The 72089-nt window shown below is 43.5% G+C and overlaps 2 protein-coding genes across 2 annotated transcripts; both read right to left on the bottom strand.

The window, feature by feature from the left end:
• Nucleotides 1–31260: 31260 nt before the first annotated feature.
• LOC124707924 (GDSL esterase/lipase At1g09390-like) lies at nt 31261–35903 on the bottom strand. Its single transcript, XM_047239608.1, has 5 exons — nt 35447–35903; nt 32618–32803; nt 32368–32522; nt 31997–32267; nt 31261–31795 (listed from the first exon to the last, which is right to left on the bottom strand). The coding sequence occupies exons 1-5, from the start codon at nt 35901–35903 to the stop codon at nt 31545–31547; spliced, it is 1320 nt and encodes a 439-aa protein (XP_047095564.1). The 3' UTR covers nt 31261–31544.
• Nucleotides 35904–45452: 9549 nt separating this feature from the next.
• LOC124708797 (YTH domain-containing protein ECT4-like) lies at nt 45453–50088 on the bottom strand. The gene is made up of 7 exons (XM_047240459.1): nt 50028–50088; nt 48673–48780; nt 48512–48585; nt 47953–48426; nt 46887–47561; nt 46582–46794; nt 45453–46236 (listed from the first exon to the last, which is right to left on the bottom strand). The coding sequence occupies exons 2-7, from the start codon at nt 48764–48766 to the stop codon at nt 45493–45495; spliced, it is 2274 nt and encodes a 757-aa protein (XP_047096415.1). The 5' UTR covers nt 48767–48780; nt 50028–50088; the 3' UTR covers nt 45453–45492.
• Between the last annotated feature and the right edge of the window lie 22001 nt (nt 50089–72089).

Genomic DNA, 72089 nt, shown 5'->3' on the forward strand with positions numbered 1-72089 from the left:
TTGGAAATGGATCCAAAGTCGATGTGATCGTTGTCGGCACACTTCCTCTACATCTACCTTCGGGATTAGTTTTAAGCCTAAATAATTGTTATTTTGTACCCGCGTTGAGCATGAACATTATATCTGGATCTTGTTTAATGCAAGACGGTTATTCATTCAAGTCCGAGAATAATGGTTGTTCTATTTTTATGAATAATATCTTTTATGGTCGAGCACCACAAAAGAATGGCTTATTTCGTTAGATCTCGATAGTAGTGATACGCATATACATAACATTGATGCTAAGCGAATTAAATTGAATGATAATTCTACTTATATGTGGCTATCGTCGTCTTGGTCATATTGGAGTGAAGCGCATGAAGAAACTCCATACTGATGGATTACTTGAATCACTTGACTTTGAGTCACTTGACGGATGCGAAGCATGTCTAATGGGAAAAATGACTAAGACTCCATTTTACGGTATGATGGAGCGAGCTCATCGACTTATTGGAAATCATACATACCGATGTGTGCGGACCAATGAGTGTAGCATCGCGCGGTGGTTATCGTTATGTTCTAACCTTCACGGATGATCCGAGTAGATATGGGTATATCTATTTCATGAAACATAAATCCGAAACTTTCGAAAAGTTTAAGGAATTTCAAAGTGAAGAAGAAAATCAACGTAACAAGAAGATAAAATTTCTACGATCCGATCGTGGAGGTGAATATCCGAGTTATGAGTTTGGCATGCATTTAAAGAAATGCGGAATACTTTCACAATTGACACCGCCGGGAACACCACAACGAAACGGTGTTTCCGAACGTCGTAATCGAACTCTCTTAGATATGGTTCGTTCTATGATGTCTCTTACTGATTTGCCATTATCATTTTGGAGTTATGCATTAGAGACAGACCGCATTCACTTTAAATAGAGCACCATCAAAATCCGTAGAAACGACACCGTATGAATTATGGTTTAATAAGAAACCTAAGTCGTCGTTCTGAAAGTTTGGGGTTGCGAAGCCTATGTAAAGAAGTTACAACCGGACAAGCTAGAACCCAAAGCGGAGAAATGCATCTTCATAGGATACCCTAAGGAAACTATAGGGTATACTTTCTATCACAAATCCGAAGGCAAAATATTTGTTGCAAAGAACGGAACCTTTCTTGAGAAAGAATTTCTCACTAAAGAAGTGATCTGGAAGAAAAGTAGAACTCGATGAGATTGATGAATCTATACTCGTTGATCGAGTAGCGCAGATACGGAAGTTGTACTGTACCGCCTACACCGGCAACGAGAGGAAGCTAATGATAATGATCATGAAACTTCGAACGAGGAAACTACCGAACCTCGCGGATCGACAAGGGAACGTGGCACTCCTGATTGGTATGATCCTTGTCTAAATGTCATGATTGTGGATAACAATGATGAGGACCCTGCGACGTATGAAGAAGCGATGATAAGCCCAGATTCCAACAAATGGCAAGAAGCCATGAAATCCGAAATGGGATCCATGTATGATAACAAAGTATGGACTTTGGTAGACTTACCTGATAGCCGAAAGGCTGTCGAGAATAAATGGATCTTCAAGAGAAAAACAGATGCTGATGGTAATATTACTGTCTATAAAGCTCGACTTGTCGCAAAGGGTTTCCGACAAATTCAAGGAGTTGACTACGATGAGACTTTCTCACCTGTAGCGAAGCTAAAATCTGTGAGGATTTTGTTAGCAATAGCTGCATTTTTCGATTATGAGATTTGGCGAGATGGATGTCAAAACGGCGTTCCTTAATGGAGACATTGAGGAAGAGTTGTATATGGTACAACCCAAAGGTTTTGTCGATCCTAAAAATGCCGACAAAGTATGCAAACTTCAGCGTTCAATCTATGGACTGAAGCAAGCATCAAGAAGTTGGAACCGACGCTTTGATAAGGTGATCAAAGACTTTGGGTTTATACAGTGTCATGGAGAGGCCTGTATTTACAAGAAAGTGAGTGGGAGCTCTGTAGCATTCCTGATATTATATGTAGATGACATATTATTAATTGGGAATGATATAGAACTATTAAGCAGTGTAAAAGGTTATTTGAATAATAGTTTTTCAATGAAAGACCTTGGTGAAGCATCGTATATATTAGGCATCAAGATTTATAGAGATAGATCAAGACGCTTAATAGGGCTATCGCAGAGTACATATCTGGACAAGATTCTAAAGAAATTTAGAATGGACGAAAGTAAGAAAGGATTCTTACCTATGTTACCAGGCAAGGTCTTGAGTAAGACTCAAGGACCGGCTACGGCAGATGAAAGAGAAAGGATGAGTATTATCCCCTATGCCTCGGCAGTAGGATCTATCATGTATGCCATGCTATGTACTAGACCGGATATAGCACATGCTTCGTTAGTTTGACTAGCGAGATATCAAAGTGATCCGGGAATGGAACATCTGGACAGCGGTCAAGAATATCCTAAAGTACTTGAAAAGAACTAAGGATATGTTTCTTTGTTATGGAGGTGACCAAGAGCTCGTTGTAAATGGTTACACCGATGCAAGTTGGAACACCGATCCCGATGACTCTAAGTCACAATCCGGGTACGTGTTTATATTGAATGGTGTCTGCAGTAAGCTGGGCAAGCTCGAAGCAAGTGCACGGTGGCGAAGTCTTCAACAGAATCGGAGTACATAGCGGCTTCGCAGGCTTCATCGAAGCGGTATGGATGAAGAGGTTCATTGTAGAGCTCGGTGTGGTTCCTAGTGCATTGGACCCATTAATCATTTACTCGTGATAACATGGGTGCCATCGCCAATGCACAAGAGCCAAGGTCACACAAGAGGCTGAAGCATATCAAGCTGCGTTACCACTCGATTCGCGAGTACATCGAAGATGGAGAAGTAAAGATTTGCAAAGTACACACCGATCCGAATGTAGCGGATCCGTTGACTAAAGCTCTCCCTAGGGCAAAGCATGACCAACACCCGAATGCCATGGGTGTTAGGTATATTACAATGTAATCTAGATTATTGACTCTAGTGCAAGTGGGAGACTCGAAGGAGATATGCCCTAGAGGCAATAATAAAAGTAGTTATTATTTATATCTCTATGTTTATGATAAATGTTTATATATCATGCTAGAATTGTATTAACCGAAACATTAGTACATGTGTGATATGTAGACAAACAAGAAGTCCCTAGTATGCCTCTTAAACTAGCTTGTTGATTAATGGATGATTAGTTTCATAATCATGAACATTGGATGTTATTAATAACAAGGTTATATCATTATATGAATGATGTAATGGACACACCCAATTAAGCGTAGCATAAGATCTCGTCATTAAGTTGTTTGCTATAAGCTTTCGATACATAGTTACCTAGTCCTTATGACCATGAGATCATGTAAATCACTTATACCGGAAAGGTACTTTGATTACACCAAACACCACTGCGTAAATGGGTGGCTATAAAGGTGGGATTAAGTATCCGGAAAGTATGAGTTGAGGCATATGGATCAATAGTGGGATTTGTCCATCCCGATGACGGATAGATATACTCCGGGCCCTCTCGGTGGAATGTCGTCTAATGTCTTGCAAGCATATGAATGAGTTCATAAGAGACCACATACCACGGTACGAGTAAAGAGTATTTGTCGGAGACGAGGTTGAACAAGGTATAGAGTGATACCGAAGATCAAACCTCGGACAAGTAAAATATCGCGAGACAAAGGGAATTGGTAATGTATGTGAATGGTTCATTCGATCACTAAAGTCATCGTTGAATATGTGGGAGCCATTATGGATCTCCGGATCCCGCTATTGGTTATTGGTCGGAGTGAGTACTCAACCATGTCCGCATAGTTCTCGAACCGTAGGGTGACACACTTAAAGTTGGATGTTGAAATGGTAGTTCTTGAATATGGAATGAAGTTGGAATATTTGTTCGGAGTCCCGGATGTGATCCCGGACATCACGAGGAGTCCCGGAATGGTCCGGAGAATAAGATTCATATATAGGATGTCATTTTATGTGAATAAAATGTCGCGGAAGGTTCTATGGAAGGTTCTAGAAGGTTCTAGAAAAGTCCGGAAGAAACCACCAAGGAAGGTGGAGTCCACAAGGGACTCCACCCCCCATGGCCGGCCAACCCTAGTGGGGGAGGAGTCCCAAGTGGACTCCCCCTTAGGGGCCGGCCACCTCCCCACATGGGAGGTGGGAATCCCACTTTTGGGTGGGAGTCCTAGTTGGGCTAGGATTGCCCCCTCCTATGGAAGGATTTGGTTCGGGTCTTATTCGAAGACTTGGACACCACCTCTTGGGGTTCCACCTATATAATGAGGGACAAGGGGGAGGGGGCCGGCCACCTCAAACACCACCAAGGTGGCCGCACCCCTATAGTGGCCGGCGCCCCTCTCCCCAAACCCTAGCCGCCCCGCTCCTCCACTTCCCGCACGCTTAGCGAAGCTCCGCCGGACTTCTTCACCACCACCGACACCACGCCGTCGTGCTGTCGGATTCAAGAGGAGCTACTACTTCCGCTGCCCGGCCGGAACGGGGAGGTGGACGTCGTCTTCATCAACAACCGGACGTGTGACCGAGTACGGAGGTGCTGCCCGTTCGTGGCGCCGGAACCGATCGTGATCAAGATCTTCTACGCGCTTTTGCAAGCGGCAAGTGAACGTCTACCGCAGCAACAAGAGCCTCATCTTGTAGGCTTTGGAATCTCTTCAAGGGTGAGACTCGATACCCCCTCGTTGCTACCGTCTTCTAGATTGCATCTTGGCTTGGATTGCGTGTTCGCGGTAGGAAAATTTTTGTTTTCTATGCAACGTTATCCTACAGCCCAGGCCAGGCCGCGCCTAGGTGTGGTCTGGCCGCCCTATTGCCTTTCTTCGACTCCCCTTCGGACTTCATCTTCGTTACGGAAAAATATTAACTTCGTCTTTTGTTTCGTCCAATTCCGAGAATATTTCTTGTACAACTTTTCTGAAATACAAAACAGCAGAAAGCAGGAAACTGGCACTGTGACATCTTGTTAATAGATTAGTTCCGAAAAATGTATAAAAGTGTAAGTAAAACATATACAAATTAGTGTAAAACAAGCATGGAGCATCAAAAATTATAGATACATTTGCGATGTATCAACATCCCCAAGTTTAACTCCTGCTCGTCCTCGAGTAGGTAAGTGATAACAAAATAAATTTTGAGGTGACATGAAGCCAACACAATATTGATCAAGCATTGTAAAGCATTGTGAGCTGGGATCAAAGTATTCTAAACATAGGCATGATAGAGATAATTCTAAATAGAACTTAGCAACAATGTTATAACATGAAAATTATCTCAAACAAAGGATCATGAATAATAGTGCATTGAAAGCAGCTGTTTGTTTATGAGCATAGAGAAAACATAGCAAAGTGGTACTCAACATGTCCTTTATGAAGTAGAAAAACATAAATGCTAGGACACCTTCAACGTTCAAAGGGTGACTAGATACAAGTAATTTGAGAACAAGCAATATCATAATCATGAATCAATCAGTAATAATTTTGGGACTATGCACATTGCACTAAGAATGACAACTATGCTCTCTTAATTGGTGCATAAAGAAAAAGATGAAGACTCAAATTAGGTCCCAAATAAGTTTTTATCAAAGAAGTGAGCCTAGCTCACTTGGTTAGGGACTAGCAATAATGCTAGTAGGTAGATATGGTGGACACAATTAGCAAACTTTGGTTATTGATGGTTGGATGCACGAGTAGAGTTCATACTCAGTACAGGCGAAGGCTATCAAAAGACTGGGAGCAACCAACTAAGAGAGCAGTAATGGCCATAATCATGCATAGCGACAAAAAATAGCAATCAAAGCATAAAGTGATATTACAAGTCAAAAATTAAATGATCCTAGAGGCTTTAGTTGACTGGTTGTAGTTATAACATGGTATAAGCATGTGCCAAGTCAACCCAATAAAGCATCAAAGAAGAATGCCACAATATTACGCTTTTATGATGGAAACAACACATGATTCTTTCAATAGCACATTATGCACTGTCAGCTATTTGAAACAAGTCACACTACAACAATAAATACTAAGCATATGGCAAGAATAACACCCAACATGACATGCCAAAGTCTATGCCACAGTCTAGACAAGCTTCCTTTTACATCCCTATAGACATGAAACATTTTACTCGTCTCCAACACCAATCAACTTATTTGAAATAGCTCTCAGAGAAGAAAAATAATATGGACCAGAGAGCTAATCATACACAAATAAATAATACTAACGAGCTCTGAACAAAATTAGAATCGAAAAAAGAGCTAAACGCAGTACTAGAAAACTAGAACACTCGTAGAACAATAAGAGTGAAAACTAGAGCGTTCTATGCAATGAAAATGGAGCGTGTCCCTCTCCAAAACAAATATGCTGGGATCCAACCATATGCTACAGAAAACAAAACAAAAAAAACTAAAAACAAAAATAAAGGCTCTCCAAGAACAACACATAGTGTATGAAGCAATAAAAATATAGCACATACAGAGATGACCTGTAGGTTTGTTGATGAAGAGAGGATGCCTTGGGCATCCCCTAGTTTTGATGCTTGTATCTCTTGGATATTTCTTGGGGTGACATGGAAATCCCCAAGCTTGAGCTTTTGTCCATGCTTCATCTCGTCGCATCATTCTTCTCTCCCTACACTTGAAACTTCTTTCATACAAAACTTCACACAGTTCTTATTAGCAGCATTAGTACAATCAAAATAATAAATCCATTTAGGTTCAGTTGCAAATAGTGGCAGAAATCTATCAAAACAGAACGACAGGTAAAGGTCGATTTTTTTTTTGAAAATCTTATGTTGCTCAGCTCGGAAAGTTTTCAACTAACGAAAGTTAGATAATAACCTGGGGCATATGCAAAAAAAAATTGGCAGTTCAAAATTCCGCTCTCGCTGTTTATAAGAATTTTTATGGTGACAACACATAATCAGTTTTCAGGACAGCAACTTCCCCAAATCTTACTTTCTCCCATTAGAGGCTATTCATGGCACAAAAACAAAATCTATAATATCTATAAAGTTCATGCCCACTACAATGCATTTAATGTTTGCAAGCTGAAATTTTGTGCAGCCACGTCACTTCAATTATCCTATTCGTTGGATTTCAAAGATGTGGTGTGTGTTCTCTCTCGCATGTTACTTCTTTGCCGCGAGACAAACGGCCCGTTCGCGTGACCAGCCCATCCCACAGGAAATCCTTGAGTTCCCTCTACCTACCCCACCTCTTGATCTTCTCAACCTCCAGCAAGAAGAAAGAAAGAAAAAGTCGCTGCTGCAACCGCCTCCCGATTCACACCGGAAATCGCCGGATGCCTCCCACCGGAAACTGTTGGGAGCCTCTAGATCTCCCATGTTGATGCTATATTTACTCCTCCTGCTATTCAACGCTCGCTGTCCCGACATCTCCCACGAGCAGCTCAATCAATTTTAATGGCTTCCGTCGGCTCACTCTTGATTTCCATCATGTATTTGAACCCCTACGTTGTCTCTTCTTCGAGCCCCCTCACTTTTCCCTCTCGAGAATTGTGTGTTACTTGCGTGTGCTCTGTTGCAGATGTATTCCCCTTGAGCTTTGCTCCAATTAACCAGCACGAGGGAGCGGACGAAGTCAAACATCAACAAGCCGCCCCTCTTCCTTCTCTCTTCCCACGTTCTTGACGATGAAGGTGGATTGTAGTTCATTGATTACTTTGAAGATTATTCTATTAACAAGTTCATCAAGGAACTCAGATATATCTTTTTTCGTCCTCAAGAATCGTCTCTGCGCCATCAGATTTACAGGTGATTGTCCCTTCGTTTGCCCCGACAATTCATTGCTAATGTTTGTCTTGACCAAGGATTTTTCTACTATTGGTATTGACTCAAGGAATAGTATTCTTCAGTTCTTGCCGGCCGATCGAACAACACCTTTTGTTTTACTACCGACTGACCAAACTGATATTGTTCTGCTTCAGTTAAATTACTTTGTTCCAGCAAAGCCTATTCCAAACGGTATGTGTCTCCAACAAGAATCTGCTAACAGTCTTACTGGTGTACATTACATGTTTACCATAATTTGATGTTTCACATGGTTCATGTCCTGGTGAAAAGAAAAATGCTAGCCTAGCCAGGTAATAATCGATCAATTCCCAAGCTATTCAAGGCTCCACATTTTTCGGCGCATAGCACCCAGGGCACCAGCCAAATTATACTTTCTATTGGCCATGTGCTTAAGTCATCTATCCCTTATCTGCTGTACTGAATGAACACTCTTAATTCACATGATAGATAAATGTCGATGTACACTTTGCACAATTTTCAGCAACTAAAAGTCCATTGTACATGTAAGCAGGTTTCTCTTCCTTTGTAGATGGCATAAGACAAGCAAATAGGAAATTTGATACTTCTAATTTTATAAACGATTCTGCTTTAGTTACATGTTAGACAATAAATATCTTTGTGTAGAGTAGGTATTCACATCAAATGAAATATGTTATGGTGCTACTAGATATCTTCGACCGTATGATAAACTTTCCATCTAATAGATCTTATTTTTGGAATTCAATTTCGAATCTAATGTTTTTTATTTATACTGTGGGTACCCGGGGGGTCTTCTGCTGAATAAAGTTCATCATGATGACAAGCAAGTGGTATTTGTTAAACTTGCTTTGTAAGAAATCTGAATTGCGACTTTGGACAAAGTCTGCAAGTCCAAAACCAATCTTTTAGGCCTAGAAAGGTTCTCTCATGAAATTCCTCCATGAATTTATATAACAAGCCCTTTCATGGTTGATGTCCAAAGACAGATATGCTTCAAGGTGCCACATTCAGGTCATCAAGGAGACGGCTTTGTGATTGAGAAGAACATGAGACGCATGTCACATGAACATCTGTATACTAGAATTGCCCCATGGGTACATTGTGCTGGGACTTCATTGGACATCTGCGCTTGATCTCACACGTCAGTTCACATACTGATCACTTTACTAGAGAGGCCACATACGAAGTTGTTTTCTCCTGCGAAGAGGGAAAAAAATCGTGCTCACGAACTATTTGTAGGTCATTGGATGATCAATTGGCTCACTTCATATGTTAAAATATGTATCACAAAATGTCACGTACAGCTATATTCTACTTCCGATATACAATATATTTGAATTCAAGGCTGTTTTTCTATTTTGTATGATTCCCACAACAACACTTCAAAACAGTATATGCAAATAAACATTATTTTTAGGCAGTTCCTGCCATTTTTCATATACAAGAAAATTATCTCCAATGGCCGCCGCAACGCGCGGGATTCCAACTAGTAAAAATGGTAAGGAGAGGTTATTACAGAGGTAATAACTTCCAAGACTCAACAAAAGAAAAAATACAGTAATAAAACATGAGTTATCTCCCAATAGTGTTTTTCTTTAACGCTTTTCAGCTAGGCGCATAAAAAGAGCTAACATCAAGTATTATCAAGTGACGAAGCATCAAGATCAATGCGGGAAGTCTTTTCAAAAAGGATTTGTATTTTAACAATATAAGTTTTAGAAGAACCTTCCTCAGCACTTTTAGGTTCACTACTTTCATCAAATGGGTTTTCAGGAACAATCCAATCAAAATTCTTTTCCAAAGCTTCATGCATTGCTACAAGTTTGAAAGGTATTGGTAGTTTGCTTTCTTCCCTATTTTCCGGTTTGGTTTTTTCTATTTTTTCAAGTGCACCAATAACATCTACACATGAGCCTATCATCTTAAACCGATCAAAAACTTTCCTAGCTTCTATAACAACATTTTAAATTCTTTAAGCAAAGTTTCTAGGATAAAATCTTTCTTTTCATCATCCTCAAATTCATGGAGTTTAAGAAACATTTGATGCATTATGGGGTTAAGGCTAACAAATATAGCCTCCAACATTTGAACTAAATAAGCTGCAACAGTTTTATAATTAGGAGCAAGTTCTACCAGAGATTTATCCTCGATATCTTTATGCTTACTAACATGGTTGAATTTTTTTTCAATGGTATCTCTCCCAATTATAGAACCACAACCTATTGATAGCTCTTTCGAAAGTACTTAGGGAACAACATAATAAACTAGAAACAAAATAACAACTATAAAAAACTATTTTTTGTGTTTTTGATATAAAGAAGCAAACAAGAGAAAATAAAGTAAACTAAGGAAAACAATAACAAAGTAAAGAGATTGGAAATGAGAGACTTCCCTTGCAGAAATCCTATTTCTCCCCAGCAACGGCGCCCGAAAAGATCTTGATGTTGTGCAGATCACGCATTTGGAAAACCCCAAGAGGAAGGTATGATGAGCACATCAACAAGTTTTTTCCTTAGTAAGAAACCAAGGTTTAATTAATCGACCAATAGGGAAAAATCACTGCTGAAGGTGTTGCTAGCTGACTTTGGCAGGGAGCACTACCAGTGTCAGCAGCAACGTGAAATCAGCAAACAACAGAACCAAAATACTTTGCCCTAACTTACAGTGAGGTTGTCAATCTCACTGGTTTTGCAGAAAACAAAGGATTAGACGTATAGTGTGGAAAAAGATGTTTATTTTCAGTCAAATAAGGAGAACAGTGCTTTGCAGTAGATGGATTTATCGGTGTAAAAGAAAAGAACCGGGGTCCACAGTTCACTAGAGGTGTCTCTACATAAATATACATAACATGTTGGGTAAACAAATTACAGTTGGGCCATTGACAGAATAAAGACCATACCTGACAAGATGATTACTATGAGATTAATTTGGGCATTACAACAAGATTCATAGGCCGTAATCCAACTGCATCTATGACTAATAATCCACCTTTAGATTAGCATCTGCACCCCTTTTAGTATTAAGTTGCAAGCAATAGATTATTGCATTAAGTAAAGTGTGTAAAGTAAACAATATAATTATCCTTGGATAAAGCATTGTTGTTTTCTCCCTAGTAGCAACAACACATCTACAACCTTAGAAGTTATTGTCACTCTCCTAGATTACTACAGGCATGAACCCACTATCGAGCATAAATACTCCCTCTTGGAGTCACATGCACATACTTGACCAGAGCATCTCCTAGCAACGGAGAGCATGCAAGATCACAAATAACATATAAACAATCTATAACCAACTCAACCATAGTATTCAATATTCATCGGATCCCAGCAAACACAACATATAGCATTACATAAAGATGATCTTGATCATGATAGGTAGCTCAAAAGATCTAAACATGAAGCATAATGAGGAGAAGACAACCATCTAGCTACTGCTATGGACCCATAGTGCAGAGATGAACTACTCGACATCACTTTGGAGGCGGGCATGGTGATGAAGAGGCCTCCGGTGATGATCTCCCTCTCCGGCAGGGTGCCAGGAAGAGCTTCAGAACCCTCCTAAGCTAGGGTCGATGATGTTGGCGACTACGGAACTTTTCGTGGATGGAGGCTCGGGTTTCTAGGTTTTTCCTGAGATCGTGAATAAATAGGAGGAAGCGCGATGTCGGTGGAGGCCAGGGGGCCCACACCTCCCCTAGGCGTGGGCCCGGGCCAGGCCGTGCCTAGGTGTGGTCTGGCCGCCCTATTTCCTTTCTTAGACTCCCCTTCGGACTTCGTCTTCATTACGGAAAAATATTGACTTCGGCTTTTGTTTCGTCCAATTTTGATAATATTTCCTGTACAACTTTCCTGAAATACAAAATAGCAGAAAACTAGGAACTGACACTATGGCATCTTGTTAATTGGTTAGTGCCGGAAAATGTAGAAAAGTGCAACGAAGTGTAAGTAAAACATATACAAATTGGTGTAAAAGAAGCATGGAGCATCAAAAATTATAGATACGTTTGTGACTTATCAATCAGCATAAGGGCCCTCACGATGCTTCTGCAGCTGAAGATTCTGGAGCACGAAGTCTCCTTCCTGAAGACGTCGACCTTGAAGCCATCGTCCTTAGGGGTGAAGACGAGCGTGTCGTCGACGTGAAGGTCAAGACTGGCGGCGAACTCACTCCATACCTTGATGAAGCCGACGCGCTCTGCCCTCCACTGGAGCTGCACCTTCCACTCGCAGCGCTAGCCCATGTACAAGCACACCTTCACCTGTCGGGACATTGTTCTTCAGCTTGTACTTGCTGATCAGGTGCTGCTCCATGTAGGGCAGCACGGCGAGGGCATGGAGGTCCGGGCTCTCCGGCTACTGAAGAACGCCGACACCCGCAGCCTGGGAGCGTGCCCCAGCTTAGCAGGACATCTGACGTGAAACCTTGGCGCGGTGATCTGCCGGTCGGCTTGAGCATTTTGTTTCCCTCAAGGACAAACCCTAAAACTCAACCAAGAAAATCACTAGATCTCCTCCCTCAACCACCCAAAGCTCTTGATCTTTGGAAAATCGATGGAGAAGACCAAGATCTACATCCTCAAAAAAGCAATTTGAATTACCCCCTCATTCACTTGAGGGAACTTTGGCTAGTTTTTCCTTTGAAAACCCTTGTTGTTTACTCCATTGATAACTTGTTATTATACTGTAACGGCCTTCGGAGCCTCTAATTTAGTTGTGGATGTGTGACCCAAAAACCTTGTAAAGGCCCGGTTTCGTCCTCGAGAAAATCACTCAGCGGACAAGTGAGTAAGGCCTTTATGGCGGTGCTCACGGGAGAATAGGGTGAGGCCTTTGTGGCAACCACACCCTTCCAACGTAGACGTACTTCCCCTCTAAAGAAAGGAACTACGGGAATCATCCCTTGTGTCTCCACGTGCTCCAATCTCGGTTACCTCTATTCTTTTTTGACTATATTGCATCTTGCGTAGTGGTAGTTTACTTAGTTGTGTAGGTTGTCATGTATGTAAATTTATTTAGTTGCATATCTAGCTAATTTATGTTTTGTGTCAAGCCTAATTGAAAAATAACTAAAATTTTGTAGCACCTAATTACCCCACCCCTAGCCCTCTCTAGATGTGGCATACGATCCTTTCATATGCGACACACGATTCTCCACTCGTCCCTATAAATACCACGCCGGGGGGAGGTCACTCTCATTAACCCCCATTCGCATTGACTTCGTCTTCTCCATCAACACCGTCAGCGAGGTTTGAGCTCGAGCTTTGTGCCGCCGTGATACGTCCATTTTGCATCACTATTTTATATCATAATTTGCTGTTATTCATTGATATATTTCATATTTGGAGATGATACTTATGTTATTTCATCTATTTTGCATGTTTCATGATTATTGGAGGATCGCGCACCGGAGCCGGGATTCCGCTGGAAAAAGCGTCGTCGAAGGCAATATTTCTGAAGATCAACAATTGACAGAAATTATATGAAAAATCCTATTTTTCCGTAAGACGAAGGGAGCCAAAGGGGAGCCGAGGAGGGCCGCCATGGGCCCACCTCATAGGCCGGCGCGGGCCAAGGCCTCGGCCGCGCCGCCATGTGAGGAGGGGGCCCACAGCCCCTCTCGGCCTCCTCTCCTTTGCGTACATCTTCGTCCCGAAAACCTAAGCTCCGCAGGATAGTCGCGAAGAGTCACAGCCCGCCTCGCGGGGCGGAAAACACCCGAGAGAAAAGAGCTCTCCGGCAGGCTGAAATCTGCCGGGAAATTCCCTCCCGGAGGGGGAAATCGACGCCATCGTCACCGACATCGTGCTGGACATCATCTCCATCACCATCATCATCATCTCCATCATCATCACCGCCGTCTCCACCGCTGCACATCGTCACCGCTGTAACAATTTGGGTTGGATCTTGATTGTTTGATAGGGGAAACTCTCCCGGTATTGATTTTTACTTGTTATTGATGCTATTAAGTGAAACCATTGAACCAAGGTTTATGTTCAGATTGTTATTCATCATCATATCACCTCTGATCATGTTCCATATGATGTCTCGTGAGTAGTTCGTTTAGTTCTTGAGGACATGGGTGAAGTCTAAATGTTAGTAGTGAATTATGGTTGAGTAATATTCAATGTTATGATATTTAAGTTGTGGTGTTATTCTTCTAGTGGTGTCATGTGAACGTCGACTACATGATACTTCACCTTTATGGGCCTAGGGGAATATATCTTGTATTCGTTTGCCAATTGCGGGGTTGCCGGAGTGACAGAAACCTGAGCCCCCGTTGGTATATCGATGCAGGAGGGATAGCAGGATCTCAGAGTTTAAGGTTGTGGTTAGATTTATCTTAATTACTTTCTTGTAGTTGCGGATGCTTGCAAGGGGTATAATCATAAGTATGTATTAGTCCTAGGAAGGGCGGTGCATTAGCATAGGTTCACCCACACAACACTTATCAAAACAATGAAGATTAATTAGTCTGTATGAAGCGAAAGCACTAGACTAAATTCCCGTGTGTCCTCAAGAACGTTTGGTCATTATAAGTAAACAAACCGGCTTGTCCTTTGTGCTAAAAAGGATTGGGCCACTCGCTGCAATTGTTACTCTCTTATTTTACTTAATCGTACTTTATTCATCTGCTACATCAAAACCCCCTGAATACTTGTCTGTGAGCATTTACAGTGAATCCTTCATTGAAACTGCTTGTCAACACCTTCTGCTCCTCGTTGGGATCGACATTCTTACTTATCGAAAATACTACGATACACCCCCTATACTTGTGGGTCATCAAGACTATTTTCTGGCGCCGTTGCCGGGGAGTGAAGCGCTATTGGTAAGTGGAATTGGTAAGGGAAACTTTTACTGTTCGTGCTGTTTTTATTTCTGCCTGCTGCCATAATTCATTATGGAGAGATCTTCTCTTGAATTTTTATTTGGAAAATCTACTACTACTGCAAAGGTAGTGGATGAGGCGCCAGGTGAGGAAGAGGTTCCATACAAAATACCTATGAAAATTATTGAACGTGTTGTGGATAACCGTTATACAGGGGATGGAACTGTCCATCCTTGAGATCATTTACCGTTCTTACATGAATTATGCGGTTTATTCAAGTGTGCAGGTATTGCTATGGATGAAGTGAGGAAGAAACTATTCTCTATATCACTGTCTGGTAAAGCGGCGCATTGGTATAAATTACTGGATGATGGGGATTCTCTTGAATGGAATGATATTGTGCCCCGATTTTATTCTAAGTTCTATCCTCCAAGTGAAATTCACAAAGATCGGAACCACATATATAATTTTTGGCCTCATGATGGAGAGAATATTGCCCAAGCGTGGGGGAGATTGAAGTCTTTAATGCTCAAATGCCCCATTCATGAGCTTCCTGGTAATGTTATCATTGATAATTTCTATGCAAGACTTTATTTTCAAGACAAGACCTTGCTGGATATTTCTTGTTCTGGATCATTTACACGCAACAAAGAAGAGTTTAAAAGGGACCTTCTTAATCGGATCCAGGAGAATACTGAAGGATGGGAGAACGACAAGGATAGAGAATCGTGTATAAATTATGATTATAAATGCATTGAAGCTTTTATGGATACTGATAAATTTCGTAATATGAGTGCTACTTATGGTCTTGATTCTCAAGTTGTTGCAAATATTTATAAAGCTTTTGCCTCTCATTATGAATTGCCTAAGAAGAATTTTGATAAGTATCATGAACCGTATAAAGATAAAATTGATTCATCTATAAATAAATGTGTTGTAGTTGAGACTGTTGATCATGTTATTCCTGAAGCTTATATTAAAAAAACTCCTTTCCCTGCTAAAATGAAGGAGTACTCTGTTATAAATAGTGCGGTTAATAAAAGTGAAAAGAAACCTATAGAACCTGAAGAGCAAATAAAAGTTGAACCTGCTATTGCAATTGTTAAAGATCTTGTGACCGAAAATGTGGAAGATGGTCATATTATTTTCTCGTGAAGATGCTTCTAATATTGTTTCACATCCTAATAAGTCTAGGAAAGCTAGTGTTCCTATGCTATCTGTTAGAATTGGTGATCATTGTTATTATGGTTTATGTGATATTGGTGCAAGTATTAGTGCTATACCTTATGAGCTTTACACGGAGATTATGCACGAAATTGGTTCTTGTGAACTTGAAGATATTGATGTGGTTATTCGGCTAGCTAATAGAGAAACTATCTCTCCAATTGGTATTGCTCGAGATGTGGAAGTTCTATGTGGTAAGATTAAATATCCTGCTGACTTTTTGGTACTTGGTTCTGCTGCTAGTAAGTATTGTCCTATCATTTTTTGTAGACCTTTTCTAAATACTTGTGGAGCTGTTATAGATTGCAAGAAAGAGAAAATTTTGACTAAATTTACTGGTGAATCTTATGAGTTTAATTTCTCTAAATTTGCCAAAACTCCTTATAAAGCTGATTCACCTAATAATGATTTTAGAGTTGAACAGTGTGCATCTATTGCTCTCGCTCCTAATAATCCTTTGCAGCAACATTTGGAGAATAGTGAGAGTGAAGTTTTTAGGGAAGAAAGAAATGAGCTTGATGAAATTTTCCTTCGTCAACCTATTCTTAAGCATGATTTACCGGTAGAAGATCTAGGTACAACATTACCACCAAAAGAAGATCCTATTTTTGATTTAAAACCATTGCCTGATAGTCTTAAATATGCTCATATTGATGATAAGAAAATATATCCTGTTATTATTAGTTCTAAGCTTTCAGAGATTGAGGAAGAAAGGTTATTGGAAATATTGAAGAAACACCGAGGAGCTATTGGCTACACTCTTGATGACTTGAAGGGGATTTCTCCCTCTATTTGCCAACATGCCATTAATATGGAAGATGATGCAAAGCCTGTTGTTGAACATCGGCGTCGTCTAATTCCTAAGATGAAGGATGTGGTAAGGAATGATGAATTAAAACTTCTTGAAGCTGGTATTATATATCCTATTGCTGATAGTAGATGGGTTAGTCCTGTGCATTGCGTTCCTAAGAAAGGAGGAATGACTGTTGTGCCTAATGATAACGATGAGCTCATACCTCAAAGAGTAGTTGTAGGGTATATAATGTGCATTGATTATCGAAAAGTTAATAAAGTAACTAAGAAAGATCATTACCCTTTACCTTTTATTGATCAAATGTTAGAAAGGTTGTCTAAAAATACTCATTTTTTGCTTTCTTGATGGTTATTCTGGGTTTTCACAAATTGCTGTTAAAATTAAGGATCAAGAGAAAACCACTTTCACTTGTACCTATGGAACTTATGCTTATAGACGTATGCCTTTTGGTTTATGTAATGCTCCTGCTACTTTTCAAAGATGCATGTCTGCTATTTTTCATGGCTTTTGCGAGAATATTGTAGAGGTATTCATGGATGATTTTTCTGTCTATGGGAATTCTTTTGATAATTGCTTGTGGAACCTTGATAAAGTTTTGCAGAGATGTGAAGAAACTAACCTTGTTCTTAATTGGGATAAATGCCACTTTATGGTTAATGATGGAATTGTATTGGGACATAAAATTTCTGAGAGAGGTATTGAAGTTGATAGAGCTAAAGTTGAAGCAATTGAGAAGATGCCCTATCCCAGGGATGTTAAAGGTATTCGTAGTGTTCTCGGTCATGCTGGGTTTTATAGGAGGTTTATTAAAGACTTTTCCAAGATTTCAAAACCTCTTACTAATCTTTTTCAAAAAGATGTACCTTTTGTTTTTGATGATGATTGTAAGGAAGCTTTCGAAACTCTAAAGAAAGCCTTAACAACTGCTCCTATAGTTGAACCTCCTGATTGGAACTTACCATTTGAAATTATGTGTGATGCTAGTGATTTTGCTGTAGGCGCTGTTCTTGGACAGCGAGTAGATAAAAAATTGAATGTTATTCATTATGCTAGTAAAACCCTTGATGCTGCTCAAAGAAATTATGCTACTACTGAGAAAGAATTGTTGGCTGTAGTCTTTGCTTGTGATAAGTTTAGATCTTATATTGTTGATTCAAAAGTTACAATTCATACTGATCATGTTGCAATTAGATACCTAATGCAAAAGAAAGACGCTAAGCCAAGGCTTATTAGATGGGTGCTTCTGTTGCAAGAATTTGATTTGCATATTATAGATAGGAAAGGTGCTGATAATCCTGTTGCCGATAATTTGTCTAGATTGGAAAATATTGCTTATGATCCTGTTCCTGTTAATGATAGTTTTCCAAATGAACAATTGGCTGTAATAAAGGTGAGCTCGCGAGATAGCCCTTGGTACGCTGATTATGATAACTTTATTGTTTCCAAGTACTTGCCTCCAACCTTTTCAGCTCAAGCAAAGGAGGAAATTCTTTTATGACTTGAGGCATTATTTTTGGGATGACCCACACTTATATAAAGAAGGAGTGGATGGTATTCTACGAAGATGTGTTCCCGAATATGAACAACAAGAGATATTGAGTAAATGTCATGGTAGTGCTTATGGAGGACATCACGCCGGAGATAGAACCGCGCAAAAGGTTCTACAATCAGGTTTTTATTGGCCAACTCTCTTCAAAGATGCATGGAAGTTTATTTTATCTTGTGATGAATGTCAAAGGGTTGGTAATATCTCCAGACGCAATGAAATGCCTATGAATTATACTCTTGTTATTGAACCATTCGATTGTTGGGGGTTTGACTTCATGGGACCTTTCCCCTCTTCAGAAGGTAACACTCATATACTTGTTGCTGTTGATTATGTTACTAAATGGGTGGAAGCCATACCCACAAAAAGTGCTGATGGTGAGACCTCTTTAAGAATGCTTTTAGATATTATTTTTCCCAGATTTGGAGTTCCTAGATATCTTATGACTGATGGAGGTTCTCATTTTATTCATGGTGGTTTTAGAAAAACTCTTGCTAAATATGGTATTAATCATAGAATTGCTTCCGCTTATCATCCTCAAACTAGTGGGCAAGTAGAACTATCAAATAGAGAGATTAAATCTATCTTGCAAAAGACCGTTAATAAATCTAGAAAGAATTGGGCTAGTAAATTGAAGGAAGCACTATGGGCTTATAGAACTGCTTATAAAAATCCCATGGGTATGTCACCTTATAAAATGGTTTATGGGAAAGCTTGTCATTTACCTTTAGAACTAGAGCACAAAGCTTATTGGGCTGTAAGAGAACTAAATAAAGATCCTAAATTAGCCGGTAAGAAGAGATTGCTACAATTGAGTTCTCTAGATGAATGGAGAAGTGAAGCTTATGAAAATGCTAAACTCTTTAAAGAGAAAGTTAAGAAATGGCATGATAGAAGAATTATCAAAAGAGAATTTAATATTGGGGATAAAGTCCTATTGTATCGGTCTCGTCTCAGATTCTTTGCAGGGAAATTACTCTCGAAATGGGAAGGACCATATGTCATTGAGGAGGTGTATCGTTCAGGAGCAATTAAAATTAGCTCTCTCCAAGGCAATGCCACACAAGTGGTGAATGGACAAAGACTCAAGTATTATATCTCATGTGATTCTTATAATGAAGATGTTGATGTTATTCGAGTGGAAACTCCGGAAGCTTTCATCAAAGGTCAAATTGACAGTCCGGTAGAGTTCAACTTTGGATAGGTAACAGTACTGGTAATAAAAAGTTCGCGTTTTACTTTCCGAACAATGTTTTTGCTGTTTTTGGAAAATATGAAAAATTACGAGATCGAAACGGAGTGGAGGAGACGCACGAGGGCGTGCCCCCATAGGCCGGCGCGGGCCCCAGTCTGGCCGCGCCGCCCTATGAGGTGAGCCCCTCGTCGCCCCTCTCCGACTCTGGTTCGATCTGGTACTTTCCTTTTGTCGTAAAAATTCCTGCTATATAATTCCCCGGACCCCTGGAGGTCCGTATATCGTTTTCTCGATGTGTTTTGTTTCGAGCTGTTTTCTGCCAGGATTTGCTTCGGATCTAGAGCCATCATGTCTTCGTCGGAAACTCCAAAGGACAGCTTCTGCGAGGATGTCGTCAACTTGTAGATGAACGAGCTGAAGATGCACCCCAAGGAGTTGCTGCTCGTTGATGGAGAGTTGCAGATCAAAGATGTCCAGGGTCCTAAAGGAGAAGGAAGCTTGGAAGATAGGATGGAGAAGCTGGAACAAGAGGTCTTCAACTACAAGAAGATGGCTGAGCGTGAAGTGGACATCTTCCACAAGATTGTGTCTGAACTTATTGATGCACACAAGAAGGAGACTGCAAGGCTGTGGGACGACATCCTCTCGCTTCACGACACCACCAACAAACTCCAAGCTCAACTCTATGACGTTCAGAATCAGAACTGTGAGTATGAAAACAGGTTTAAACACATAAGTTATGTTGCTAGTTTCAGGATTCCCGAGACCAAGATGTCGTTTGTTGATGGAGAGCCTCTTCCTTGGAACTCTGATGATGGGAATTCATCACCACCACCGCCGAAGGAGTAATTCATCATCGGTATTGGCATCCCCTTGGTTTGTTCCAAGCTTGGGGGAGTGCCGCGGTATCACATTATCACTATCTTTTACTTTTTGCTATCAAGTAGTGTCATATCATGAGTAGGGAAGTTATCATATAAGATAGGTTGCAGTGTGGAAGTATCTCTCCTTAGTTGGTTGTCTATGTATCCCTTGGTGTGAGTTATCGTTATGGAATATTAATGAGAAGTCTTATCATTTACATATTGCACATCTTATTTTAGTTTGCAATCTCTATTATATGATTGATCTTGTTATTAGTATTGGTATCACTTTGGGAGCATTGAGTAATCTATTTGGTTTTGGCAAACTTAGCATTGGTCAATAGCAACAACACTTTGAGGTTTAAGTAGAAAAGAGAAGTACATGTAGTTGTTTCATTGTCTTCCTTTCTTGTTAGCTCATAGCTTATTATTCTGAAGTTAAAATTGTTTGTGCTTACAAGGAAGATGCATGATTGTTTCTATCACATGTATATTTGTTTGTTTCCCTCAACTCTTATGCTTGCTAATTAACCTTGCTAGCCAAAGACCTATACTGAGAGGGAATGCTTCTCGTACATCCAAACCTTAACCCAAACCTATGCCATTTGTGTCCATCATAACTACCTACTACATGGTATTTCCTGCCATTCCAAGTAAATACTTCGTGTGCTACCTTTAAACAATTCAAAATTTACTATCTCTTATTTGTGTCAATGTTTTATAGCTCATGAGTAAGTATGTGGTGTTTTATCTTTCAATCTTGTTGGGCAACTTTCACCAATGGACTAGTGGCTTCATCCACTTATCGAATAATTTTGCAAAAAGAGCTGGCAATGGTGTTCCCAGCCCCGATTAATTAACCTTCATAATTTTACAAATAGACACTCCTCCATGGTATGTGATTGTTGGACGGCACCCGAGGATTCGGTTAGCCATGGCTTGAGAAATCAAAGGAGGGGAGGAGTGTCATCTAAATAAAACTACAATTAAAAGGCACTCCTTCATGGTATGAGATTGTTGGCAGGCACCCGAGGATTCGGTTAGCCATGGTTTGTGAAAGCAAAGGTTGGAAGGAGTGTCAACTAAAAATAACTTTATGGGAGCCGCTTTTCGAGAGTTTGTCTGGCAAGGGGGTTAGAGTACCCGCTACCAGTCGTTGACAACAACAAACACCTCTCAAAATGTTACTTTTATTCTCTTTATATGATTTCAAAACTGAAAAGCTCTAGCACATGATTTAATCCCTGCTTCCCTCTGCGAAAGGCCTGTCTTTTACTTTATGTTGAGTCAGTAAACCTATTTCCCTCCATCTCAAGCAAGCATTTGAGTTGTTGTAATCAAACCATCTATATTGTGATTTACTTTATCATGTTTTCTACTCTTCCTTGTTTAGTACAAGTTTTATCTGAATGAATATAGCTTTGAAGGTTATCAATGATTATGAGGAGATTATTATGATTGAGTATGCAAGTTGTGCCATATAAGCTTTAACATAATATGTTAATTGTTCTCTGACCAAGAACGAAGTTCGCCATCACCAATTATGATTTCTTATGCACCTTTATTTGTGATTACCTTATACTTGTTTCAAGTTGAATTATATGAGGAAGTTGCTCACTAGAATGTCTTGTGTGAGTTAATATGATGCTTCTTGTCCGTATTTTATTTATCGACTCTTCACTCCATAAACATGTGGTCCTGTTTACCGAGTTCAGTTTCGCTTGGGGACAAGCGAAGTCTAAGCTTGGGGGGAGTTGATACGTCCATTTTGCATCACTATTTTATATCATAATTTGATGTTATTCATTGATATATTTCATATTTGGAGATGATACTTATGTTATTTCATCTATTTTGCATGTTTCATGATTATTGGAGGATCGCGCACCGGAGTCGGGATTCCGCCGGAAAAAGCGTCGTCAGAAGGCAATATTTCGGAAGATCAACAATTGACAGAAATTATATGAAAAATCCTATTTTTCCAGAAGACGAAGGGAGCCAAAAGGGGGAGCCGAGGAGGGCCGCCATGGGCCCACCTCATAGGCCGGCGCGGGCCAAGGCCTGGCCGCGCCGCCATGTGAGGAGGGGGCCCACAGCCCCCTCTGGCCTCCTCTCCTTCGCGTACATCTTCGTCCCGAAAACCTAAGCTCCGGAGGATAGTCGCGAAGAGTCACAGCCCGCCTCGCGGGGCGGAAAACACCAGAGAGAAAAGAGCTCTCCGGCAGGCTGAAATCTGCCGGGGAAATTCCCTCCCGGAGGGGGAAATTGACGCCATCGTCACCGACATCGAGCTGGACATCCTCTCCATCACCATCATCATCATCTCCATCATCATCACCGCCGTCTCCACCGCTGCACATCGTCACCGCTGTAACAATTTGGGTTGGATCTTGATTGTTTGATAGGGGAAACTCTCCCGGTATTGATTTCTACTTGTTATTGATGCTATTGAGTGAAACCATTGAACCAAGGTTTATGTTCAGATTGTTATTCATCATCATAGCACCTCTGATCATGTTCCATATGATGTCTCATGAGTAGTTCGTTTAGTTCTTGAGGATATGGGTGAAGTCTAAATGTTAGTAGTGAATTATTGTTGAGTAATATTCAATGTTATGATATTTAAGTTGTGGTGTTATTCTTCTAGTGGTGTCATGTGAACGTCGACTACATGATACTTCACCTTTATGGGCCTAGGGGAATACATCTTGTATTCGTTTGCCAATTGCGGGGTTGCCGGAGTGACAGAAACCTGAGCCCCCGTTGGTATATCGATGCAGGAGGGATAGCAGGATCTCAGAGTTTAAGGCTGTGGTTAGATTTATCTTAATTACTTTCTTGTAGTTGCGGATGCTTGCAAGGGGTATAATCACAAGTATGTATTAGTCCTAGGAAGGACGGTGCATTAGCATAGGTTCACCCACACAACACTTATCAAAACAATGAAGATTAATTAGTTGTATGAAGCGAAAGCACTAGACTAAATTCCCGTGTGTCCTCAAGAACGTTTGGTCATTATAAGTAAACAAACCGGCTTGTCCTTTGTGCTAAAAAGGATTGGGCCACTCGCTGCAATTGTTACTCTCGCATTTTACTTACTCGTACTTTATTCATCTGCTACATCAAAACCCCCTGAATATTTGTCTGTGAGCATTTACAGTGAATCCTTCATCGAAACTGCTTGTCAACACCTTCTGCTCCTCGTTGGGATCGACATTCTTACTTATCAAAAATACTACGATACACCCCCTATACTTGTGGGTCATCACGCCGTGCCAGAACTTCGCTGTCCCCGTGCAACCGCGCTGGAATATCCACCGGAGTGTGTTCTCCGACGAACCACCGCATCAAAACCTCACCACCGGCAACCAACTTCGCAGTGGCAGCCATGGCTGGTAAGGTCTTTTGCCGGAGTTCTTTCGTTGTAGCTCATAACAACAAAGTAACTTTTTAGAACCTTAATTTCGTTTCTCACAAACTATTAATTTCCACCATAACTTGGGTTATTTCCATTTGTCGCAAATACTTCAACTCCGCCTCATTCACTGTCCAACCCCTTGGAAGTGCCTCCTGTCTCCTCCTCCGTGGCACCGCCAACCACTTCATTGATCATGGTTCCTTCTTTCGATCAAGTATCATTCAATAAAATATTACTTGAAGGCCAGATGTAGGCGGAAAAACCTAAGAAAACGGGGGAGGAAGCCATAATGCAAGAGAAGTTGGAAGAGGCCACCAAGAGGACCAAGGCTATGTATCTCACGATGGGGATATAAAAGGACAATGGTGGCCTTTTTCTTTGTCAGAAAAGGACATGGAGGATCTGGAGGTTGAGGGATTCGTCAAGCTCAAGACTTGGCGGATTACAACTTCTGCTACCTCACCAACCCTTGAGGATGACGAGAGAGTGATTACAGAGGCTTTGGTGGAACGAGGCTTCTCGTTCCGCCAAGCAATTTTTTCTTGGAGCTGGTGATTAGATGCCAGCTCCAACTCCATTACTGCCATCTCCAACTTCGTCGCCCATTCTGAAGGTCATCTAAAGATCCGGTCAGATCTAACGCAACGTCTCATTCAAGATCCAATCACAAAGAAAATACCCGACGCTGGATCGCTAGGAATCTGCCAGATACTAGTCGGGTGGGTTTTCCTACATGAAGGACGAGAAAGCTCCGGGTAAAGAGCATGGACTCACCACTTTCAAGGATGGCACGGCAACAAAGATTGATTTCTGGAATACAATTCCATTGCTTTCTAGCATCTAAACATAAACTGCATGGACAAGCTGATCACCAAGCTGAACAAGATCTTTCAGGCAACCACCTGACCTTGAGCTGGTTTAGCGTGTGGATCCAGCCACTCCAACATCATGATCGGTTGATGTGTCTTTATAGTGGAAAGACGACAAACTCTGGGTAAGCCAGGAAACCTCAACCAGGCGCGGGTGCAGGTGCCTGCCATCCACGCGTGGCCCCTGCACTGGCATGCGTACCTGCTGGCTGATATGAGACAAGACCCAACATACGTCGTCCACTCACCCCTTTGGGAGAGGTGGTTCGAGGCCGAACATGAGGAGTGGCGCCCGAGCATCGAGGCGCACCTTGAAGCCCTCGACGATGAGGATGTGGACTACGAGTCGCAGGAGGAGGCGCACGCGCAACAACTCGCGCCCATGGCACTAGCGACGCCACGGTGGCTGTGAAGGAGGAGGCGAAGCCGGAGGAGTAGCCCAACTTTGTCTTCCCCACGCCATGCCCTGGCCGTCCTGACTGGTCGCAGTACCTCGGGGCGGCCAATAACTACGTTGAGCCCCCCCCCCCGTGGGTGCCACCGTTCGGGCCGGAGACCTACTACCAGGCCAGGCTCATCAAAATCCCATCAGAGGATGAGGACGACCTCGACTATGAGCCGATGGAGGCCAAGCTCACGGAGGAGGAGTCCATCCAGTGCGCCATGGACGCCTCCGAGGCAGAGGAGCGGGCCAAGTGGATTAGCCTCGAGGAGGACATCCAGCGCTCATAGCAGGAGGCTTGGTCGATGCCACCACCTCCACCGACAGCAGCTGAGGAGCTGCCGCCTCCTCCTCCAATGGACAACGTGTGGCCGCCACCGCATGTCTTCATCGACCTCGACGGCGAGGTCTAGAAGCCGTTGGCGAGGAGGCCGAGGAGCTTCCGCCGGATTTATCTTTATATTTTTTCTTTTTAGTTGCAAAACTCGTCCTATGTGTGCCCCTAAATATAGCAGTTTACCTTTTTTATCCGTCCATTTTTTTTGCGGTTTTCTCCGTTGGAGCCACTGCCACCCTCATCCGGACATCGGCCTCTTTCTTGTCCGCTGGCCGCCCCTTCCGGAACGAAATACGGTCCGTTATTATGCGGCAGCCCATTGGATTTGGCCTATACCCCAATTGTCTTTAGGTCAAAAATTAAATTCCACTTTGTCTAACAATATTTTCGTTTAAGCTGATCGTTATTTGATAGAAATCCCATCTTTTTCATGCCTATTTAGGTATTTCTATAAAAAGATAGCATAAACATCAGAAGACTATTTAGAACACAATTAATAAGCACGAGCCCATCTTCATACGAGAGAAACTTACTTTGACAGGATCGCAACATCCATTTAAAGCAGTTCTCTATTGGGTTCTATTATTTATTATGTATTTCTTTAAAATGAATCAGGTCACCTAGGTATCAAAATGAAAGCTTCACAACCCATTTTTTTATTCCGCTCCTGCATTTCCTTAGCCACTCCAAAACAGAAAAGGTCACCTATGTGGAAGTTATTTTTACCTAATATAGCTTCTCAAAAGATGCAAATGATCAACTTCATGTTCACAGCCTTCTCTAAATCGTGTTCCATGAAAAAAATAGTATCATCAACATACTGAAGGATGGACCCCCCCCCCCCCCCAACGAGATGAGGGACTCCAACTGATCATCCTCTTTTGCCCTTATTTCGCAAAAGAGAGAGATGACCGCCTTGTCTCAGCCCCTCGTTTGAAAGCAATGTCCAATGTCATCATTGACCAGTATTCCCACCGACCCTCCATATACATATTGCGAAGTGACATCACACCATATGTGTGAAAAACTTTTCATATGCAAATATTGCTGCAGACAAGACGATTAAACCTTGTCATATGCCTTCTCAAAGTCTATCTTAAATAAAACAACATCCATTTTCTTTCTATGCAGTCCATGAATGATTTCATATAGAACCACTACTAAAGCATATGTCGTCCTGGCATGAAGGTTGTTTGATTGGGTTTAATAACCTTAGGCACAATGCTAGTTATTCTATTGGGTTCCCACTTTCGTGAAATTTTTAAAACTAATATTGAGAAGATAAATTTGTCTATATTGCTAGATCTGAACCAGGTGGATGTATATGCATATTTAATTTTAATTTTGAAAAAATCATGTTAAATACATGTCTCTATTTATTGATCAAAAGGAAGGTTGGCCAATTCCAAATTGTAGACAAAAAATACAAGGTCAAAGTTCGATGACACAACTGGGTATGTTGCACTGATTTGCTTGTCACTTCTTTGCAACAACCACTAAACACATCTCTCGGTAATTGCTATTCGTGCAGGGATTATTCTTCCATCATGTTAGAAAAATTCTTATGGTACAAGATGGAGATTTTACCACTCGCGATGGAACGGGAGGGGACTCAATTTATGGTTTGAAGTTTGAGGTCAAGAGCTCCATTTGAAAGCATGAGAGGAAATGACCTAGATTCTTTAAGGCTGAGGGTTGCACCTAGAGCTTTAGAAAACTTCAATGGATTGTAGAGACTGATTCAAAAGATGTTACATTCACAGATTTCCTAGTTCTTTGAACATTCGAAGGAATATCTCGAGGACAAGAGAACCAATACCACACAAGTGGCCGGTCACGGAGATCAAGGATGGACAAGAAGACATTCTTCAAAAGTTGTACCTAGCAAGGTTTAGAGAAGTTCTACACATACATGGATATATTTCGAGCTGAGGTTTATAATAAGTGGATTTTCTTAGGCACTCAATACGCACCCCGATCTGGGTTGTTCATAGGTGCAACAAGACCCACGCTAGTCTTTTTTTTTTCTCTGAAAATTCCCTCTTTTTAATCTCACACCATACAACATATGGATTTGAAATTTTGCAGCTCACTGAAAGATTTGAGATAAAGTGCGGGAAAATTAATTTGAGACTTTTCTGATATTGAACATGTAGATATTATGGGGTTCAACCTCCCTTGTAATTTATAGTGTACACATACATAGAGCTGGTGAAATCTCATAAAATTCACAACATTGGGGAAGGTCATCAATTAAACTGATAGGTGGTTCTCCTATTCAATTAAGACTGTTATAATCCTAGGTATAAGATGCATGGTGACTCAGTACATTGCACGGTAAGCTGCATGTAGTAGCGGATGGCAAATACTTGACCATTCATGAGTATCAGCCATCGGATGGCATAAACTCTCTGCTCGATCTTGTTGAATTCACAAGCCAAAAAAGTATTAGTTTTCCATAGCTTCTTGTCCGTTCTTCTTACTGAAAAACAACGATGCTTGGTCAAAAAAACGTGCTAACAAACTCTTGCCGCCGGACACCGGATGGTCCAATCCAAAGCTACAAAGGCCAATTCTGCCGGCGAGGTCGTCGGGCGCCGCCCCTGTAACGTCGACGCACGAGCCGGTGCGAGGATCGTAGACCCGAAGCACCACCGACGGTTCTTTGTCAAAATAGCAGTCCAGGGAGCACTGCAGAAGCACCTTCCCAGTATCAGGCATCACCCTCAGCGGCGTATAACGAGAAGCGGACGCCGCCATAGGGATCCTGTACGCCTTGATCCAGCTCTTGCCCGAATCATCCAGTAACCAGATGTTGGTGAATGGATCTTCCGGGAATTTATCCCAGCGCGTCTCATCGCACACCGGTTGAACCACGCACAAGGCGCCGTTAAGCTCTGTTATGCGCACCGCCAATATCTTCTCCCACTCCTCCATGTCGAACAACTCCCGTGGTCCTCCTAGGACATCAGGCTTCCACTGCTCGCTCTCCAGGTCAAGGCATAGCAAGGTGTCGTCGTTAGCAGTTGCCAAGTCTATTAGGAAGTACATAACGCCATTGACAGTCACAGGAGAGCCTCGATCGGTGCCAGGGCGGTAACAGGTCGGCGGCGGCTGTGTTTTCCTCCACCCATTGCCGCCGTCTCCTAACGTAAGGATCTCACAGGTGCTGTCGTTGACGACACGCACAATCTTGTATTCACCGGACGCGGCGGCGCGGCCGAAACCAAAGACGGGGTAGTAGCGTACGGCGACGTAGGGAAACGCATCGTGCTCTACCACATCCACCTGTGGGCAGGTCAAGAGGACCTCCCCTGTGGCCGGATCGACCACGCTGACGCCGCCGCAGGAAGCGCCATTGACGCAGATGAGGTCGTCGAGGCTCGTGCTGCAAATCATCCCGTAGCCCCCGACGCCCCTGAGGACCCTCACCACGTTTCCGTCCGTGTCCATGAGCCGCACGTCACGGCCTCCGTCTGGCTCTTCTTCTGGGAAAGAGCCGCCGTCGACAAGGAGAGGGCCGTGGCGGGACCTGTGCGCGGCGGCGAAGACGGGGCTGGAGATGAGGCGGCGCCACCCCTTGGACACGCATCGGAACCGGCAGGCCGACTTCACCGGGGTCCTGGAGAGGATCTCGAAGACGGCATGGTAGGGTAAAGAGACACTGCTACTATCCATGTCGATCGCCATGGTAAGCTGCGATCTATGCCTCATGAAACGTCTCGGCTTGTATTGATCGGTTGATAGACGTACGGATCGGATACAACCCGTGCTGTGCACGGACTCTTTTTCATCCATGCCTTATTATTTCCTTGCCTTGGGGCCTCACATGTAATAATATGTACATCTGAATCCTGTATCCAAACCCTACCCAACCCAACAATGCAGACGGACGAGGAGACTGAACAATCGACGATCATGGCCGAGGCGCAGAAAGAGGAGAGGACGATGAACACACAAGAAAGGAGAAGCGCGGAGCAGTACGGGTGCTACGACAAAGACAAGTCTGACCCAAAGGCCGTCCACACCAGCTTCTATTTCACCTGTAGACCTTGGAAAAACGATGACATCAGTAAGCACCCACCCAACGCCATCTACTGTACTTTTTTCTACTCAACCCAAATAACTAACTTTTTATTTTTGAGACATCCAAATAACTAACTACTAAATGTACATGTACGCCCGTCGATGCAGCGGCTACCCCTCATGGCGCCTTCATCTGTGGTAGCGATAACTTACAAATATGTTCGATCAAAGTTGCATCAATAAGAGGAGGTTTACGGTGGCCGCTACACGTCTTTGGTATGGTCACCGTGCGCGATGTTTTGCATCATCGCGATCGTAACATTGTCTTCGCTCGTGCAAGGAGTAATTGCCAAACCATCACGGAGGAGGTAATTAATTATCTGCATCAGCTTCAATCCTACTATCCCATTCCCTATTATTCATAGTCAGCGCCCGTTACCGATCAAAACATTCGGTTTTGCTATGTCTCAGTCAACTAAAATTTTCTTAAGTCTAAGTCACTTATAAAAATGTGCTTTGAGTTGCACTTTTCTGTTAAAAAAGTGCAATTGCACTTTTCTGACAGAAATGTGCAACTGAACCAGTTGCACTTTTCTTTGAACTATAGTTGCACTTTTCTGAGTTGACTGAGACTTAAGAAAATCTCAGTCAACTGAGACATAGGCACACCCCAAAACATTTATCATATGTTTACTTAATGAATCGTTCCATGCAGCATCCGTATCTAGAGCTCACGGGTCCTTCACGTGCTGTTTTGATATGTTTCGATCCTGGAAACATCGAGATCGTGCTTAAAGCTAAGGGTGCAACCGAGTCCGAGGATCGAGATCTGAGTTTTCTAGTCTTGCCGTTGAGCACTCGCGTATATTGTCCTTATGATAAAGATTATACTAGCAAACGCAGCACGCTAAAGTTAACATTTCGCCACGTTAGCAAAGCAGTGGAGGCAACAATCAGCGTGCGACTCATTGGTGGGTCATCATGGCCAGATGGTTTCCAAGGTGTTCTTACCGCTAGTACCATACGTGACGTGGAAGTTCATTTGCTTGCTTTTGGAGATGATAAGTTGCCTCTCATTGCTGATGATGGCACGATAAAGCTTTCAAGGCGTGTCGTCTCCATTCGGCGCTGTGATGGAGAGCTCAAAGTTTCTATCCTGGTGGCACACTATGACAAAGATGAACAGGTTGCTATAAGAGATGATATAGTTTTCACACCAAAAGGTTATGGTACAAGTTGTGGTGTGCTTAATGTTGGTGCTCGTAAGATGCTAGTCACCGTTTCTTGGTGTGCTTAATGTTGGTCTTATTGTAACCAAGTGCTGATTAAGTAAAAAAGAATACACTAACTGCTGATGGTTGGTTGAATGAAATATGTGTTGTTGGCTGGATGGAATATGTTTGCAGCTATTTCCTTGATCTGTGTCCCGTTTGTTTTTTTTTTATCAAAGTGAGGTACATATCAGAAGGAACCAAAGCGAGAATGTTCTTTCATCTTTGCCTGCAAAGTGGACAGGAAAAAGGTTAGCCATGGTCCAGACTCCAGACTGCCTGCTCCATGTGGCCTGAAACTTTGGAAGCATTTTCGTTTAATGCTAGTCTAAGGTAATGCATTGCTTATCCCCATGATTGCTCCAGGGAATGCTGCGGTGGAACTAATGCATACCCCTTACAAGACCAGTTTGGATAATCTAGCAATTGCATCATTAATTTTTTTTTCTCAGTGCTTAACCTTCAGTGTGTACAAGGATGAGAGTTCTAAGGTAAATGAAGTTATGGATGTTATAACGTTGAGCTTTTGTCCCACAAAGTGATAAGATCATGTCCATTTTTGTAAGGAATTTCTTTTCGAGGAAAAAAAACAGTCTAAATATCCATCTATATTTATTGATCAAAATTCAGAGGTAAAACACATCGCACAGATAACCTGCATGCATTAACTTAACTCCTAGGATATACACATACACCGCAATTGTACAAAAAAAAGTATAGAATAGCATCCCATTTTCCCAATCACCGTGATTATAAGGACCTCAAATGAACTCCATTGGGGTCAGTTTTTGTTAGTACCTCGAGCTTCATCATTTCTGTGGCAAGGTAACTGGATTCACTGGATTGACTTAATGGATGCATCGTCAATTCATCATGAATCAGTAGACTTTGCAGGCTTGACCAAGCTGGTAAGCTTCATCCTAGGAATGGAGTATTCACCACTGATGGCCATGGAGGCCACCAAGCTGTTTGCAGCGTCGGTGAAGTGGACCCCATCCCAGCTGATTAACTTGTCATCAGGCTTGCACGTGTCCTTATCAACGCCCATGCAGCTTCTCTTGGGGTCGTAGTTGTAAGGGGGGCCTCCATGGCCGCAACATGTCATCAATGGCTTCTCAATCCCTAAATTATAACAAGAACCAAAAAAGTTAAATCATACTAGTTTCGCTGACGAACATCGGTCAACGCAATCAATGCCCTGGACTTTCAGAATCACAAAATTGCACAATTTTTCGAGGTAGAGGTTCATACCGACGAACAACGGTTATTGAACCATGACCTATTTGCAGTTATCGGCAAAGGGGAATCAACACAGTAACTTACCATGCTTCGTGTGGTTGGCGACGAGATCATACTTGATTGCGAACATATCCACGAAGACGACGGCGGATTTCTTCAGTTGCCACCGCAGGTCGTCGCAGGCTTCACTCAGCAACTCATTGAACTTCTTGGCGGCATTGTTGAACTTTGTGAGGCATCCATGCTCATCCAGGTCACCATTGTTGTCCCTCGGCATCGCAAGCTTTGCTGGCAGGCATCCTAGCGCACCTGTCCCATGTACCCAGAACTTCCTGGCACCGTTCTTATGCAATGTCTGCATTTGTTGCAAGGATTGAACAACTTAATGGTCGTGTCACAGAGTAGTCAGCATTTCAGAATTGATGAATGCGAACCTATATCTGAACCACATGTACCTGGATGGCTTTCCTGATTTCAGCAACAAAGTGGGGAAGCTTTGCAAGCACTTGATCATAGGGTAGGTACATGATGCTAGTGATATCGTTCTGCCCAATGTCCAGAGTGAAGAGAGCTTTGTGGAAATCTTTGGGGTCGACCGGCGCAGACTCACCTGAATGACATTGGCAAGGAAACAATCGACAAGTTTGTCAGCTGACGGCGCCTCAAAGCAATCAGGAACTTTGGTAAGAGGGAGAGCCAGGAAACCTCTCGTGATGGAATCATTGCATCTCTCCCTGTAGAATATGTACTGATCGACCTGCACGTCGAGTGAAAACGGCGTGTCGCCGGGCGTCGCAGTTGCTCCAGCGATGGCGAAGTTGACACCGTTGCTGTAGTCTGAACCCAGCGGCTTCATGTAGGGGCTCAGGTGGTGTGTGTTCAGCGTCTCACCTGAGCACGAAAAAAAATGCACAGCCAACCATTAGTTACACCGTCAGCGGACAATCAGGCAGACGCAAATTTGCATTGTACTAATGTCTGAGAACTTTCAGCCAATTCGATCGTACGCTATAATAAACGAATAATAAAGTAGTAGAAAAAAAGGTAATCAGTGCATGGATTGCAGTAGCTGTATCAGGTTCCGAAGGTGCTTTACACCTCACTTGTGCTGTATGAAGAAAATGGGGCAGCAACATACAGAAATCCAGGTGTGCTGTTGATCTCAACGAGAGAGAGAGAGGTTATTGAGGCCACAAGACATTGTTGACTTTGCAGTAGAAAACGAGGAGCAGTAAGCTGCAAGGCATTTTATTGCCGTGAGTGATACGCTTATGTTTAAATGTTTAATAGCTCCTCTCAGTCTCTCAATTGTATCGGGTTTCTGACATTTTAGAGGTGGGCTATCATTTTCAGAGCAGCAGCTGAAAAAAAAAAATAGTGATACTTTAGGAAGACGCAACACAGATTTGTTCAGTCCATGTACCACTTGTTTTCCTTGAAGGAATCGAAGTTCAGAAGATGTGAAATGAAGAGTGGAGAAAGGAGAGAATGGGCATTGGTGACTGGTAGTGCTAATGAATAATAATGTACCCAATAAAGTATATGTGAGATCCTTGTCTGCGTGGATTTTGATAGTAGTTAGGCAGCGCGTGAAGAAGAGAATGTGAGAAGGAAAAGAGAAAGAGAAAAGAACAAAGAGGCTACGGAACAGCAATGGCGAATTGGCGATAGGACCAAAAGAGTCCATTCTGATCGAAATTATTCATGTGGCTTTATCCATTAGTACTAGTATATCATTTCGGTAGGTAAGCTTGAATGGCGCGACGTGCCTGGAACTGCAAAGGAAGTAAAGAGAGAGCTCTTGTTCAGGCAAATCCCCAGCTGCAATTGTGTGAACATTGCTCCCGTGAGTTGATTCCCGGTGTCAGCGATCTCTGGGTGTGGGGCTCCGCTCCGATGGATTCTACCGGGACAATTCCCCTCGAAGTCGAAGGTCGAACGGGGAGGTGCGACTCGATTTCACTTCTCCGTGGGTTGGGCCCAAGAATCCGAGGGGAAGATGTCGGGAAGCTCCCATGTGCAGCGCCGGACCAACCCAAAAGGGATAGCAGAAAGAGTGGAGGTAGCCGCCGAGCTAGCCCCCATGTGATCTTCTACCTTTGGTGCTGTGAATAAAGAAATTGAACAGGGGTGGGTGCGCGAAGGGTCGCAGCTTCCGTCCATTGCTACGCGTCGCCAACCTGAACCTGACGAGACACCACGAGTCTACACGCCCAAAAGTGAGTCGCCAACTTGCCATCGGCCACCCACTCCTCAGTCCTCTCCTCCTCGTTCAGGTCATAGCTCATCCATCACGCATCGTAGAACTGTCTGTATGTGAATTCTGAAACCTTACCCGCAAAAGAAAAAAGAACTCTCAAACCTTAGCGTCATCCGGACAACATAATAGTCCCAATGAAACGCGACTCTGCCGTCGCCTTCCGTTTGACGTCAAATTCGACCCTTCCTCCTCGTCCAGCGCGATTTCTGAGACCTCGGTGTCATCCTTGTTCTAGCCAGACACTGCGAACAATCCAGGCAGGGAGACAGAAACGGTGGTGGTCGCCCACCCAAAACCTTCCAGCTCAAGCGTGAAATGCTGAATTAGGATGTAAATTAGGCCCAGGGTGTGCGCTCAACTTGACGGGAGAAAAATGGGCAGACGAGCTGTCATCGTCGTGCGATCCAGCATCGCATTCGCCACCTACTGCATGGATCATGGATACGCTCCCTTTTGCTAATTAACTATATCAGTGATCCGTCTCTTTCCTCTGCTTTCCTTTGTTTGAACGAAAGCTAGTGCGGCGTTGGTGGCGTTTGCCGTTTGGTGATCCGCGGTCGCACGAGGCTGCTTCAAAACTCAACATGAGATCCCGTTTCCTACAAGCTTTTTGGCTGGCCGCTAAACTGAACCCACAAAAAAAAGACATTTTCTGCCAGAGTGGAAAAGAAAAGATGCAATGGGTTTTGGCGTTACTGTCGTCTTTGGTTGGTGCCCAATTTCAATTTGGGGCTAGATCTACCTTTGCCATGAGATTGGTTTTTCATCGAACGTGTACGAGAATGGAGAGACGCATCTTGCCAATGTTTTGGGGTCAAATCCGGAATGTGCCGGTCCATCAACTCGACAGAACCAGAGACCATTTGTGCTGCGCACGAGCATCGATTGATGCACACGCTCGGCTGACCCCTCAACAGAGTGTGATTAGATCCCACTGTTTGTTTACAGTGTAAGAATTCCAAATAAAACACAAAAGTAGTCCGAAAAATTCCCCTGCTCCAAATGGTTCAAGGATTATACTGCACGGCATACTTTAGCAGAGCTAGTTAGCCGTAGCATTTGCCTAAGCATGACGGAGCCAACAGATTTTCAATTCGACTTCTCTTCTCTCTCGCCGCCGGACAGGTTCCCAATGCAAACAAGCATAGATTACGCACTACGACAAGACATTCCACAGATTAATCTACCACTTGCTCCAGTAAATTAGGATTAATCTGCCTAATCTCTACTTTGCTCTAGTAAAAAAGGGGAACGGGGAAGCGGGCGGCACTCACAGATGAAGTCGAGCACGACGCGGCCGTCGGAGAGCCTGCCGGTGGGGTGGCCGAAGAAGGCGCGCCCCTCCGGCGGCGCGATGCGGATCCCCATGATGGCCACCGCGCCGCCCGTGTCCGAGTTGGAGTCCCCGAAGTTGAACACCAGCACCTCCGACGCCTTCGCCTCCGCCGCCGCCGCCGCCTTCCGCGGCTGCGCCACCGCCCCCTTGCTCTTCCTGTGCTCGCTCACCGCGGGCGCCGCGGCCGCGGTGGCGACGGCGGAGGTGGTGGAGAGGGCCCCGGCGCCGGCGCCGGCGGCCGCGGCGGGCATGTAGCGGAGCGTGGCGAAGATGACGGCCCCGGCCACCGCCCCCAGCACGCAGTAGTACTGGAAACGCAGCAGGCTCATGTTCTTCATCGCCCCGCCGACGCCGCCCCCGCCATTCCCTCCGCCGCCGTTCAGCGCGCTCGCCATGGCCGCTGCCCGTGCTCTCTCTTGTCTGTCTGTCAGCCCTGTTTCTGTGTGCGTGTTGCTTATATACAGTGTTGGTTACAGAGCGGCACGGATTCTCTAACCTGCAACTAGCAAGTTAGAGGCTGCCTTGGGCACGCCCGATGCCGTCCGTCCAATATCGCATGGCTGCAGCTTTCTTCTGCTCTCTCAACGCACACTAGTCAGGCCAGCCCACATAAACTCATTCAGGAGTAAAACTAGACCAGCTCAGAAGGGACACGAGAATAGATACAGTATCTGAAAATAAATCAGAACTGCACTTTTGAATCCATACATATGTTCCTGCCATCTAAAAAAACAATTTAAAATATTAAAAAAATTCCACGCATGCATATTGACATTCTGTGGACACTCAAGTTTTGCTGACAATCAACTTTTTTCTATCTTGTGCAAAAAAGACAAAGAACATGTCTCATGAAGAGTATTTTTTGGGGGGCGCCGGCACTACATTCTCTATTTAGGGACGATGTTCCCACACTGGCGCCCCCAAACAGGCGGTTCCGATATATTTAGAAAATCAAATTCAAATGTTGAAAACGATATTCATACGAAGTTCGAACGAAATTTATACAAATTTAACATGAATTCAAACTAAAAAAACTAAAAAAAAAAACATCTAGCGGCGCGGGGAGTCGAAGGCGCTGAAGTCCAGGTCGTCGCCGCTGGACGACGGGAAGGACCAGCTGTCGGTGTCGTCGCCCTCCTCCTCGTCGGCCTTCTCCTCCTTTGGCGCCGGTAGCTCCGATGGTCCGGCGAGGTCGACGTAGTTGGCACCGTGGTCACTGGCGGACCACACCGCCGCCTGCCGCGGGTCGATCGCGATATGCCGGTAGTCTTCATCGACGGAGCGGCCGACAATGTACTGCAGGGCGGGGAACTCCTCCTCGTCGCCGACGCCACAGAGGGTCGCCTGCGCCTCGGCCTCCTTCTCCCACCATATCTTCTTCGCCTGCGGGAAGTAGACCGGCTCCCGTTGCCCACGGTGGCGTGGACGGTAGCCGTACTCGCGGAGCGTGGCGTCGACATCGCGGCCGTACCACCAGGCATGGCGTCCGACGTTGTTGAAGCGGCCGTCGGAGGGATTGTCCATCCGCGCGACCTCTTCGGCGCGCTCGCGGCCGAAGCGCTCTTCCCAGTCCGGGCTGCCGAGGGTATTCTCTGGGAGTCTCCTCTGCTCCGGCGTCATCGAGGCCCGCCGTTCCTTAGCGAGGGCCAGCATCTGTGGTCCTCGCGGCGGCAGCGGCGGCACGACGAAGCCGCCGTTGGAGACGTGCCAGCCGTGCGGCAACTTGAACTGCACTGGCAGGGGCATCCGGTGCCAGTACATCACGTCAGCCTCGTCGAATGGCAGTTGCGTCGAGCGTGGCATGCCGCCGCCGCTGCCGCCGGCCTAGTCATTGTGCGCCATCGCGTTCGCGCGCGGGTGGGTGGTGGTTCGGGCGGAGGTTGAGGACGGCGACGGCTAGGGATGGACGGCGGGGAAAAAGAGGAGTGCACGCCGGTGTGGTTTTAAGGAAGGCGGCAGACGCGCATTGAAGGCGCGTGGGTAAGGTAGGTGGACGCCGCGTGGATAGTCGCCGCCCTCGTCGTTTTGGTTTCCGTGCGGGAGACCATTAACACCGATGACCAATCTCCCCGCGTCGTTTCCGATGCGAACCCCCGCATCCCCTCGCTTACAAGGCGCCCCCACCCGCGAAAACCGTCGTTCCGCGAGGCGCCGGCACGCCCGATTCGCGCCCTTGGCGAAGTGGCTGGCGCGGGGTTGCTGACGATCCTATTGGGCTCCAAAATTGGCCGGCGTCGTTTGGGGCGCGCCGGTGCGAGCCCATTTTCGACCCCGGCCCTTAAATTGCTATCGAAACCGCTATCGGGAGCGCCGGTGAAGATGATCTTACAATTTAGAAGGCACGGAGTACTTGTTTGGTTGTGCCATCCAATCTTCAACACGTCAAAATTACTTGTACAAATCTAGATGAAAACAAGCAAAACGAATAAAGTCTAACTTACTTGTGTAGTGCGTCGGTGCATGATTGGCAGGATGACGTGCGTCGCTTGGCTAGTGTGTATTGAGAGAGCAGTAGAAAGCAGCAGCCACGCGATATTAAACGGACGGCATCGGGTGTGCCCAAGGCAGCCTCTGACTTGCTGGTTGCAGGTTAGAGAATCCGCGCCGGTTACAGAGTTGCTCCTGCTGCCCGCAGAACAATGCTTTCAAACCAAGAAAAAGCTCGGGGATAAAGCGGCGCGGATTCTCTACCCTGCAAGAAGCAAGGCAGAGGTATAGTACCCTGACCTGACAATCTTGATCCTTGGATCGAAAATGAAAGGCAGAGATTGAGACCAACACTGTAGCGGCAAAACACTGTAGATATGACACTGTAGCGACGACACTGTTCATTGGTCCCTGTAGCAACTCACCTGAATCGTCAGATTGGAATCCAACGGCCGAAAAATGATGGCAGGGCAGAGGTACTGTAGCTCTCTGCCCTGCAAGAAGCAAGTCAGAGAATCCGGGGCGGGGATAAAGAAACTGCTGTTGCACAAAACATGTGCAGGGGTTGGTGCGTGACCCTGTTTTTATTATTTGCGTGTGCTTTATTTTAGTACCAACTGGCCAGAGTGTCAGCTAACAGAAGTGGGTAAATTATTGTGTTTCACTGACTTGTTCATCCTAAGATCCAAACGGTTGAAAATGAAGTGGCAGCGGAAGCTTAATTTCATGGCACATGATTCGCGCATTTCTCGAGACACAGGATAATAATAATAATAATAATAATAATAATAATAATAATAATAATAATAATAATAAAAGGTTTCGTGTGTTATGTCCTGCTCAATTCTAAAGATTTGGAAAACCATAAAAACGTATCAAAGATATTTCAATAGCACACTGTAAGAGCATGTCTAACTGGCCCCGTATTTTTTCGCCCCGTAAAACCCGAGTAGAGGGCCCTGTATCTGGATTTCACCGGCCAAAAACTCGGACGAGCTAGCAGAGCCCGTATCCCCACCCCGTAAAACAGAATATTCGTTTTACGGGGTGGGATACTGGCTCTGCTAGCTCGTCCGAGTTTTTGGCCCCTCAAAACAGGGTTTTAGACACCAATTTGCACAACAATTTCACATCAAACATAGCACATCCAAAATATATGATGCATAATTCATAGTTTTAACATCACAACGCGATCATAGGCAATGTTCAAGCCACGGAAGTTCCCAAATGTGATCAACCATCAAGGGATCCATCGCCACCGGAGCCACCGCTCGCCGGAGACTCACCTTGATCACGAGCTTGACGCGCAGCCATCTTGATCAAGGGAGCGGTAGGATCTGTCCGCCATGCTCTTCGTGCGAGGCTTCAGCTGGTGGTACTGATCCTCAATGCGCTGCCAATAGCGCTTGCCGCCTTGGTCCACTCCGGTGCACGCATCCATCCCCACCTTGCTCCAAGCACGGACCAAGATGACGTCCTCGATCTCGGCTGTAGTTCGCCGTGCGTGGCTCGGCGTCGACGAAGAACCGGCGGCAGCGGATCAACCTCAACCACCTCCTCCTCGTCACCCTCATCCTCCTCCTCCTCATCAATCTCTTCAACATTGCACTCCCCATCGAATGCACCGATACCGGCGTCCAAATTCACCGCGGAATCGTTGAGCATGTCCATGTACGATGTTGTGGACTCAACATCGAACATCTTGTCTACGTCGATGGTGGTTGGCGGCGGCGCGGGCGGCGCGGGCAGCGCAACGGCCGGAACGGACGGAGGAGGGTCGTGACCTTGGAGGCCGGCGGAGGCGCAAGGCCGATGCGGCGGTGCCTTGGTCCGCACCTTGGCCGGCGCCACACCCCTCGGCCCGGCGGCCTTGGTCTTCACCCGGCCCGTCTTCTTGGCAGCCGGCGGCGCTCGCCCGGCCGAATCGGCGGCCGCCGCCGCCGCTCGAAGAATCGCCGGGATCCTCTTCCTCTTCGACGGGATGGTGGAGGCGATCATGGCCGACACGACGCCGGCGGCCGGCGGACCTCCGACGGGGACATCAACCACCGCGCCCGAAGGAGGTGTACCGCCGGCGGTAGGCGGCTCTTGCGGACGGTCCATGGCGGCCGGATCCGGCCGGGAATGGCGCGGGGGAGGAGATCGGGCGGCGGCGGCAGTTGGCTTCAGCGAAATGCTTCCCGCGCAGTGGAGTGGGCGATAGTGGTTTCGCCCACTATCCCCGCTCCCACCCCGCACAAGTAGGGGGCGAGGACCCGCCCCGTACTCGAAAACAGCAAAAACGATTCGGGGGCCGTTTTTACGGGGCGTGCTAGACGGCCGGGTAGAGCCGAAACCCTCAAACCGGCGGTTATTATACGGGTTTGCCCCTTTTACGGGGTCTGTTAGACCTGCTCTAATGAAACAGATGAAACTGTAACAGGACGTTTTTGGACTTTTTTCCTCCAAAACAGAGAGCAAAGATTCTAATAAAATGGCACGCGGAGGAAAGATTCCAAGGATTCAAAACCTCCAATATAAAATTCCTCTGAGCCAAAAAGCTCTGGTAAATCCGAGAATTTCTTTTTGGCAAGAAGAGAAAGGTTAATCTCGAATCCTCAATAGGGTTCGAAGGTAGCTTTATCAAAATTAGTGCTAGTGTATTTGAATCAATTATCTAACAACTATAGTTTTCCATGAAAAAAATTAGAACCTGGATTTATTAGGAAAAAAGGTTTTGATAAAGCTACTTGTATTGTATTTTCATTTTCTATTTTTTCCAAACAGGTCGCAAACGGCCACTTTGGGGCTAGGGTATCACAAAACCACAAGCGAAGGAAATTTTATCAGAAAACCGTAACTCTTGGGGTAAATTGTTTCAAAAAAATCCCAAATCTCAGAACTTAGTAAGGCTGACATTTTTTTCTTGATCACCCGAGTCCACAAATCAGGTGAAGTGGTTCTTCATGGTTTTATGCATACCGAATTGGGGTTGGAACATACTTGAAACAAACAAAGTGTTTTCGTATTTTTTGTAGCTTTTGACAAAAAAAAAATTGTTCACACATTCAAACATGTGGCCCAGGTAATAAAAAACATCTCCGTTGCCATTTGCCACCTACCTTGTGGGCCTAGGGTTTCAAAAACGACGGCAAACTTACAAAACCAGAATATTAGGGTTATCTGAAGCAAGTTATCCTAAAAGTTGTGGTTTTCTAATAAAATTTCTTTCGGTTCTGGTTATGTTAAACCCTTTCCATAGTAGTTTTGATTTTTTTGAAATTTGCTCCTTATATAACATGGAGATTAACGCAGAGCAAAATGGAGCTATGTTTTAGTACAACGGTTGGATGTGCATATCGGTCCGTTGAGATCTCCCACTCTCATGTAGGGCAAGGATTGACAAAATTGAAGTGGTAGTGAGATGAGGCAGAAAGTTAAATGTGCATTGTGCAAATATATGATGAGGTCTTCTAATAATGTAGATAGATCTCTTGTTGCCTCCCTTACAACACGACGTGTTATGAAGGGTTTTTTTTTTTTTACTACAGCGAGCTTACGTCAGCATGAACCTTTTATATCAACAATGTGGGATCGTTACAAGGTAGCTCGGTACAAGTACTCCCGAGTTAAAGGCCTAGATAGATTTCTTGTTGCCTCCAGGTGGAAAGCTCTTTTTACCTCGTTATGGCAAGATTGATAACACTCCTGCCGATGCTAGTACGTACTACCATTTCTGTTGAAAAAAGGTGACGGGGGGATGCTTTATTTAGGCGTTGATTAATTAGTACGAGTGCAACGCAATGACCACGACTGCACGAGTGGAGTGACACCGGTTCATTCAGCGGAAAGTAGCTAGAACGCACGCAAAGGAACTTTAGTTGTTGTTGTTGGTGTCACTTGTCATTGACGTATGAGCACAGGTAGGTGTATTGGTGAGGTAGTGGCGGTCAAGGTCGTTCGTGTTCGGTGGAATGTTGGCTTCTCATTCGGCTCCCTCTGCGAAGCCGCTTCCGCAACCCAACCGCGACGGCGCACCGGTAGGCCGGCCGGTAACGTGCAATCGCGGCAGAGCGTCCCGTACCTCCGGTGTGACCGGTGTGAATAGTCGTCAACAGCAAAAGACAAACAAAATTCTACGTTCCACAGATGTAGCTGTCGCCTGTCGGTAACTTATCGGTGGGGGCTTCATCCTATGATGATAGGAACTGGCGACTTGAAGAAGAAGAAAAAAAATCAAAGCAGATGATCGATCCAGTGCAAATAAAGAAGCACTTCCTCTGTTTTGAATTATAAGATGTTTTAGAAATTTTAACGTAGACTGTGTACAAACCGAATTGAGTAACCAGGCACATTAAAATGTTGGATTATGTGGGCTGTAGTCCAAGTAGACACCCCATTTAGCCTATAAATTTTGAAGTCTCAAGACCCATCTTTGATGGCAGCTTGAAAGGTGTGGAGACAATATTAGTCTCACATTACTAATTGAGAGAGATGTAGAGCAGCTTATAAGGGCGGTTGTTTACCTCTTCTAAGTGGTGAAAGAGAAGAGTTCACGCGCACTCTCCTCCTTGCCTCGTCGTATGCGTGTCGCATTTCGTGAATCGAGTTCGAGTTAGAGTTAAACCTATTTTGTGAATGATTAAATTTTGCTTGGTGCACCAACTGAGTTGGGTACATGTTGGCATGCGTCTGCATGTTCGACGTGTGTCCCTGTATTTCAACCCGTAGTGTTTTCAGCCCATGGCTCCCCTCCCAGGCTATACCAGGATTCCAGAGACAGAACAGATTGAGTTTTCCACTTGCTTCTCTCTCTTGCATCCAGTTCCTTTTGTTGCACCATCCTCAAGTCTTCCTCATCTTAGTGACTACATGCGCAACCATCTAGGATAGCATACCCCTAAAACCCTGTCCTTCAAGATCCTGCGCCGGGAGATGGACGATAAAGTTTGTAGGAAGCACCTTAGTGTGATGTCCGTCTGCTTTCGCATAATCTTGCTTCATTGACAGATCCGGCAACTCTGACAATTTCATGGGTGACATCAACAATGGCTATGATGATGATGCTGCTAGAGCGATCTTTTAGTCTATGGTTAAGTATGCTAATGCATCTATGATATTGCTTTTGGTAATTAAACTCACTCGCAAATCACCTAATAATCTAACATAAAATATATCTACATACATAATATTGAGAAAAATTATTCCCTAAAAATAAGTGGCTCGAGATTCACATGTATTAAACATATTTTAGTGTGCACATACGTGCAATTCTAGACAAATCTAGAACACTTAAATCCGGACGGAAGAAGTAGAACATCTTATCATTCGGAGGATGTATAGCATATGTTACAACCCTTCAAACATAAAAAAGAAAAGAAAAAATGTGTGCTCGAGTATGCAGATAAGACTCCTCCCTCGTGCGCGCGCGCAGCACGAGAGGTTTGATAAACTGAATAACCGACAGGTCCTCAACGAGGCACACATGAGATTATTTACGTCAAAAAAAGGAGGGAGACATGATGATGTTACGAGAAAGCTAGTATGAGTAATATATCACGGAATCATGGCGATGGTGGTAGCAGTTGGTGCCGACGAGCAAAAGCGGATCAGTAGGAAAAGCGTGACAGCCTTGAGCAATTGATGCTACGATGCAATACGGCTCAGTCGCTCGGATCAAGAGAAGCTGACCCAGATCATAACCTGTACAGCAACGTCGCAACTGACATGCCAAACCGTCCCAGCTGTGCTTGCCGAATCATCGATCCTTCTATCCATGCAGTGATCGATCGACGCAGTTTGTTACCACCTAACAATAGTAGTGATCCGTGTGCACAGATGGGAGCCAAGTTTCGTCAGTTAGTACTGCTACCTAAGAGTGGTTAGCGCTTACCAGCAGATGTGGATGGCTTTAAAATATGGTAGCTCAATAGTGGTCAGTAAACCCAGCTCTGTCACACATGACGAAGTCAACAGCTTATTACTACTAGTACATACCAGGAACCAGGTAGCCATTGAGCTTGACAAGGTTAAGAACAAGGCTGGATGAGTACAGAATCAAATGCAAATAGATAAGCACAACACGGCAGATATACACTAGTGTTGTTTTCTCATTCATGAACGGTGGTTGGACTAAAGATGGTGACTCCAGCGTAACAAAAGAGAATGCATGTAGAAAAATAAAGTAAACTGCCGTGGTCTCTCCTCTCAGCCGCTGCCCTAACCCTAGCCGCCTCCAGTTCATCCTCCTCCATAGATTGGTTCCCCCTCCTCCGGTCGGCTTCGCCGGCGTCAGGAGGAGTGGGGAACCCGATCTATGCGTGGAGTTTTGAATAAAAGTATTGTTTTCATTAGATTATGTTAGGATTTTGGTAGCCGCCTTCTTGTTGGTTTTCCCTCAATGGAGATGGCATCGTATGCAATAAGTGATCTTCGGCCTTTCGTTCGGCGACGAGATCTTCTTCCCGGCGTCAATGGTGGTGTTGAACAATCACAATTTTCTAGGTATGGGTCTTCGGATCTTGCTTCGCCAGATCGATTTTGGATCTTTTGTCGTTGTTGCCGCGAGGAGGATTATCCTCGCAGTTTTTATCCCGGCTGCTACGTCCTCGACAATGGTGATTCGTACTCTCGGCTCTCCATCGACGACGATAAAGCTAGTTGGTTATTATTCCCTGATATACTGGTGTTGGTACTCTTGCCGATGTTGTATGACTGCTTTAATGGTTGCGTGCGTGCACGCAGTCTTGGCATTGCGGCTCAAAAAATTATGGGAGAACTTTCGTCGGTATCTACAGGTCTATGGTTCGTTATGTATCTTTGGCTGCCTTCACAAGAGTACAAGATTGTGTTCTGGAAGAAGAAAGAAATTGAAGACCTCGAAGATTTGTTACTATCTTTTAGACTTTATTTTGTAATCTTTGGAGTCAGTTCATGTATCTCTACCATGTACTATTTATTACTATGAATATATGTGGTATTGATTGTCAAAAAAAAAGAGAATGCATGTTTATGTCAGGTGGTTGACACTATCTTACGGGAGCATGCAGACTTGGATCTTGTACAAAATGCACCACCAACCAACCTAATCCATGATCTCACCGACAGCTAGATCCATGATGATGCACACATAATCCAACAACTCAACGATCAGGATATTTAAACGCCAGATGTTGAATCAAAGGAAAAAAGATTAGATCGCAACGAAATAAATTTCATGGGGAAAAACCTCAATGAGATGGTAGCAGGCTAGCAGCATTGTGCCATTTAATAACTTAACAAAAGAGGAAGATCAAGCTCGTGTATCCAAATAATCAAGGGGTTTAACACATCACAGACAACTTGCATCTCTTTTTCAGAGAATAGCTAGATAAATAAGGAACCTGAAGAGTTTCAAACCTTCCCTTGTTGAGCCTAAAAGCCAAAGTAAATTACTCCCAGGCCGCCTATTAAGCTGAAGAACGTTTCCCCCCAAGGTTATCAAGAACCTGGCAACTCAAAAGCCAAAAGAGAACCCCATCCTACTAGCCACAAGCAAGACCTCGATTCTGGTTGGTAAGAGAAATGTTTTTGGATCTTTTAACTGGATATCTTCATCGGGACCAGCATCGAGCCAACGCGAAGAAAATCATGAATCGAGCAACCTGACCAGGCTCCACTCATCTGAGAACTGGTTGCTGGGGAACAGTGCTCCCGAATGATCTTCTTTTCTTCATAAATCGTCTCTGGAATTGCTGACGCACTGTGCACCAAGGCATTCTTGACTTCAGTTGTATACTCTTCAGGTGCCTCTGATGAGACGTTGGCAGCAGCCTCTGAGCACTCTTTTCCAACTGGGGCGACTTCAGCCTCCTGCCAGGTTAACTTTCCATCATCCAGAGCAGCCAGCATGTTTGAAGTTAGGGGCTGGTATGTTACAGCTTTGACGACATCCTCATGAGCCTGCTTTCCATGCCTGATGCGCTTTTTTCTCTGTGCATACACCTTGGCAGAATCTCTAACAGGGTTCCCAGATTCTTTCCCTGAAATCTGCTGCATATCCAAATTTACATCCTGTAGCTTGCCTGCCAGATCGTGCGTCTCCCTGATGATTCTGTCCACCAGTGCTCTGTCAGCTTTGGGCTGCCGAGGTACGTAGGCATGAGCCGCGTACAGATTAGGGACAGGTATGAAACGTGGAGCATCACCGCTAAGCTTAGATCTCGTGTAATTTCTGCCTCTTGCTTCTTCCTCCTCATACATCATGAAGTGATCAAGCAGACATTCTTTTGCTATGGTAGATTTGAAGATCTTGAGCATACAAGTTCCAGGACCATAGTGTACCTGCAAGTAAAACATAGCGGGAGATCACAGAGTGAGACCAAGGTAAATGGCATTAAAAGATATGTTGTTGTGCAAGCTGTACTACAGCAAAATGCTAACTAAATACAAGAAAAAACCCTCATTTATGATAACTGGATCCAACGAAACAAAGCTGTCCAGTAATATTGATTTAGGATGCTACTTTCATTTTCAGCTTGTTTGTGAAAGCAATTTGCAGGGTAGGTAAGGAAATCGCATGCAGACAGTTATATGTTAGAACCAAAAACATGTACAGTGAACAATAATCATGTCTCGTAACAGATGTGTTCCATGTAAGACAAACTAGCAAGGTATGAGAGAACATACCTCTTGTGTATCTCTGCTGAATATGACAGACTTGTGTTCATTGTTGTACAGCAAGATCGGCTGTAAGGTGGTGTTTCGTATATTCTTTATGATGTGCCACTTGACAGGAAAGCTTCCAGTCCACTTATCCTGGCTCCAAAAGTCCATGTTCTTTTGAAAATCCACAGGGCCAACCATCTCAGCAACACCACAGAAATGGGAACTTTGATTGACCTGTTAGACAATGATTTAGGTTCAGAAATTCAAGTTCAAGAGCGGGATATTGACTAGAACAGGCGATACACCCTAGATTAAAACAAACTCACCGAAAAGAATAGGAAAACTGGACACAAGGCAGAACTACTTGTTTCTTTTGACGAAAAGGCAGATTGCCCGTTTTTCATTGCAGAACTACTTGTAGTTATCATTTGAGCATCTTTAAATGCTCTATCCAGCTTCCGGTTTCCAAGAACAGAACTCGACCAGACACCATATTTGATGGATTTATGAACATTTGCCTCGCTATAAGACTTGATAACGAAGAATTTTGCATTGGGATACACCAGCTGGAAGTCATCTCCGTTATACTGATCAGTCCTAATGATGATTTCGCCCTGTGGATTGCCAATATGCAGCATTGATGTACAGGATTTGGCAACTATTTCTGATGGCATCGAACCTCTTGGCTTTTTTTCTTCGCCCATCTTCTGCCAATGCGGTGAACTCAACTTTCCAGTGAAACCATTTACATGGCTTCTGGGCTTCAAGCTTGGTTGGAGTTTCTCTGCTATAACCATCTTACGAATGCCTGATCCAACATTTGAAGCATTATAATTGTATGATGAATTAGTTCTGGACTTCGAGCTTGGTTGGAGTTTCTCAGCTATAACCATCTTATGAAAGTCTGGTCCAACATTTGAGGCATTATAATTGTATGATGAATTAGCCTGCTGCGACGACTTGACAGAAGGAAATCCCCCTTGTAGAGAGTGTCCTGATGCCTAATCATAACGAGATAGTCAATAACACATGGAATATAACAAGACTTTATTTTGTATAATGGCAGAAGTGTGGAAGATATGGTCGTGGAATCAGAATGTTTGACAGGGCATGAGTATGAATATATTTGTCCATTAGTACCGGTATTTCTTCTGCACATGCTGTAACAAACGTAATAATTACCAACAGTAACTTCAGTTCAGTAACACAGATATATTATATAAACTCTTTCCAAAACTTTATACTAGAAAGGGCAAAAGAAGCCCACTACCTTGTACAACAGATGGAATGACAGGCATGAGGGCATTAACAGGATCTGGCTAGCTAAGTTCAACTGTAGAATAAAATAGAAGGAAAACCCAAGAGTTATAAGTATGAGGACATATGCCATACCTGTGGAGCATGACTAAGTTTAGCAGGCATCATGTTTCTTGCTGCTAGATCTTGCTTCCATGGACCTGAACTATGCAGTTGTGCCGTTGACAGCATAGCAGGGCCTTCGATTTTTTTTGGAGCAACGCCAGCTGATTGTAGAGATGGATTCCATGTAATACCCTTTTCTGAGGCAACAGGAAAACTTGGGCCTTGTCCACTGGGAATGAATAAGCTATCAGTGTATGTGGGAGTTTTCGACAAGCTAGCTAGGCCCCAATGTGGAGCAGATGGAAGAACATCATAGCGGGGTGTAGGAACTGGTTGATGGTATGTGACGCCAGCAGTCTTAGCAAGATACTCTTGGGCTCCTCCAGCAAATCTGTGATCAGCTACGGCACAAGGTTCTGGCGGGTAAGGGGCAAGGGGAGAATGTGAAATCCCATAGTGAGGGATAACAAAATACGGGCATGATGTGCTTTCCACCTGCTGGCCCTGTAAAAGGACAAGTACCAACCTAATCAAACACATCGGCAAACAATGGTAGCAAGAATGAAACATGCATTTCTGGAGTACTAACCGAGTAATGTAGACCTTGATCTCCACATCCCCAAAGTGGCTGGTGCTCATACAAGTCGGCAGGCAGATTAATTTCTGCAATGAAGAGAGCAAAAGCCATTAAGTAACAAACTCCACTAGCAAGACATATCACATAGTCAAGAAATGATGAGGCCATGTTACCATCTGGGGCATATGGAGTTGGATAGTAAGTTGCCGTGGCAGGAAAGCAGAATTCCTCTCCAAATATGAGCTCGGGGTTTTCCTCAAAATCCATGGGATGCAGTTACTCTGAAAGAAAAACACTGATGTTCAGAAACTGAAAACATCATGTGACCAGTTTATAACCACAACTGGAAACATGACATCTGTACATACAAGACAACACATCCAAGCACGAACACCAACATTCACGGTCGCACATGTGTATTTTCAATTATTAATTGATTTCCTCATACTCCTCAAGGCTATATCTACAAAAACATGGAGCCAAGCTAACACAAGCATCGAACCACTCAACCACCTATTATTCAACCGGTCAAATATGAACTTGTTATGACAAAATTGACTGTGAAACAGCAATCCTAATACTCCATCTGTGGAAAGTAGAGCATGGAACTGTTTATTAACTCCAAAACCTGCTAATGATCCATCATTTCTGCCCAGTGGGAAACAAGCGAAGAACTCCATGTAAAACAAACCTACGGCAGAACTCAATCACCACAACCTCCAACAAGGTGATAACAGGTAGTATACTGGAAGAATCAATGCTATTTACAGCAAACCCACTTAGTCAGCCATGCAGCTACACAAGCAATTAAAACAACTGTAACCGCCAATCCGCAGCAATGCAAACAGGCATAATCACCGATCCCCGGCTAGCTGTTAACCTGAAGACACTCACACTAGCAAGATCTTGCCGCCACCACATTTCCCCTGTTCCTCGAAACCCAATGGAACGAGCACACCCAATAATCAACCAGCACAGCACACCAAATAATTCAGTTACGAATTAGTTCTGGAAAAAATCGACATCCCAAGTTGCCTGCACCTGATAACCCCAACAGAAAACGCTGCGCGAATTGCAAAAGGAGTCCCTTTATCACAAATGCACCTCCATTTCACACCCAACGGGCAAACAAAACAAACCAAATCACCCGGTGCCACCTAAGCGACGCACGAAACCCTAGGTCGTTCGACGCGACCCGCTAGGATTTCCCCAAACCCACGGCACACGATCTGGTCCGACCGCACCACCGCGAAATCGAACCCGCACTGCACCGCCGGAAGCGGGAACCCACAGCACGGCCGAAAGGGAGGGAGTAGTACGGCGTACGGACAAGCAGAGCAGAGAATGGTCTGGGTCGGGCGAGAGAGCGAGGGAGCGAGCCCGCCGGCACCGAACCCCGTCGCGCATGATCAGAGCACGCCGCGGACGAACCAAACCCTCGCTGCACCGTAACTCCTAGCGGAAACGGCGAAACGCCCAACTCAAGTAAACGAGCAGCACGCTGTACGGGTTCGCTGAGAGAGCTCACCAGCACTGAAGCGGCGTAGGATCGCTTCCCCGCGGCGGTCGTCGCCGGCGGCCGAGGCGGAAACCCTAGCGGAGAGAGGGGCGGAGGCGGCGAGGAGGAGCAAAAAGCGGGAAAATAAGCGTGGAGGAGGCCACTGCGGGGTGCGGTCGTGCGGATTGCGGTGCTGGTGTTCTGCTGCACATGTACACTGACATGTGGGGCTGGCTGGGTTTGCACAGAGAAAGAGAAGGGAACATTGATCTATCGAACCAAGTAAAATTTGACCAAAACTTTTAAAAAATCTATCAATAAATATGATATTTTGTGAAATATATTTTTATATGGTATCTATAAAATATTATATTTTTTGATGGATTTTTCTAAAATTTTGGTAAAACTTTATTTGGTTTGACTTTTCAAAAAAATATAAACCTTAAACTTGGGGATGAAGGTAGTATATACTATATCTTTTATGTAGTTAATTAGTAGGGATAGTCTAACATATTGGACTAACATCATGCATCGTCCATCAACTTTATCAAGCAAATTTAATGGCTAGGTTTTAAAATAAAAATCAAGTAGCCTCATAATCACAGTTAAAAATAATACAAGATAGCCCACATTCTTTTCTCTCAGAGGCTGATATCGGGGACCCATCGGCTTGTGACGTCCCGCAATGTTAATAAGGCGGCAGAAAACAAATCACATATAAAATAATTCAAGATAGTCATCGTTTCTTGTAGAGAGGGCCGCGGCGGTGACCTCGGGACTTATCCCTCAGTGTTTACATGGTAAAATCTGAATGTCTAGTTTGAAAATAAAAGGCAATTAGCCCGCAATCATAGGTAAAAGATAATCCAAGATAGCAAATGTTTCTTGCCTAGAGAGGCAGACCTCAGGGACCCATCAACCTGCAATATTCTTCAACCTTAACGGTAAAATCTATAGGCCTGGTTTAGAAACAATTAACATTAACAAGGTAAACTTTAATGGCCTAGTTTAAAAAATAAAAGTCGAGTAGCCTGCAATCATGGGTAAAAAAAATGAAGATAGCGCACGCTTTTTGTACAAGAAGGCTCACCTTGGGGCCGCATTAGCATGCAGCTTCCCACACGTTAACAAGGTAAAATTTAACATCTAGGTTTTAAAATAAAAATCAAGTAGCTAGAAACGGGTAAAAACAATCTAAGATCGGAAACTTTTCTTGTATAGAGAGGCTAATATCGGGAACCATCAGTCAGAACCATAAACAAATGCATCGAGCAACGATAACTAGGTCTAAACAGGTAGCGTGACCAAAACAATTCCGCTAGAGATAACCATCGCGGCCCCACAAGATCCAAGACACCATGAGGGTGCCATTCTAAGTTAACTTTGCACACACAATCGGAAAATAGACATCTAGCACACATCAGCAACCATCTACCACAGTTTTGCTAAATCCGTGGTTGTAGAGGGCCTCCAAAACAAAACAAAAAATCGATCTACCATGGAACCGCTCAACCTAAAACGCGGTACATAGGTCATCATCTACCATGATCATCGGGCAAGTCCATCGCTAATAACGACTTCTTTTTGTAGTGTACACTATATAGACATGTTCTGGCCTTGGGGCCATGGGGGTGAGGATGTATGAATGGAGGTGATAGTGATGTACATTTTGGTTGTAGCTACGGCTTACAACTTCGATGTCATGTATATTTTGATGACGTGGTATATACTAACTTCTAATGTGATTTTGATCTTGTGATGTAAGGATGACACCCGTTTTTGTTGTAGTTGTAGGTTGACACTAAAGTTATAGGGTGAACTTGTGATCCACCTTTAATAATTATCATGCATGCGCCTCTTAGTGTTTGACTTTCCCTTGAAAGGAAGAATATGTCATTTCTTGACCAACTCTCTCATATAAGGAAAGGGGCCTCCTCAGCCAATCCATGCACTACTCATGCGCGGATGAACAATGCCAGCACATAAACAGTATCTTGGGTCTGCATTTTTTAATTTATTTTTGGACCATTTTTTTATGGAGTTCTTTCGGTGTTTTTATTAATAATTCTTTATAGTAATTTATTAGTCAAAATCCTCAATCTAGGCAAAACAAAATGACAACAAATTTTAGTGAAAATCTACATGTATCAGTAGAAATCCTCAACTTTGGCAAAAGTAATTGACATTGTTAAATTTGTTAGTGAAATCTTCAGTTTCGGCAGTGATTTTCCAAACTTAACTTTTTGTAATTATTTAATAGCATTCCTTTAACGGCCCACGAGCGTCTACTCTTCAACCTCAGCGGTAAGCCGACTATAGTTATCCAACGTCAATTTCTTGATGGTGCATAATTATTTGGTTGTAATTTTCCAACTGTCAAATCATAACTCTGACCAAATACCCCAACATCCACCCGCCTCTTTTACCGGAGAAAATATTGTTGTGTTTGTCTACGGTACCACAGGAAAAATGTACTCCCTCCGTTCCAAAATCTAAAACGTCTAAGATTAGTCAAAAGTAAACGTCTTCTAACTTTGACCAAATTTTGACAAGAAAATGTAAACATTTACAATACTAAATTAATATCAAGAGATTCACCATCAAATATATTTTCTATTCAATATTGTAGATGTATATACACTTTCCGAAATATTTGGTCAGAATTAGTATGATTTGACTTCTAGCTAATCTTAGGCGTCTTACATTTAAGTCTAGGGAGTGTACTTACTACACCGCTCGTCGCCCCTTTTACATGGGGAAATACTACTGCCTTCTTGTACAATGGCTTAAGAAAACTTTACTTGCACCATTATCCACCTCATCTAGGAGCTACAGAATATACTAGCATCTTCATTCGTAGCAACCCTCAAAACAAAAATACTTCATAATCGTCTGCCTCTTTTAGTCGTAGAAAATAGTACTACCTTCTCTACGGTATGTCCCGAAAAAACTTTCCGCCGCCCATCACATTTTTCAAATGTGGCGCAGTGTACTTGCTTCGAGCACTACAACTATAGTGCAGTGCTACCTGTATATTACCATTTTTTCTATCGCCTACGATCCCGCTGACATTTATTCTTACTACGAAGTACTCTTATTTTTCATCGATTCACGGTCACCTACGGGGGCGCGGGGAAATGGAAACGGTGTCGCTAGAGTAGCACTTTTACATTACTTGAACAATGCTTCCACACCGGTGCTTCTGCAATGCTTCAGCAATCCAGATATTGTATTATTTCTACAATATTTTAAGCAACGGTCTAGCAGCCAAGGGCACAACGTATCATTGTGCCAACGCTTCGTAGTAGTTTTTTATCAGGTGTGAACTTGTGATGTTTTGTTATGATTTCATTGATGCTTCTGATAAAGTACTTTACAGGTTCTTCTTGTGCCATTTGTGCAATGTGGTGTACATATCAACGGAGTTGTCTAGCACTCTACGATTTATGGAGGATCTGTTAAGATCAATTCAATGATTTCTCCAACAACAACTATAGTGGGTATGAAATTTTGGAGGAGGTACAGGAGGAGTACCTGAGCTTCTTTGCTAACCAGGCAATGGCTAATCAGCAATGGCTGATCATGCAATGGTTGCCCAAGAGCTTGACATGTTCAAGCTATGCCTATAGCCTAATTGTGGTGATCATAAAGATAATGTTCTTCTGATTCCTCTATTGTTGAATGCAATATGCAATCACATGGCAAGCTCAGCCCTATTTGGACCATGGTAACAATACATAGCCTCATGTGTGCAACCAAACACCTACCGAACAAATGGGGAGAGGTGCCCACCCAGTCTAGAAAAGGGCTTCGTGAGCTAACAAACGAAGTGGACAACATGGCCCAAGTATTGTTTCAAACGAACATGGCTAATTGATCAGCCCACATGTTAGATGTGTTGCTAGTGACTTTTTTTTACAATCAATACCACATATATTTATAGTAACAAATAGTACATATGGTAATGAGACACCAGCTGACTTCAACTATTACAAAATAAAGTATGAAAGAAACCAACAAACCTTCGAGGTCTTCAAACTCTTTCTCCTTCCATGACACAATATTGTACTTTTCTTGAGCCAGACGAAGATAGAAACCAAACCACAGACCTGAAAAATACCAACGAAGGTTCTCCAATAATTTTAAGTTGAGCCGCAATGCCAAGTCTATGTGCACGTGCGCAGACATTGAAGTAGTCAAACACCATCGGCAAGAGTACCAAAACCAGTATGCCAGGGAAAAGCAACCGAACATCATAGCCCACATCGTCGGGAACCCAAGCGTACAAACCATCATTATCAAGGAGGTAGCAGGCGGGACAAATATTGCAAGGACAAACATCCTCGCGGCAACCATGAGAAAAGATCTTAGATCGATCCTACGAAGCAAGATCCGAAAAACCATACATAGAAAACTTCAATCTTCCAACTCCACCATTGATACCGGGAGGAAGATCTCGTCGTCGAAAAGTGGGCAGAAGATCAGTTATCATAGACGATGTCATCTTTATTGATTTGGGAACCAAAAGAAGACGACTACCTAAAACCCTAAACACATCTTTTAGAAAATCACTACTTTTATTGAAACCTTCACTCATAGATCGGGTTTCCCACCCCTCTTGACACCGGCGAGGCCGACCGGAGGAGCAGGAACCGATCTATGGTGGAGTAGGAGGTGGAGGCGGCGACTCTTTTTTCTCTCGGCGGCAGCGCAAGCGCGAACCGATCTATGGTGTGTTGCTAGTGCCTTTGGTCTCACATCGCTAATGGGAGGGGCAGCATGCAGCTTAAAAGGGATCCAGAGTAGTAATCCTCCCATTAGGTTGTCGTCTTTTGGGATGGAAAGAGCTATCCACTTGTGGGTTGGGTCGGATGCACCAAACGCCTGAAACACGACACGAGTGTGTGGAGTTGGGCATGGGACGCCGACTGATGTCTACGCACGCTTCTATTCCTGTAGGCAGTGTTGGGCCTCCAAGAGCAGAGGTTTGTAGAACAGCAGCAAGTTTCCCTTAAGTGAATCACCCAAGGTTTATCGAACTCGGGGAGGTAGAGGTCAAAGATATCCCTCTCAAGCAACCCTGCAATTAAGATACAAGAAGTCTCTTGTGTCCCCAACACACCTAATACACTTGTCAGATGTATAGGTGCACTAGTTCGGCGAAGAGATAGTGAAATACAAGTAATATGGATGATTATAAGTAGTAATTGCAATCTGAAATAAAAATGGCAACAAGCGAACATGTAGCAGAACTTGTTGGAAACGGTGTTTCAATGCTTAGAAACAAGGCCTAGGGATCATACTTTCACTAGTGGACACTCTCAACAATGATCACATAATTGAATAAATAAATGTTACTCTCAAACACTCTCTTGTTGGATAACAAACACCATTCATTGTGTAAGGCTACAAGAGCACCCTCAAGCCGGAGTAAACAAGCTCCACAACTTCATAAAGGAATCACACACGATGCGCACACTGTCACCATCACACCGTGGAGAGTAACTCCGGAGTTCATATTAAAGTAATCTCTAGAGTGCATAATAGACAAGAGTAACATCTACATATTCAACTAGATTACAAAGCTCATGATCACATAAAGATCACACCATGGGAGAGAGAGATGAACCACATAGCTATCGGTAGAGCCCTCAGCCTCGGGGGAGAACCACTCCCTCCTCATCATGGGAGACAGCAACGGCGATGAAGATGGTGGTGGTGTCAATGGAGATGGATTCCGGGGCACTTCCCCATCCCGGCGGCGTGCCGGAACAGAGATTCTGTCCCTCGAAACTTGTCGTCGATGGCGGCGACGCTGCGGAACTCTTCTGCTATTTTTGCTGATTGATTTAGGGTTTTCGCGACGGAAGGAATATATAGGCGAAAGGGCAGCGTCGGGGGAGCCAGGGGGCTCCCCCCATAGGTCGGCGAGGCCAGGGGCCACCCGCCCCACTGATACGTCGCAAACGTATCTATAATTTTTTATTGTTTCATGCTAATATTATGCCTTTGGCACTTGTTTTTATATTAAGTTTATGATTTATTTGGACTAACCTATTAATAGTTGCAAAAGTGCATAATGTTCTTGTTTTACACTTTGATGTGTAGGAATTATCAAGAATATAAGAGGAAACCTTGTTGGAGTCGAATTGGAACTTTGCTGAAATCTGTCCCAGAACTGTTTTCGGAGATTGTCTGTTTGACCCTCAAAGATGACCTCCAACGGAGTTGGGCCTGAAGAGGAAGTTGTAGATAATTTTATGCTGAACGGTCTAGAGTTAAAATTCGGCCCAATCGGAGTCCGTATGCGGCCTAGGAACCCGTTTTACTGAAGCCCTAGATGGGATGACGAAAATCCGAGAGTCTATATAAAGGAGGAAACCCTAACTCGTGGAGGACACCTCCACCCACAAATTTCCAGCCACCAAAGCCACTTTTTTGCCTCCCCCATGGATCCCATCTCCATGGGGGAGGGCTCCCAAGAAGCCATGAAGGAGGGAGGCTAAGGGGCGGCGCTCCCCAAGCTTGCCGGCGGCGGGGAAAGGAGTTTCCCGCGCCGCCGGCGCCGCCGCCGGCGCCGCCGCCGCGCTGCCCCTCTCCAACGTCTTCACCGCCATCTCCATCACCATCTCCTCCTTGTATTCAGTGGTTCATCCTCCCACAAACCTCTGTACCGTCCTATGTAACATGGTGTTTGATGCTATAATATTTATCCTATGATCTATGTCATGTTTATGTACTATATTTGTCTTTTGATTGCTTTGTTGAATGTCTATGATTCATTAGAGTTGTATGTTGATATGGTACTGTCCTTTGGTGTCCATTATACTTGTGCGCGCATGGATCAACACCATAGGGTTAGTAGTATGTGCAAAGGAAGGGGTAGTCCTGCCGGAGTGACGAAACCTGATGGCTGAAACCGGTTAGTTGCATGTATGGGAGTAAGAGGACCATAAACTTAAGGCTATGGTTGGGGAAACCTTAATGCATTGTTAGTATTTACGGATGTTTGCTAACAATCCAATCATATAGTACTTGTAATCCCAAGTAGTGGAGCGCTTGTATATTTAGCCTCTCCCACATTGAAAACTACATCAAAGACAATGAACTAAATGTCTTCACTAATTGATCTTGGACAAAGCCACCACTATTACCACCGCCTTTCCACACTCATGGTACTGTTAGTTTAGTTTGTTTTATTGTTGCAGCATTAACATTTATTCTGTGTATTTTATTGTTCTGCAAAGTCACCTCTCATACCCGTTATCGCTCTAGTTTTATTTTCTAGATATTGCAAACGATTAGTGTGCGTAGAGTTGTAGCAGTGGTTGATAGAACTTGAGAGAATGTTTATCCTACCTTTAGCTCCTCGTTTGGTTCGACACTCTTACTTATCAAAAAGGCTACAAACGATCCCCTATACTTGTGGGATATCACCCGCCATATGGTGTGGGCCCCCTGCTGCCCTTCCTCGACTCCTCTTCGGTGTTCTGGAAGATTCCGTGGAAAATAAGACCGTGGGCTTTTGTTTCGTCCAATTCCGAGAATATTCGTAAACTAACTTTTCTGAAATCAAAAACAGCAGAAAACAGGAACTGGCACTGCGGCATCTTGTTAATAGATTAGTCCCAGAAAATGCATAAAAACATTATAAAGTATGACTAAAACATGTTGGTATTGTCATAAAACTAGCATGTAACATAAGAAATTATAGATACGTTGGAGACGTATCAAGCATCCCCAAGCTTAGTTCCTACTTGCCCTCGAGTAGGTAAACGATAAAAACAATAATTTCTGAAGTGACATGCTACCAACATAATCTTGATCAATACTATTGTAAAGCGTATGAAGTGAATGAAGTGATTCAAAGCAATGGTATATAGTTTTGCTAACAAAAAGATAATGACTAAACAACTGAATCATATAGCAAAAACTTTTCATGAATAGTACTTTCAAGACAAGTATCAAAAAGTCTTGCATAAGAGTTAACTCATAAAGCAATAGATTCAAAGTAAAAGGCATTGAAGCAACACAAAGGATGATTAAGTTTCAGCAATTGCTTTCAACTTTCAACATGTATATCTCATGGATAATTTTCAACACAAAGTAATATAATAAGTGCAATAAGTAAGCATGTAAGAATCAATGCACACAGTTGACACAAGTGTTTGCTTCTAGGGATTTCTATTTTCGTGCCCCTGCTTCGTTAGTTGTACTCAGTTTTCCCCAGCTCGTTAGTTTTTCCTCAGTTTTCCCCTCCCTCTAGTTTGAAACCCATCGAAGACGCGGGTTGCCGTCAGGTTAGAGGCCTTACCGTTACCGTGAGGTCAGTTCCTCGCTGACCGTCTCGTGCTCGACGGGTGGATCCATCTACCGCCGACGCGTGGGCCGTTTTATTTACGATTGTATACGCGGTGCTGCCAATGACAAATGGGGCCGCTCTATGGGGCTGCCGCAGCCAATGACCGAGTGGGTCGTCTATTTATTTATAGAAAATTATATATTGCCGCTCCGTGGGGCCTCCGCAGTCAATGACCGCTGTGGTCGTCTATTTTATTTAGAGAATATAATATAGAGCCGCTCCGTAGGGGCCGCCTCAGCCCATGGCAGGTGACTATTTTCGCAGCTTAATCTAAAGTGACTTTTATGCTAAACATTGTGCATCCCGGCGTTGACCTAGCAGGTGGCGGCGAGGATGTGGTGCTCGAATAATAGTGGAAATGCGATATTATTTTTTACATGCATAATATATAGAAAATAGCTAGATCTCTAAATCGATGCATATGAAGCTACATATATATTCTTGGTCATGATCCCCTTAATTATCTAAAGGGGATGGATGCATGGCTTCACGTCGTCGTCGCTTTCATCATCGGTATCTTCGTCGTCCGAGTAGTAGTACCTCCTGCACATTGTTCCGTCAAACACCTTCACTCGTGAGCACATCATCGCCTTCATATTTGAAGTGTACGAACCAGCCGAAATCCACACCGTGCGCGATGGCGAATTTCTTCCAGCCCTTGTCGAGGTACATCCGGCCTTGTCCAGTCAAATAGGACCTCCACGGTCCGGAGACGAGGACCGCGATCAGCTGCTCGCGAGATACACCTTAGCTGGCTCCTTGCCGTCAAGATAGTCCGCAAATTTTTTTGGGAGTTCTCGCAAAGAGATCGAGCGCCGATCGTTTGAAATTAGGGAACCCTTGAAATTAAAGGTTTTTTAGAACATGCCCATAATTAATCACATGCATCATATATGTGGGAACGCGTACGTACCTTCTTGACCAAAGGGTCTTCATAGACGACGATGAAGAACTCCTCTATGATCAATGGCAGTGTTGACGGTGGTGGTGGCAATGATGATGATCCACTTCCCATTCCCCTTCCCCTTCCCCTTCCCCTTCCGGTCCGCGTCCGAGACGTGGAAGCCATGGCAATGGATAAAGTGTATGTGAACGAAGAAGAGAGAGGCAGAACCTATTGACACAAGGGATGGCCGTGTGGGTGTTTATAAGGGAGAGATGACCATTGTAGGGGTTTACACAATAAAATAAGGAGGAGATGACCGTTGTGGGGGTTTATACACAATAAATTAAGGAGGAGACGACCGTTGTGGGGGTATATATCTCAACAAAAAAAGTAATGCGGACTATGTTGACTAGTTTATCATTTTACCGTGAAAAGTAATGCCTAAAAGAAAAGTAATGGCTACAAGAAATCGGTGATGGTTTATCTTTTTTGCGTGAAAAGTAATGGGTACAAGAAATGGGTGATGGTGTATCATTTTTTGCGTGAAAAGTAATGGCTACAACAAAATCGGTGATGGTTTATCGTTTTTTGCGTGGAAGGTAATGGGTACAAGAAATGGGTGATGGTGTATCATTTTTTGCGTGATAAGTAATGGGTCCAAGAAATGGGTGATGGTGTATCATATTTTTGCGTGATAAGTAATGGCTACAACAAAATCGGTGATGGTTTATCGTTTTTGCGTTGAAAGTAATGGCTACAAGAAATGGGTGATGGTGTATCATTTTTTGCGTGAAAAGTAATGGCTACAACAAAATCGGTGATGGTTATCATTTTTTGCGTGAAAAGTAATGGCTACAAGAAATGGGTGATGGTGTATCATTGTTTGCGTGAAAAGTAATGGCTACAACAAAATCGGTGATGGTTTATCGTTTTTTGCGTTGAAAGTAATGGCTACAAGAAATGGGTGATGGTGTATCATTTTTTGCGTGAAAAGTAATGACTACAACAAAATCGGTGATGGTTATCATTTTTTGCGTGAAAAGTAATGGCTACAAGAAATGGGTGATGGTGTATCATTGTTTGCGTGAAAAGTAATGGCTACAACAAATCGGTGATGGTTTATCATTTTTTGCGTGAAAAGTAATGCCTAAAAAGAGTTTATTATTTAGCTCGTGAAAAATAATGCAGAAAACCAAACTTTAGCGTACTAGGTAACCGCCCTTTCGCATACATAGAGTGTGGAAGCTAACCGACGACGAGAGAGAGAGAGGGTGGTGGCCCCGACCGGAGAGAGAGATAGGGGTTATCTCGCCCGTTAGATCATACGATCAACGGTCGGCGGGCAAGATCCGCGTGACATGGGCTAGACCAATCAGGGCAATGTTGGGCGTCTGTGAGAGTTTGTGAAGGGAGAAGGCAAAACTGAGTAGTATCAAGAAACCAAGGGCAAGTGAGTAGTAAACAGACTAAGGGATTCAAATATGACATTTAAAAAATGGAAAATGCGTGTTTTGTACAATGAAACCCATCTTGGCCTACCTCAAACTATTTGCAATACCAATATACATCAGTGTGAGAATTGTGGCCTCATTTAGACAAAGTATGTTTTGGGGAAAGCTGTTTTGGGTAGGGCTTATTATGGAAAACCATGCACCTTCATAGCTACTAGGTGATTTGAGAAGTGGCAATTTGTGGTGAAACTTGATTTATCTATGATTTGAGAAGTGGCAATTTGTGGTAAAGACTCCATGAGTAAGTGCCACTCTTTTTCGGATTTTTTTGCACATTAAATAACTCGTTTAACTAGTTAATCCCATTTGTTGACTCTCTGTTGACCAGCCACTTGAGGGTAAAACTGAGTATATTGCACTAGCCGGTATTAGCACTCGAGGAGAAAACTGAGCACACAAAAAATGCTAGTATATGACTCGAGGGTATACCTGAGTATATCTAAATTTCCAGGGTTAGACTCGAGGACGCGTGTTGCGGTGCAGAAGTGGAAGACGTGCCATTGTTGACGCGTGTTGCGGTGCAGAAGTGGAAGACGTCGCATTTAGGACGCGTAAGCCCCTCCCTCCCTCCCTCTGCACACAGTCGTCTCATTCTCGCTCACGCACGAAACCACCCCTCTCACGTCCCATCAACTTCTCCAAATCGAAAAACCCCAACCGCCGTACGCACGCTACCCTGCCGGCGATGGAGAAGAAGAATGCGCCGGCGGCCGTCGCCTCCGAGCCCGTCGCCTCCGAGCCCGTCGCCTCCGCGCCCGTCGCCGCCGAGCCAGTCGCCGCCGAGCCCGTCGCCGCCGAGCCCGTCGCCGCCGAGCCAGTCGCCGCCGAGCCCGTCGCCGCCGGAGCCGGTCGCCGCCGAGCGCGTCGCCTCCGAGGGCGGCGCATCCAAGCGCGGCTCCTCCGTGAGCTTGGGCCTCTCTCTCGGCTGATGGACCACATCACCGGATCGGCGAATGCTTGCCGGCGAACGAGGAGTACGCCGACACCTACTGCGCCATGAGGCAAGTACGCAGAAATTGGCGCTCGGGTTTGCCCGAGCCCGACGTGCACCCTGGACGAATGGATCATGCTACACCACGCCCTTCCACACGTCGCTGAGTTCACCTTCCTCCAACTCGGCACATCACGCTACGTCACCATAGATCTATCGGAAGTTCATACAAGGTTCAACTTCCTCCATATCTACCTCTTTATTTTCAATCTTAAACATCTTAGTGCTGAATGTTATCGTGCTTGCCCGAGATACTACTTCGTCGGATTTTGCCGTGGCGTCATCGTGCTTGCCCGAAGTACCCGCCGCACAAGATACGGCTTCGAACCCACTCACAAAGAAATACACTATGTTTGAGGCGCGGATGCCATCTGTTTTCCCGAAATCAGTCGATGTGATCAAATCCCCGACTATGGTCTTCGTTACCGCACATTACCCGTCGGAAATTGGTTGGGTCGATGAGAGCACTCCAACTAAGGATATAGATAAAGATTGGGAAAACAGATTTTCGATCAAGAACCATTGTCCGCGTTGCATTACACCGTTCAATGGTGAGCTGTATGCACTAAGCTGTGGACAATTTAGAGCATGGAAGAATAGTGTGCACCAATGTACAGTTGCAGAAGCGCGCGAGCACTGTCAAGATGGAGACACTAATTTCATTTCCAGAACTTGGACATCAGAAGTTCTACCTCGTGAAGTCGGATGGTGATCTGCTGCTTGTGTTGTTGGTCAGCGTGGCTTTGGCGGGCAGACCATTGGTGTACCGTGTGGACACTCGGAGCCGCTCTCTCCATCCGGTCGGTAACATTGGCAGTAATGCCTTCTTCGTGAATTATACCCGGTGTATCTCCGTCGACACCGAGTGTACCCGACACTTCGACCTGGCTGCATCTACTACACGGATTTGGGTTATATCGAGAGTACTCTCATGATACAAAGGCCCGGGAGGAGTGGCCGTAACGTGTGGATAGAATAGGAAACTCCGGTCCGAGAAATGAACATAGGCCATACCGTTTGGAGGATGTATTGGCCTCACACTGCGTACGGAAGGAGTTCAATCAATATTTCCTTGGGGTAATGCACGGTCTGGACCAACGCCGAAATATATGAGGAGGAATGAAGAACAAATTCATTCATCCTAATCTTCTTGTTGTCCATACATTGCGTGCGTCTTGTATATTACAACGTTATTGGCTGCTTTTGGTCGTTGTATGCGGTTTCCCTATGTATTATACTTAGCTTTCGATTATGCGGTTGTCAATTTATCATATACTAGCTTCTAGATTTGCTACTAGATTTGCTGCCATATTGGGCAAAAAACGAGAGCCAAAAGGCATAAATAACCCTAGAGATTTGCTACTAGATTTGCTGCCATATTGAAGAAAGACAGAAATAGAAGCTTCTCTAGATTTGATACTAATTTGGTGAAAAAGACAGAGAGAGAAAGAGGGGAAAAGGTGCTCTTAAAAATGCCAATTTGGGCCGAGAGAGACAAAACCCAGCTCTCGCTCACGTGCAACCAAACGCTTCTCTTCCTGTCCCACGCGGTCCCTTTCTACCAGCCCCACGCGACGCGGCCCCACGCGACGCGGCCCCACACGTCGCGGCCCCACGGACGACGCGGCGCAACACGTCGGCACACGAACGTCCAAATAAACGGATTCCTTCCGTCTGAGCTCGTTCTGCGGGTTTCAAACATAGGCTTGGGGAAAACTGAGGAAAAACTAAGGGGCTGGGGAAAACTGAGTACAACTAACGACCCGAGGGCACGAAAATAGAAATCCCTTGCTTCTAAGATAGAAAGAAGTAGGTAACTGACTCAACATAAAGTAAAAGAAAGGCCCTTCGCAGAGGGAAGCAGGGATTACTCATTAGAGATTTTTTATTTTGAAAACATGGAAACAATTGTGTCAACGGTAGTAATAATTCTTATGGGTTATGCATAAAACTTCCTATAAGTTGCAAGCCTCATGCATCGAATACTAATAGTGCCCGCACCTTGTCCTAATTAGCTCGGATTTCCATGGATTATCATTGCATTTGATTCGTCTCCAACGTATCTATAATTTCTGATGTTCCATGCTAGTTTTATGACAATACCTACATGTTTTGTTCACACTTTATATCATTTTTATGCATTTTCTGGAACTAACCTATTAACAAGATGCCGAAGTGTCAGTTCCTGTTTTCTGTTGTTTTTGGTTTCAGAAATCCTACACAGGAAATATTCTCGGAATTGGACGAAACAAAATCCCAAGACCTTATTTTCCACGGAGGGTTCCAGGACACCGAAGGAGAGACGGAGAGGGGCCACGAGGTGGCTACCCCACATGGCGGCGCGGCCAAGGGGGGCGCCCCCCTATGGTGTGGGCCCCTCGGGACCCCTCCGAGGCCGCCCTTCCGCCTATATAATCTCTCCGTCGCGAAAACCCTAAAATATCCAGTGATATTCCACGAAGAGTTCCGTGGCCGCCGCCATCGCGAAGACAAGTTTCGGGGGACAGAAGTCTCTGTTCCGGCACGCCGCCGGGACGGGGAATTGCCCCCGGAGTCATCTCCATCGACACCCCCGCCATCTTCATCGTCGTTGCTGTCTCCCATGATGAGGAGGGAGTAGTTCTCCCCAGGGCTGAGGGCTCTACCGGTAGCTATGTGGTTCATCTCTCTCTCCCATGGTGTGATCTTTATGTGATCATGAGCTTTGTAATCTAGTTGAATATGTAGATGTTACTCTTGTCTATTAGGCACTCTAGAGGTTACTTTAATATGAACTCCGGAGTTACTCTCCACGGTGTGATGGTGATAGTGTGCGCATCGTGTGTGATTCCTTTATGAAGTCGTGGAGCTTGTTTACTCCGGCTTGAGGGTGCTCTTGTAGCCCTACACAATGAATGGTGTTTGTTATCCAACAAGAGAGTGTTTGAGAGTAGCATTTATTTATTAAATTATGTGATCATTGTTGAGAGTGTCCACTAGTGAAAGTATGATCCCTAGGCCTTGTTTCTAAGCATTGAAACACCGTTTTCAACAAGTTCTGCTACATGTTCGCTTGCTGCCATTTTTATTTCAGATTGTAATTACTACTTATAATCATCCATATTACTTGTATTTCACTATCTCTTCGCCGAACTAGTGCACCTATACATCTGACAATTGTATTAGGTGTGTTGGGGACACAAGAGACTTCTTGTATCTTAATTGCGGGGTTGCTTGAGAGGGATATCTTTGACCTCTACCTCCCCGAGTTCGATAAACCTTGGGTGATTCACTTAAGGGAAACTTGCTCGCTGTTCTACAAACCTCTCGCTCTTGGAGGCCCAACACCGTCTACGAGGAATAGAAGCGTGCGTAGACATCAAGCTATTTTCCGGTGCCGTTGCCGGGGAGGTAAGGTAAAAGGTATTCACATCCTCCGACTACTAAGCTATTTCCTAGCACTGTTGCCGGTGTGTGAGTGCTCGAAGCTATCTCCTTTAGATTCTGCAATTGCATCTTTTTGTTTCTTGTTTTTAGTTTTCACTAGTTAGGCATAATGGACAACAAATTTAGTGAGCTTTTTAATCTTTTTCCTGAGTTAAGACATGAATTGTTTGATGCGAAAATTAAAAAACCTATGGAACCTTATTTGCATGCTAGTAGCAATGTTATTAGTATGAACGCAATTACTGCTAATGCTATGGAAAAGTCTAAGCTTGGGGATGCTAGTTTTTATGATCTTTATAGCTTCCTAGCTTTAGGGGAGCAAATTTGCCCTGATAATACTTTATCTCCCATATGCGATAACTCTAATGATGCTTGTGATATTTTAAACCCACCTACTGAAAATATTCCTTTCAAGATACCTATGAAAATTATTGAACTTGTTGTGGATAACCGCTATAAAGGGGATGGAACTGTCCATCCTGGAGATCATTTACTGTTTTTACATAAATTATGCGGGTTATTCAAGTGTGTAGGTATTTCTATGGATGAAGTTAGGAAGAAACTATTCTCTATGGCGTTGTCTGGTAAAGCGGCGCATTGGTATAAACTGCTGAAGGATGGGCATTCCCTTGATTGGAAGGATATTGTGCCTCTATTTTATTCTAAATTCTATCTTCCAATTGAAATTCACAAAGACCGAAACCGCATATATAACTTCTGGCCTCATGATGGAGAGAGTATTGCCCAAGCATGGGAGAGATTGAAGTCTTTAATGTTCAAATGCCCCATTCATGAGCTTCCTGGTAATATCATCATTGATAATTTCTATGCAAGACTTTCTTTTCAAGATAAAACCTTGCTGGATACTGCTTGTTCTGGATCATTCACACGCAACAAAGAAGAGTTTAAATGGGACCTTCTTGATCGGATTCATGAGAATACTGAAGGATGGGAGAATGACAAAGGTAGAGAGTCAGGTATAAATTATGATTATGAATGCATTAAAACTTTTATGGATACTGATAAATTTCGAAATATGAGTGCTACTAATGGTCTTGACTCTCAAGTTGTTGCAAATTTTTATAAAGCCTTTGCTTCTCATATTAATGTTCCTAAAGAAAATTGGTACATGTATCATGAACCTTTTAAAGACACTTGCATGGAAAATGAAATTGTTGTTAATGATTGCAATAAACGTGCCCAAACTTCTGAAAATACTATTTCTTATAAGCATGTTAATTTTTGTGGAATGCATAGACCTTGTGGAATTAATCAAATCTAAGATGAATATTGTATCCATCACAGGAATGAAAAAACTAGAAAGTGGTCTAGGGCTCTAGATGATCTTGGTGAAAAAGTTTGTGCCCTCTATCCTTTCATTTGTGAACTTTGCCATAGAGTGGGTCATTTTAATTTTCAATGTTCTAGTCATGATGATAGTATTTCAAATTTAATGAGTACTTCAAGTCTATATTGTGATAACATGATCACAGATAATCAGCATGATGAACTTACTTTATTCTTGGGGTGTGAAGAGTTATTAAGAAAAATTTCTTTGTTAGATATGAGTGATCTTGATATGCATATAGTGTGTTGCATGGATGTTATCTCTATTGTGTTAATAATTGCCATGCCAACACCTACATACAAAGTGTTATAAAGGATGGGACTTTACCAAAATATGACATGACTAATATGTGTTTTGTTCTTATTAGTGAAAGAGAGGTATCCTCCCAAGTTTCTTCTATTGTTTCTAATAATAAACCAGGTTATGTGGAGAAGCTTCCTTTCAAACCTCTCCTTCCTAAAGAGGAAAAGAAGAAGAAGAAGAAGAGGGGGAATAAGAAGAAAGAGGTAACGACATATCCTCGCGTGTATGAGATAACGATAGGTAACCGTAAGTATGTTGCTCCTAATGATTATTATGATAATGAATCTGAGTACAACGATCTTTCTATGCCCTTTACCCATATTAGTGATCATGATTTGGAAGAGCACACTACCTTTGATACTGAAAATCTCTTTGGTACCTATTATGAAAGTAATGACGTTAGCACTATCCATGTTCCCTCAAACGATGATATTGAAAGCTCTAAGCTTGGGGATGTTGTGCTTGAAGATCCTATATTTGAGACCTTTACTTTTAGTGAAAATGATGATATTATATCTTCGGGTTTAGATAATCGTTATAGAGATGGCTATGACATAGGTTATAATTATCCTTATGAAACTTGTCATAGTTATGATGGGATTGCCAAAAACCATTCCCTTAGTATGCAACTTGTTTACCATGTTCAAATTCTTGATAATGATCCTGCTCCAATTACTATTAATGAGAAGAGTTTTTCTTATGCCAAAAATAATGATACTTTTATGCATATGAACCATGATAAGAATGTTTTAAGTGATGGTTATATTGTGGATTTCATCAATGATGCTACTGAAAGTTATTATGAGAGAGGGGAACGTGGTTATATGCATCTTAATAATATTAAGTTTCCCCTCTTTATGTTGAGAATCTTGAAGTTGCGCTTGTGTTGCCTTCCTATGCTTGTCACTTTGTTCTTCATGAATTTATTTGTGTACAAGATTCCTATGCATAGGAAGCGGGTTAGGCTTAAATGTGTTCTGAATTTGCTTCTTGATGCTCCTTTTGCTTCATTTTCTATTTTCATGTGAGCATCATTAAAATCTTCTGCGCCTAGCTGAAAGGCGTTAAAGAAAAGCGCTTATGGGAGACAACCCATTATTTTATTTCTGCAATTTTTGTTTTATATTTGAGTCAAGGTGCTTGTTACTACTGTAGCAATACCTTTGTATCTTTATTTTCATGTATTGTTGTGCCAAGTAAAGTCTCTAATAAGAAGTTGATACTAGATTTGGATTCCTGCGCAGAAACATATTTCTTAGCTGTCACGAATTCGCGTTTTTCTCTCTGTAGAAGAATCTAAAAAATCTGCAAAAATTATGCTTGATCCTCAGATATGTACGCAGCTTTCATTAGTTTTGAGTTTTTCCATATGAGCAAGTTAAGTGCCTCAAAAAAATTCGTCTTTACGGACTGTTCTGTTTTGACAGATTCTGCCTTTTATTTCGCATTGCCTCTTTTACTGTGTTTGATTGGATTTCTTTGCTCCATTAAATTTCAGTAGCCTTGGGTAATGTCCAGAAGTATTGGTAATGATTGTGTCCATGCTGAACATGTCAATTTTTTATTATGCACTAACCCTCTAATGAGATTGCTTTGAGTTTGGTGTGAAGGAAGTTTTCAAGGGTCAAGAGAGGAGGATGATATGATATGATCAAGAAGAGTGAAAAGTCTAAGCTTGGGGATGCCCCCGTGGTTCATCCCTGCATATTTGAAGAAGACTCAAGCGTCTAAGCTTGGGGATGCCCAAAGCATCCCCTTCTTCATCAACAAACTTATCAGGTCACCTCTAGTGAAACTATATTTTTATTCCATCACATCTTATGTTCTTTACTTGGAGCATCTGTTTGTTTTTATTTTTATTTATGTTTGAATAAATTCGGATCCCAGCTATCCTTGTATTGGAGAAAGACACGCTCCGCTTTTTCATATTGAACACTGGTGTTCTTAGATTTACTTTAATGTTCATGGTGAAGTTGAAAGCCGCTTCGTTGATTGCTATTTGGTTGGAAACAGAAAACTTCATGTGGTAAATGGTATATTATCTTGAATAATTTGATACTTGGCAATTGTTTTGAGCTCTCAAGTAGATAATGTTTAAGCTCTTGCATCATGTAGTTTAAATCTAGTAGTGGAGAACTACCGTAGAGCTTGTTGAAATTTGGTTTGCATGATTGGTCTCTCTAAGGTCTAGATATTTTCTGGTAAAAGTATTTGAACAACAAGGAAGACAGTGTAGAGTCTTATAATGCTTGCAATATGTTCTTGTGTAAGTTTTTGATGTACCGGTTCATACTTGTGTTTGCTTCAAACAACCTTGCTAGCCAAAGCCTTGTACTGAGAGGAAATGCTTCTCGTGCATCCAAAAACCTTGAGCCAAAACCTATGCCATTTGTGTCCACCATAACTACCTATATGTGGTATTTTTCTGCCATTCCAAAGTAAATTGCTTGCGTGCTACCTTTAAAATTTCATTCCTTGTCTTTACAATACATAGTTCATGGGAAAGTAGCCTAAAAAACTATTGTGGTGATGAATATGTTGCTATGTATCCTAGTTCTTATAAGTTGCTTGTTGAGCGGTAACCATGTTTCTGTGGACGCCATGATACGTCTCAAACGTATCTATAATTTTTTATGTTCCATGCTACTTTTATTACAATACTTGAGTGTTTTATACACATTTTACAACATTATTTTACATTTTCCGGCACTAACCTATTAACAAGATGCCGAAGTGCCAGTTGCTGTTTTTCTGCTGTTTTTGGTTTCAGAAATCCTAGTAAGGAAATATTCTCGGAATTGGACGAAATCAACGCCCAGGGTCCTATTTTTGCACGAAGCTTCCAGAAGTCCGAAGAGGAGACGAAGTGGGGCCACGAGGCGGCCCTGTGGTGTCGCCACCTCGTGCCGCCACTTGACCTACCCTTCCGCCTACTTAAAGCCTCCGTCGCGAAACCCCCTGTACCGAGACCCACGATACGGAAAACATTACTGAGAGGCCGCCGCCGCCAATCCCATCTCGGGGGATTCAGGAGATCGCCTCCCGCAACCCTGCCGGAGAGGGGAATCATCACCGGAGGGGCTCTACATCATCATGCCCGCCTCCGGATTGATGCATGAGTAGTTCATCCTTGGACTATGGGTCCATAGCAGTAGCTAGATGGTTGTCTTCTCCGCATGTGCTTTCATTGTTATAGATCTTGTGAGCTGCCTAACATGATCAAGATCATCTATTTGTAATGCTACATGTTGTGTTTGGTGAGATCCGATGAATAGAGAATATTATGTTAAGTTGATTATCAATCTATCATATATGTGTTGTTTATGTTCTTGCATGCTCTCCGTTGCTAGTAGAGGCTCGGCCAAGTTGATACTTGTAACTCCAAGAGGGAGTAATTATGCTCGATAGTGGGTTCATGCCTCCATTAAATCCGGGATCGTGACGAGTAGGTTCTAAGGTTGTGGATGTGCTCGTTGCTACTAGGGATAAAACATTGATGCTTTGTCTAAGGATATTTGTGTTGATTACATTACGCACCATACTTAATGCAATTATCTCGTTATTCGCAACTTAATACCGGAAGGGGTTCGGATGATAACCCGAAGGTGGATTATTTAGACATAGATGCATGCTCGGATAGCGGTCTATGTACTTTGTCGTAATGCCTCGATTAAATCACATAGTAATCATCGTTGATATGCATTGAATCTTTATTTGTCAATTGCTCGCCTGTAATTTGTTCACCCAGCATGCTAGTTATCTTATTGGAGAGACACCTCTAGTGAACTGTGGACCCCGGTCCATTCTTTTACATCTGAATACATTCTATCGCTTTTACTTGTTCTTTGCAAACAAACACCATCTTCCACTCGATACGCTTAATCCTTTGTTTTCGAGCAAGCCGGTGAGATTGACAACCTCACTCGTTACGTTGGGGCGAAGTACTTTGATTGTGTTGTGCAGGTTCCACGTTGGCGCCGGTTTCACCGGTGTTGCGCCGCACTACATTCCTCCACCAACAACCTTCACGTGCTTCTTGGCTCCTACTGGTTCGATAACCTTGGTTTCTTTCTGAGGGAAAACTTGCTGCTGTGCGCATCATACCTTCCTCTTGGGGTTCCCAACGGACGTGTACATCTACGCGCATCAAGCAACTTTTTCTGGCGCCGTTGCCGGGGAACTGAAGAAAAGTTACACCACAAAGATTTCTATCTCCCACGTCAACTGCACGCCAGCAGCACTTTTTCTGGCGCCGTTGCCGGGGAGATCAAGACACGCTGCAAGGGGAGTCTCCACTTCCAATCTCTTTACTTTGTTTTTGTCTTGCTTTATTTTATTTACTACTTTGTTTGCTGCACTTAAACAAAACACAAAAAAATTAGTTGCTAGCTTTACTTTATTTATTGTCTTGTTCTCTATATCAAAAACACAAAAAATTAGTTACTTGTCTTTATTTTATTGGCCTAGTTTACTTTACTACTGTTATAATGGGTACTCCTGAAAATACTAAATTGTGTGACTTCACTAGCACAAATAATAATGATTTTATATGTACTCCTATTGCTCCACTCGCTACTACAGCAGAATTCTATGAAATTAAACCTCGCTTTATCGAAACTTGTTATGAGAGAGCAATTTTCCGGTGTTAGTACCGATGATGCTCGCTGCCCATCTTAATAATTTTGTTGAACTTTGTGAAATGCAAAAGTATAAGGATATACATGGTGATATTATAAAACTGAAATTGTTTCCTTTCTCATTAAGAGGAAGAGCTAAAGATTGGTTGCTATCTTTGCCTAAGAATAGTATTGATTCATGGACTAAATGTAAAGATGCTTTTATTAGTAAATATTATCCTCCTCGCTAAGATTATATCTTTGAGAAGTAGCATAATGAATTTTAAACAATTTGATAATGAACATGTTGCTCAAGCATGGGAGAGAATGAAATCTTTGGTAAAGAATTGCCCAACCCATGGATCGACTACTTGGATGATCATCCAAACCTTTTATGCAGGATTGAATTTTTCCTCAAGAAACCTATTGGATTCAGTCTGCTGGAGGTACTTTTATGTCCATCACCCCGGGCGCCGCAACTAAATTACTTGATGATATGATGATCAATTACTCCGAATGGCACACTCGAAAGAACTCCTCAAGGTAAGAAGGTAAATTCTCGTTGAAGAAACCTCTTCTTTGGGAGATAAGATTGATGCTATTATGTCTATGCTTGCAAATGGTAGATCTCATATTGATCCTAATAATG

The sequence above is a fragment of the Lolium rigidum genome, chromosome 4 (genome assembly GCF_022539505.1).
Source record: "Lolium rigidum isolate FL_2022 chromosome 4, APGP_CSIRO_Lrig_0.1, whole genome shotgun sequence".
Lineage (NCBI taxonomy): Eukaryota > Viridiplantae > Streptophyta > Magnoliopsida > Poales > Poaceae > Lolium > Lolium rigidum.

Coding starts and splice junctions, on each gene's coding strand:
- LOC124707924 (XM_047239608.1), bottom strand. CDS start 35,903: ATGGCGAGCGCGCTGAACGGCGGCGGAGGGAATGGCGGGGGCGGCGTC. Junction 32,804..35,446: donor CGTCGTGCTCGACTTCATCT/GTGAGTGCCGCC, acceptor TTTCGTGCTCAG/GTGAGACGCTGAACACACAC. Junction 32,268..32,367: donor AAATCAGGAAAGCCATCCAG/GTACATGTGGTT, acceptor CAACAAATGCAG/ACATTGCATAAGAACGGTGC.
- LOC124708797 (XM_047240459.1), bottom strand. CDS start 48,766: ATGGATTTTGAGGAAAACCCCGAGCTCATATTTGGAGAGGAATTCTGC. Junction 48,586..48,672: donor AACTCCATATGCCCCAGATG/GTAACATGGCCT, acceptor TCTTCATTGCAG/AAATTAATCTGCCTGCCGAC. Junction 46,237..46,581: donor TCAGCAGAGATACACAAGAG/GTATGTTCTCTC, acceptor TTTTACTTGCAG/GTACACTATGGTCCTGGAAC.